This window comes from Saccopteryx bilineata, chromosome 1 (genome assembly GCF_036850765.1).
Source record: "Saccopteryx bilineata isolate mSacBil1 chromosome 1, mSacBil1_pri_phased_curated, whole genome shotgun sequence".
Taxonomy (NCBI): Eukaryota; Metazoa; Chordata; class Mammalia; order Chiroptera; family Emballonuridae; genus Saccopteryx; species Saccopteryx bilineata.
This window is the reverse complement of record NC_089490.1, coordinates 155,254,495-155,308,836: the sequence shown is the minus strand read 5'-3', so window position 1 is coordinate 155,308,836 and position 54,342 is coordinate 155,254,495. Positions and strand designations below refer to the sequence as shown.

At 49.3% G+C, this 54,342-nt stretch overlaps 1 protein-coding gene across 7 annotated transcripts; it reads left to right on the top strand.

Moving 5' to 3' along the window:
• Positions 1-1,218: 1,218 nt before the first annotated feature.
• On the top strand, positions 1,219-46,653 carry CELF5 (CUGBP Elav-like family member 5). Of its 7 annotated transcripts, none has more exons than XM_066276575.1 (13): positions 1,219-1,486; positions 17,085-17,167; positions 29,199-29,250; positions 31,019-31,147; positions 32,183-32,262; positions 33,921-34,067; positions 34,794-34,935; positions 35,019-35,165; positions 37,966-38,028; positions 38,508-38,591; positions 41,636-41,779; positions 43,831-43,998; positions 45,346-46,653. In XM_066276575.1, the coding sequence occupies exons 1-12, from the start codon at positions 1,228-1,230 to the stop codon at positions 43,956-43,958; spliced, it is 1,458 nt and encodes a 485-aa protein (XP_066132672.1). In that variant the 5' UTR covers positions 1,219-1,227; the 3' UTR covers positions 43,959-43,998; positions 45,346-46,653. The 7 variants fall into 7 exon arrangements, with proteins under 7 accessions (XP_066132672.1, XP_066132663.1, XP_066132688.1 ...); XM_066276566.1 differs by having other exon boundaries at positions 38,409-38,591; XM_066276614.1 differs by lacking the exon at positions 1,219-1,486 and adding an exon at positions 1,847-2,084 and having other exon boundaries at positions 38,409-38,591.
• Positions 46,654-54,342: the final 7,689 nt, after the last annotated feature.

The following is a 54,342-nucleotide window of genomic DNA, read 5'->3' as shown; positions in this document are numbered from 1 at the left end:
AGGATGACGCCTGGTATGTTGGAGGGAAGGTCAGGAGGCCTGTGTGACTGCAGCAGAGTGAGCAAGGGGGAGAGAGGGAGGACATGAAGGCAGAGAGGAGATGGAGGCAGGTTGTGTAGGACATTGGGGACTGCACAGAGAACCCAGATTTAATTTTAGAAAAATTTTGGAGAGTTTTAAACAGAGGTGACATGATGTCCATAGAGTTCTTGGTCCAAATGCATCAATATCCTCTGAAATATTTCGAACACTGTGTGCACATAACAAATATGACCAAAAAATGTTACTTCTGGTTGATATTGATGTAACACAATTGCTATTTCTATTCAGTAAGTTATAAATTTAAAAGTGCTGAGCACAGTACTTGGTACATAGTATTATCAAGTGCTCTTTTGTTGTTGTTACTACTACTACTGATGAGGTTTTTTGTTTGTTTTTGTGAGAGAGGCAGGAAGACAGAGACAGGAATATTTAGCTGCTTCTGTATGTGCCCTGACTGGGGAATCAAACCAGCAACCTCCTCACTCTGGGACAACGCTCCAACTAAACGAGCCATCCAGCTAGGGCTTACTTTATTCATAGAGACAGAGAGAGGAAGGGAGAGAGAGGGGAGGGAGAAGGGAAGCATTCATTTGTTGTTCCACTCAGTCATGCATTCATTGGTTGCTTCTCATGTGTGCCCTGATGGGGGATCGAACCCACAACTTTGTCATTTCCTACCATGCTCTTAATCGACTGAGCTAACCCGGCAGGGCCGAGTTGTATTCTTAAAGTGCCAAGAGCAGCCCTGTAAATGCCTGGCTCTGCTTTTAGTGATTTTCCTGTTGTCATCAGTGGGAGGAGCCAGTGACACCTAGAAGTCAGGTCTGTTTTGCTCCAGGCTCCACCGTCACCTACCCAAAAGGTGGGGTTTGAGGGCTCGTTGGCCTCAGTTTCCCCGCCTGGACTGGGCGCTGGACACGGATGTGGAATGAGGAATGAAGAGTGCAGAATGCGTGCAGGAGGCGAGAAGCAGGATGGTTATGAGAGCGCCGGTCGCCAGGGGCCGCTGCGGAGCCGCCCTTTTGTGGTCCTGATGCTGGAGCGAGCGGGCGCGGAGGAGGGAGGAGGGCGCGGGGACCCGGCGGGAGGGAAGCGGGAGGCGGCGTCCGTCGCTCTAGCTGCGAGTCAGCCCGCCGCCCGCCGCCGCCGGCTCGGTCCCGCGCCCGCCGCCCGCCTTCGCCCACCATGGCCCGCCTCACGGAGAGCGAGGCGCGTCGGCAGCAGCAGCAGCTCCTGCAGCCGCGGCCCTCACCGGTGGGCAGCAGCGGGCCCGAGCCCCCCGGGGGACAGCCCGACGGCATGAAAGACCTGGACGCCATCAAGCTCTTCGTGGGCCAGATCCCGCGCAACCTGGACGAGAAGGACCTCAAGCCGCTATTCGAGCAGTTCGGCCGCATCTATGAGCTCACGGTGCTCAAAGATCCCTACACGGGCATGCACAAAGGTGGGCGCCCCGACCCCCTCCCTCCCCTCTCCTCTCTTCCCCATCCCACCTTCTGGCATCTTCTCTCCCCCAACCCTCCTCTCCTAACCTCCTCCCTCTACTTGCCTCTGCTACTGCATCATTTCCCCCCCCCTTTCCACCCACCCTCTCCTCCCCCCTCTGGGGGTGCAGCTGACAGATCCGATCTGGCCCCCTCCCCTCCTCCGCCCCCACTCTCTCTCTCTCTCCACCTTCAGGCATTCTCTCTCTCTCTCTCTCTCCCCCTCTCCCTTTCTCTACTCTCCCATCTCCCTTTACCTCCTATTCTCCACCCCCCCAGCATCTCTCTCTCTCTCTCCCCCTTCTCTCCCATTCCTCCAGACCCTCACCCCTTCCTCCCTCCCTCACCCACTTTCCTGCCCCTTTGCTGGGGTAGCTACCTGAACACTGCTACCCTCCCTGTGCCCCCCCCCAATTCATTTGGCTCCCCCAGGCCCCGTCGGGGAATTTTGCACCTCTGGACTCCATTGCTTTGGTCATTTTCACAAAGCCAGGCCGGTGGGGGCAGGTCCAGCTGGCCTCCGGGGACACACGGATGCCCAGGACCCCGGGCTAATCGGTAACTACAAAGAAAGCAGGAGGGGGGTTGGGGGGCGCAGGGAGCTGAGCCAGGCTGAGGGGGGAGCACCAGCCTTGGGTGGCTCAAATGCTACCATTCACCCTTCCCCCTGCCCACCCTCTCTGTTTGGATTGTTTGGATTAGCATCCCCCCTCCATTTCTCGGTACTCCCCCTCCCTGCCTCCACCTTGGCTCAAGTTAAAACTGGCCGATCCTGTTAGCAATGTGTTGAGGTCTGAGGCCAATGATGATGAGCCTGGGCTGTCCATCTGGTAGAGCCCAGATCCTGAGGTGGACAGGGGAGGCGTGGGTGTCCTGCAAACCCAGCAGGGAAGCAGGTGGGGTGGAGAGGCCTGCCTGTCCCCCTCCCACTTGGTTTTCTCTGATGGCATGCTGGGAGCAGGTGCCCAGGGACTGTGGCCCCAGCCCTGGGCTCTGATCTTGAGCCCAGTCTGAATTGGGGTTGCTTTGACAGCTCTCCTGTTGGGTGTTGGAGACTGGGGCTGGAGATGGCAAAGGCATTGCATTGGACACCCATGGAAAGACCCTGGAAGGGCCTTAGGGGTGGGCCAGGGCCCATGACCTATTTCAGACCCATTTATTCCCATCCTCCCGTCAGTGTTGTAGGCATGGTAATTAATACACGTTTGTCGAATGAATGAATGAATGAATGAATGAATAAGAGTCTGGTAGGGTGGAGCTCAGGCCAGTCACTTCAGCTAGATTCTCAGCTGGTATTCTTGGGAGGAAAGAAACCTCTCCCACCCTTAACCAGTTTTTAAAAATTCTACCACTACAAAAAAAAAGGGGGGGGAGGTGGAGCCTGGAAAATCTAACTCCTCCATGTGGCCTAGGAAGGCAGAGGGCTCACTCTTGCCCATGAATCCAGCTCAGGTATCCATGGCTGTTCTGAGAGCTCTGCCTACACACCCCCAACCTTTGGTATGTCTTAAGGCCTAGAGATATTCTGATGGGAGTCAGGGTGTCCATGTGGCCTGCCAAACGTTGAACTGGAACGCTGCTGGTGAGCTCTGGGTCAGGGAATAAAATGGGTTGCAGAGGTGCCCCCTTCCCCATTTTTAAATTTCCCTTGGATATTTCCGCCCAAAGGAGAAGAGATTACAAGGACTGTGGCTGAGTGTTCACCTGGGCCAGAACCTCAGTTTCCCCATTGTCAGCAAACCAGGACCCTATGAATGGAGGGTTATTGTTTTATAGCTGGAGAATGTTGAGATGGGGAGATGTCTCAGAGTCTTTCCCACTTCGCATCTTTCATTGGAGGCTTAAAATTAGAAAGCAGCATGTCCATGACACTCAGTCCTCACCCTCCTCTTTGCAGGGGCCCTGGGCTGGTCTGAACCCTGGAATCAGGGCCTGAGAGCAACAAGGGAGTGAGGGGCTTTCCTTGTGTCTGCTTTCACTCGAAACCCTCAGGTCAAGAATAGATTCCCCTCCTAGTCTTACCTTTGCCGGGCCTGGAGGGACCTCACCTGTGGGAGGCAAGCTGGAATAGGGGTGTCATGAGGGCCAGCAGCTGGATAGAAGCCTGTGTGACCTCTGGCCAGTAGTTGCCCTCTCTGGGCCTTAAGCAAAAGGAGGTGGAATGATAAATAGAAAGTGGGGGGCAGGTACCTCCTGGACAACACTTATCTGATGTAATTTCTGGGGAGCCAACTAAACAGGGTGGCTGCTGTTGGTGCTTAAGGAGTTAAGGAGAGTGGAAGGGTGGGAGGTCTGGGTCCCAGGGGTGGAGAGAACCCCCCCAGAGCCTTCTGGGCCCCTGGGTGCTGGGGAAAATCCCATGAGGCTGGGCACCAAGGCAGCTGAAAGGACCATAATTGGGTAAAGTAAAAACACCATGTGGTCATTGTGCTTCCCTCCTCAGAATTGTCATTATCCTCATGACCACCTCATCCTTAATTGTTATATTCAGGGGCCTGTTTGATTTTTCACCAAAGGGATTTCCAGTGAGAAAGGCTTATGAACATCATCACATTTTATATAAAAGGGGAAAATGAAGCTCAGAGGGCCAACTACTTGGTCATAAGAACCAACCGGGACTGCCCTCCCCACCATCACCCACCTGTCTTGCTCCTAGGCTGGGGAAGCAGAAGCATATGTCAGTGATGAAGAGGTGACAGGTTCCCCCAAGCTGAGAATAAGACTCCCCAAAGATGGCATGGGGGAGGTGGCTGTGACATTTGACGGTCACAGCCAGTGGTGGGACAGGGCATTCCAATTCCTAAGGGCCTATGCAGTACGGGATCTTGCTGGGACCAAGAGAAAGGCAGGGAGGTCAGCAGATCCCCAGGCTCTAGGAATTGAACAGGGCTTAGGGGGGAGGGCAGAAAGTGAAGGGTCCTCAGAAAGAGGACAGGCCTATGGGTGCTGAGTTTTTTTCTTTTAAGAGAGATGGAGACAAAAAAGAGAGAGAGAGATGGCGATAGAGACAGAGAGGGGGAGAGAAGGAGAGAGGGAGAGAGAGGGAGCCCTATCCTCCACCACACACACACACACACACACACACACACACACAGAGGCAGAGAGAGGATGGGAGTCAGGGAGAGAGATGGAGAAGGGGGAGTAGGAGGCCACAAGGCTGCTTCCAACCCCATCCCCCAGATCTGTGCCCCATTCAGAGGAAGGGGACCTCCTCCAGTGCCCCCAGAGCAGCCAGCAGCTCAGGCCAGCAACTGAGGGCTGGGGTGGGGCTTACAGTGGCCAGTGGCTAGTCATTTCTCCTTCCAGTCCTCTGCTGGGGGACAGGCTCTCCAAGGACCCTTGCTCTGAGGTGACTGGGTTCCTATAAGGACCCTGAGGTGCCCTATCCCCTGATCAAGGCTGAATATTAATGCCCATTCTGCCGTTAGGGTTCGCTGTAATCGTATATGCATTTGCATGTTAATGACAATATTTATCTTAAAGCTGAGATTGTGAGGGGGGCCTGGAGCTGGTGCAGGTGGGGGGTTGGGGGTGCTGTGGTTTCCATGGGAGCACCAGCTGCTCCACTCAGTGGCAGGAGGGGAGGCTGGAGCACACTGAGCTCTGAGGCATGAGATTCCGAGTGTGATGTGCCAGGCCCAGGGAGACAAGGGCTGGGCAGCCGGCAGGCACTGCCTGGGGCAGGGGACTGAGGGAGGAGTCAGTCTCCCTGAGGCGTCAGAGAGGACAGTGGCTGGGGGCAGAGGTTGAGCAGGAGCCACTGTGGTTGGCTCTGTGGCTTTGAGCCAGACACACTGCTGTGTGCCTCAGTTTCCCCAGATGCCCATTCATTGATTTTTTTCAGGCTTTTATGAGGTCCCTGGAGCCTTAAAAGTAACTGTGACATCTCTTCTGCCCTCCTTTAGGCAGAGGACATTGATTGAACACCTACTGTGTGCCTGCATTTGAGCAGAGCTGAAATGTCATGCAATCAGGAAGCTCTGTGAGAGTGAGCAATATGTGAATCCATATTCCAATATGACCAACATTTATTGAACTCCTGCTGTGTACCAAGCCCTGGTCTAGGCCTGGGATACAATGATGGACAAAACAGATAGATACATTCCCCCCACCCCCAGACCCTTCTAAGTCCAGATCCTGTCTGGTGGGGAGACACAGTGACAAACCAGAAGGTTACAGGTATTAATGTCAAGACTATGATGGCAGAAACACATACTGGCAAAGACAACCTAGAGGAGGCTTTGTCCTTGCATGTGTGGAGGCCAAGAGGGCTTTCCTGGAAGAGGCGGACAGTGTGGGAGAGTGGTTAAGAGCTTAGTGTTGATATGAGTTTGGTTTCTCTGCACCTTATTGGCTATGTGGACTTGGGCAGGCACCTTCATCTCTCCAAGCCCCAGTGTTGTCAGCTATAGAATCAGGAGGCCAGAGGAGCCTCCCATCTCAGAGGGGGTAGGGGAAGGTGAGGATGGGGTTAGAAGTTCAAGTTTTTGGCACAGAGTTCCTGCTTGGTCAGTGGGAGTTGGGTCTACTATGTGACTAAGCTGAGACCTGAGGGTAAGAAGGATTTGTTGTCAGGGGAAGGTATTTCTGGTGGAGAGAATAGCATGTGTGAAGGCCCAAAGGAGTGCTAATGTTGGAAGCTTCAGTTAAGGGAGGATAGAGCTTTTGCCCTGACAGAAAAAGATCGAAGGGTCTTGGAAGCCCCAGTCCCCTTCTGATGTGGGGCTTATCTGACAGATCTGTTTGAGAATTTCTGGCATTGTAGTTGGAACTTGGAACTATCTCTGAATTAGGCTCATGTCTCTCTCTTTCACCCCTGATATTGGCAGATGAGAACCTGGCCATAAGAAACACTCAGTAAGGCTCTGGTTGGAGAGCTTGGTTGGTTGGAGCACTATCCTGAAGCATAGAGATTGCCAGATTCGGTCCCCGGGTGGGGCACATGCAGGGGTGGTTCGATGTTCCTCTCTCTGTCTCTCCCTTCCTCAATTGCTAAAATAAATAAATAATTAATTAAAAATTTTTTTTAAAGAAACAGTAAGACCGGCCCTGGCCGGTTGGCTCAGCGGTAGAGCGTCGGCCTGGCGTGCGGGGGACCCGGGTTCGATTCCCAGCCAGGGCACATAGGAGAAGCGCCCATTTGCTTCTCCACCCCCACCCCCTCCTTCCTCTCTGTCTCTCTCTTCCCCTCCCTCAGCTGAGGCTCCATTGGAGCAGGGATGGCCCGGGCACTGGGGATGGCTCCTTAGCCTCTGCCCCAGGCACTAGAGTGGCTCTGGTCGCGGCAGAGCGACGCCCTGGAGGGGCAGAGCATCGCCCCCTGGTGGGCAGAGCGTCGCCCCTGGTGGGCATGCTGGTGGATCCCGGTCGGGTGCATGCGGGAGTTTGTCTGACTGTCTCTCCCCGTTTCCAGCTTCAGAAAAATACAAAAAAAAAAAAAAGAAAAGAAAAGAAACAGTAAGACCACACTTATTAATTCACTCATCCAGTCAATCAACACTTCCTGAAAGCCTTTTGAAGACTTGCCTTATAGTAGTAGTGAGGTTCAAGGGTCCTCTAATGGATAGAGGCAGACATCGGCATCTATAGCCATAGTGCTCAGTGTTGGATCTGAGGAAGGGATGCAATGTTGAGAGAACTAGATAAGGAATCAGGGATTCTGCTTGGGGAATCCTGCTGCATAGAAGAGGAGCATTAGCACTGGGGCTCTGAAGGATGAATAGGAGCTTGGCAGGTGGAGAAAACATTTCATTTATTTGTTAACAGAAGTATTTTCTGTGTTATGGGCCCTATGATGGGTGTGAAATGCAGCAGTGATTCAGCTAGATGGATGTCTCTGACTTTATAGATATGGGCAGAAGGCACTGGGTTTGCAAAGTCCTGGAGGTATGAAGGGGCACAGCTGAAGTTGATAAAGAATTAGGTGAGACATGGGAGATGAGCCCAGTGAATCAGCAGGAACTAGAGCATGAAGATCCTCTGAGGCTAGACTGAGAGCAGTTGGGAGCCATTAAAGAATTTAGAGCAAGAGAGGATCTCAGTTAGACCTCCATGGAAAGGGAACTTTATGTCTTGTTACCTGCCATTGTCACCACCAGCCTCTTTCTAGCCTCCCAGGATTATTCAGAAAAGACCCATTTCCTACTCACCCGCATGGATGAAGTGGGAGCTTCTCCATGGCATGAGGTCCACAGCATGGGAAGAGAGGCATGAAAAGGAGCAGTCATGTGTTCAGGTTACAGTAGTTCATAGACAACCAGATTTCGCTTGGCCACATTGATCAGGTGAAGAATTGGGGCTCAGAGAGTGCCAACACCCAGCCCCAAGTCACACAGCAATCACACCTCCCAGCCTGAGTCTTGACCCACTTTGGAAGAATAATAGAGGAGGTAGAGAAAGATGTGATTGTGAGATGTAGACTCAGGTTGAAAGCCATCCAGAGAGGCTGGTTGTCCTTTGACTGAGGGTGACCAAAGCCAGAGGGAAGGGCTGCTAGATTTGAGAGACACTGACCTAGCAATAGTCTTGTTGGTCTGAAGTTGTGGTAATCATCACTGAGACAGAAGGGGGCAGAGACTGCATCTTGTTTGCCATGTTGAAGTGGAGCATGTGGATGAATGAGGACATGAAAGGATGGGGGTATGGGGAAGATATGAAATGTGGGAGGGTGGACTGGCTAACACATAGATAGATAGATAGATAAGTGAGTAGATGAATGTAGGCATGAATGAATGGATGGATAACAATGACTCAGTGGATGTATAAATGAATTGGGTGAAAAAAGTAGGTGGATGAATAGAATGCTGAATAGATTGATGGATGGGTCAGTGAGTGGATGAATGGGTGGATGAATATATATATAAATGGATGGTTGGAGGAATATATGGATGGATGAACTAATGGATAAATAGATGGAAAGATGGATGAATAATGGATGGATGGATGGATGGATGGATGGATGGATGGATGAACAAGTAAGTGAGTGGGAACCGTGGAGGGCTGTGGGCAAGGGAAAGATAGGATCCCTTAGGGAGATCATTCCTCAGAATCTTTAGAATGTAGATTACTGATCTTCCATTTACTAGATGGGAAAATTAAGGCACAGAGTCCTAGAACATGGCTAGATATCAGGCATCTAGAGGCATGAAGGGGGCAACCAGTGTGTCTGGGAAATTACAAGAGGATTGAATTTAAGGGCATTGGAGGGAAGTGTTGAGAAAACAGGTCAGAAGACAACAGTAATTAGGTTGGGAGGGCTGTAAGGACTGACAATCTTGGCTTTGACCTGAGGGCACTGGGAAGCCATGACATGACTGAGAGTTAGGGAGGAACATAGTTCACAGCTGACTGCGGGGATATTCCTTTGGTGGCTTGTGTGGAAGAAGGATGGAGGGAGGATGGGAGGCCAAAGATCAGAGAGGCAGCCAAGCCACTCAGATGGGATAGGTTGAGGCCTGAGCTGGACCTGGGCTTTAGGCATGGAGAGAGGGGATTGCTGGAGACATATTTAAGATGTCAAATTATTAGTTCTTGGCAGGGGAGGGTGGGAGATGAGGAAGAGGGAGGGTTCTTGTGAAGTGGATATCACCTAGGCTGACCCTGCTCCCAAGGGTCACTGGATGATGTCTGGAGACATCTGTGATTGTCACAACATAGGATGCTCCTGGCATTGAGTGGGTGGGGCTAGGGATGCTGCTCAACACTCTGAAGTGCTCCGGATGGCCCCACAGAAGTGAGCTAGCCCCAGTGTTAGCAGTGCCAAGGGGAGAGACCCTGCTCTAGGATGAATGAGTAGCAGATAGATGGACGAATAGATGTATGCATACATGCATGGGTGCGTGGGTGGCTGGGTGGATGGCTCGCTGGCTGGCTGGCTGGCTGGACAAGTGAAAGGGTGGGTGCAAGGATGGATGAATCACTGGTGCAGCAATGATGACTAAAACCTGGGAGGACTCAAGATGACTGTGGGCAGGAGATTGGGGAAGGGGGGGGGCCAGAAGAGCTCTGAGAAACCCCGATATGGAAGGCTGGGGCAGAGGAGAAGGCAACAAAAAAGTTTGAGAAGTGGTAGCCAGGGAGGTGAGAGGACAGCCTGGAAACAGTGCACCCAATGGAGGGTCCAGGAGTGTAATCTCTGAGCCTAGGGCATTGCCCTCTTGGACAGGAACTGGTGAGTTTACAAATGTAGGGAGGAATAGTGAATAGGGGAGAGGGCTCATCAGCCCCATTGTTTTCTGTGAAGTGGGTGACAGCCTGAGGATGAGAGGAGTAGTGGAGAGGGTGGCCAGGGGCATTTGGGTGATGGAGAGGTAGTCCCACAGCAGAAGGGATGTCTCTTATAATCCTAAATAGATAGTATTGTGACTCATGTTTTATGAATGAGAAAGTGGGGGCTCAGAGAGGTTAAGTGGTTGGCCAAAGATCACACAGTAGAAAGGCATTGGGCCTAGATTAGCCACTAGATTACAGAGCTGAAGTTAAGGACCAAAAATGTGAGGTATCAGTGTGCAGGGGGTTTTGGATCAAAGGGGTTTAGAATGAGGGGTTCACATGATTGGTTATGGTTGAGGTCCTGGCCTGGGAGAGAAGGAGATGTTGGGGATCAAAGAAAAGATGAACAAGGTTCTTTCCTGCATTTGTTACCCCAGCAAAGCTGGCACACAATAGGTGCTCAAAAAATAGTGACCGGCGGGGGGAAGGTAAGGGATAAAAATGAATCAAATGTGGTCATTGACCTCAAGGAGATGGTTTTGATATTAGCAGATCAGTTCAGAAACAAAATAAATCCATTCAGTTAGTCAAAAAGCATTTATTGAGCACCTGCTGCATACCCAGCAGTATATAGGTCTTGGGGATGCTGAAAAACGTAAAAACTTCTGTCATTGTGGAAGCTACATTTCAGTGGGGGAGACAGAGATAAACAAATAGAATATATGGCATGTGAGATGGTTATAAGGGTACTAGAAAAAAAAGAACATGGTGGGAGATGGTTGAGGTACTCAAACAGGGTTTCACTAAGGGGATGACATTTGAGTCAATACCTGAAGGAAGCGAGAGTGAGGAGACCTGGTGAGGAGCACATTTCAGAACAGCATGTACAAAGGTTGTGGGGCAGGACCATGCCTGGCCTGGTGGAGTAATGAGGAGGCCCGTGTGGCTTGAGCAGAGTAAGTGAGGGAGCAAGGGAGGGGATGAGGGCTGGGAGTGGGCGGTGGAAGGTTGTGTAAGGCCATGGGGGCTTAGAGAGGACTTGGCCTTTTACCTTGAAGGAGGTGGGAGCCCTGGAGGGCTGTGGGCAGCGGGGGACAGAACCTGACTCAGGTGTACACAGTTGCCTTCTTGTGGCTTCAGAGGGGAGGACACTCTGGGGGTTCAGATAGAAGTTGGCAGACTAGGGCAGAAGCAACTGCCCTGGTCCAGGTGAGAGATGATGGAGCTGGATCAGGATGATGGCCATGATCAGTGGCCAGATTCTTACTGAGCACACACTGTGTTCTGGGCCCAATGCTGGGCACTGGGGACATGTCAGTGACTAGGATACACCCTGTTCTGATCCTCAGGTACTGAGGGGGCAAATAACACATGACTAGGCAGCTACAGCCCGAGTAAGCATAACTGTGGTGGGGGAAATACAGGCACAGAAAAAGCCCATGAGATGCCTTATCCATCATTGGTTGGGGGTGGAAAGGCTTCCCAGAGAAGGGGTCAACTTAGATGGGACCTAAGGTTCAGGAGAAGTGAACCACAGCTGAGAATTAAGGTGTGTGGACCAAGGAAATATGGTTTTCAAAGATGGTCAGTGAAAAACCGAGCATGGGTGTGGCCAGGGTCAGTGCAGCCAGGGACATGGCCAGCCAGGGCGAGTCCCCAAGCTTCCCAATAAGTGACAACAATTCCAGACTTATGCATGAGAATAAATATTATAAATATTAAGAAGGAAAAGCCAATGTTTTTTTATTCATTAAAAAAAATTTTTAGGCCATCTAATCAATGTAACAAGCTTCAGCAACTTAAGTAGTCCCCAGTGTGTTGGAATTTTCTGTAACTCGGAAACTGCTGGCCCCTTTAGCTCTGTGACATCAAACAGATGACTCAATAGCTGATGTCTCAGTTTTCCCATCTGTAAAATGGGGATAATAATAATAATATCATTTTCTTAGGCTAGTCTCAGGATTCAGTTGATATGGGTGACATGCCCCCGTAAGATGCCTGATGCTCAGTGGACATAGACTATTATTGTTATTACAATTTCAACATGAAATCCCAAATGACCCCAGAGCAGAGAGCAGAGGATCTTGACATGAGGAGGGACCCTAAAAATTCCCTGGCATATAAATTTCCTCTATGCGGAGCTGCTTACTTACATTCAGGAATGGGGAGCCCTCTCCTCATCAAGAGAGCCGTAATGAGGCAGATCTAGTTATTAGGAAACTTTCATACATGGAGAAATCTCTTGCTCCCCAGAGATCCCCCCATTAGTGCCACTCTGTCTTTGGGTCTCGAGATATCTGTGGGCACTGTCCACCCCCAAGCTAAGTCCTGGTCTGAACTTTAGATGTAAAGGAAACCATAGGATTGTTGAGTGCTAAGCATTCTGTCTACTGGTTCTTGAAGGAAGGACTGCCCTCTCTACTTGCCCCACCCATCAGTTAACCCCTCAGGGTTCAGCCAGTTTGGGGAGGAGCTTATGGATACCCAACCCAAGCTCCCATGTTATCAATGGGGCTGGTGTGTGGTGTGGTGTGGAATCAGGATGAGAGACTTGCCTGATGTGGGCATCGGGTGGGGTAAGGTTTCCCACAGAGAGTACAGTTATGGAGGTTGGAAGTGTGATATCATGATATCAGTTGAGTTGGTTCCTTCTGAGACTGTGGGGGAGAACCTGGTCCAGGCCCCTCTTCCAGCTTCCAGTGCTGCTGGCAATCCTCACTGTTCCTTGGCTTGATGATACATGCCTTTGTTTTCACATGGCCTTCTCCCTGTGTGTATGTCTCTGTGTCCAGATTCCTTCTCTCTTCTGAGTACAACAATTCTATTGCATTAGGCTCATCTTAATCTAGTATGACCTCTTCTTAACTAATTACATCTGCAATGGCTCTATTTCCAAATAAGGGCACATTCTGAGGTCCTGGGAGTTAGGAAAGCAACGTATGAATTGGGTGGGGGGGAGGAATCCAATCCTACTAGGAACTGAAAACTCTGTTTACCCAGAAGGTTCTATTTACCCAGACACGGGTAAACATCACACATTTTCACCAACTAGGAGAGAAAAACTAAGAGTCCCAGAAGAAGTTGGACAAAGAGAAGTGGGAAACGTTTCAGCACCAGGGATAGCGGCCCGCGATTTGATTGTTCCTCCTGCAACAAAACTTCAGAATGTAAAGGCTGATGGTTTATATGGGAAGGTGCTCCAGGGTCTTTCTCTACCCTCCCAGAGTCAGCACATTTCATGTTCTGCAGGGAGGACTCCACAAGCAAAAATGGACCCAAGGAGGAACCTTGGGGGAGTAAATTCAGAAAATAGAAACATACATACAGAAAAAGAATAGAAAGATAATGGATTGAGAGAAAATGTTTGCATCATCCATAACCAAAAACGAATAAATACACACAATATATAAAGAACTTTTACAGAGCAACAATGTGCCTGGCTTCATTAATAACTCTAGGAATGTATGTTAAAATTTCAAGGAAATGCAATGGCACACGCATCATAATGACTAACATTTAAAAGCCTGGAAAAACCAATTTGGTGAGAAAGAAGCACTAATAAGATTCTCAGACCCTGTTGGTGGAAGTATACATTATACATGGGTGCAACCCACTTTGGAAAACTGAAAGAATGAATTAAAGTTAAACATACACCAACCTATAACCAGCAATCCCATTATTGGATATGCATTTGTGCATCAAAATATGTATATATGCAAGAATGTTCCATAGCAGCTTTATTCATGATAGTCCCAAACAATGAACAGGCTAAATGCCTTCCACGGACAATGGATAACCATTTTTAGTGTATTCATGAGATAAAATATTACATAGAAACAAAAAGAAATTAATCCCTGAGACACACAACAACCCCTTGTTGAATGGAAGAAACCAGACACAAAAGAGAACATGGGCTCTGATTCCATTTATGTAAGTTCAACACAGGGAAGCACTCAACTACATTGAGTAGTGATGCATGTGGTGTGGAAAGCCATATGAAAGCAATAACCTGGTTATCACAAGGGCCAGGGGAATGGTCACTTTTGGGAGAAGAACTCTACTCCTGTCGTAGAGTAGGAGGAACATTGGGGCTTCTGGTATGTTCTATTTCTGGACCTGTGAAATGGTCACATGACTTTATAATTATTTGTTACATTGTATCCTTATATGTTCTGAACTTCTTTTTGGGGGGGGGGAGAGAGGAGGTTTGTAATATATATATATCAATTATGATTTTTTATTGTGGTAAAATTCACCATTTTACAGTGTACAGCTCAGTGGCATTAAGTACACTCATATTGTTGTGCAACCATCACCACCATCCATCTCCAGAACATTCTCATCTTCCCAAACTGACACTCTGTCCCTTTAAACATGGATTCCCCACCCTCCTCCCCCTGGCTCCCACCATTCTGCTGTCTGTCTCTGTGGATCTGATTCCTTTTGGAACCTCAGAAAGTGATATTATATAGTATTTGGCCTTTTGTGTCTGGCTTATTTCACTGAATATAATGTCCCTAGGTTCATTCAAGTTGTAACATGGGTCAGAATTTCCTTCTTGGCCCTGGCCAGTTGGCTCAGTGGTAGAGCGTTGGCCTGGCGTGCAGGAGTCCCGGGTTCGATTCCCGGCCAGGGCACACAGGAGAAGAGCCCATCTGTTTCTCCACCCCTCCTTCCTCTCTGTCTCTCTCTTCCCCTCCCACAGCTGAGGCTCCATTGAAGCAAAGTTGGCCCAGGAACTGGGGATGGCTCTGTGGCCTCTGCCTCAGGTGCTAGAATGGCTCTGGTTGCAGCGGAGCAATGCCGCAGATGGGCAGAGCATCGCCCCCTGGTGGGCATGCCGGGTGGAGCTGGGTCGGGCGCATGCGGGAGTCTGACTGCCTCCTCGTTTCCAATTTCAGAAAAATACAGAAAAAAAAAAGAATTTCCTTCTTTTCTAAGGTTGAATAATACTTTATTGTACATACATTTCACATTTCATTTATCCATTCATCTGTTGATCAATATTTGGGTTGTTTCTACCTTTTGGCTATTGTGAATAATGGTGCTGTGAGCATGTGTGTGCAAATATTTCTTGAGTCCCTGCTTTCAGTTCTTTTGGGTATCTATCCAGAAGTAGAATTGCTGGATCATATGATAATTCTACATCTAAGTTCTTTTTGAAGAACCACCAAACTGTTCTTCACAGTGGCTGTAGTATTTTACATTTTACAAATGTTTTTAAAAATGCTATGAACTCTCATCAGCTCTCCTGGTGCCCCCCTCCTCAGGATTCTGGTAGATGTCTCAGGCCTGGGGCAGGGACCCCCCCCCCATCACCCAGCCCAGCTGGTAGGAGCAGCCATTGTGGTGAGCATAGCCTATCAAAACTCAGCTTTAGCCCTGGCCAGTTGGCTCAGCAGTAGAGCGTCGGCCTAGCGTGCGGAGGACCCGGGTTCGATTCCCGGCCAGGGCACACAGGAGAGGTGCCCATTTGCTTCTCCACCCCTCCGCCGTACCTTCCTCTCTGTCTCTCTCTTCCCCTCCCGCAGCCAAGACTCCGTTGGAGCAAAGATGGCCCGGGCGCTGGGGATGGCTCTGTGGCCTCTGCCTCAGGCGCTAGAGTGGCTCTGGTCGCAACATGGAGATGCCCAGGATGGGCAGAGCATCGCCCCCTGGTGGGCGTGCCGGGTGGATCCCGGTTGGGCGCATGCGGGAGTTTGTCTGACTGTCTCTCCCTGTTTCCAGCTTCAGAAAAATGCAAAAAAAAAAACAACCAAAAACAAAAAACAACAACTCAGCTTTAATTAGCTCCTGCCTGGGACAGAAGTGGGCACCCTAGAGGTCCTCTGCACAGGAGGCCAGGAGTGAAGGGAGGCAGAGAGATAGGGACCATGAATGGGAGGAGGTGGGGATGAGGGACTCAGAGACCAAAAGCATCAGAGCAGCAAATGATGGTCTTATTTCACAGGCATTGAAAACAAGGCCCACAGATGTTAGAGAGGTAAAACCCAGCTCTGGGCCCAGACTTCTGTGTCCATCCCAGGGTACCTGACACCTGCCTGCAACCCCCACCCCCTCCTCCTGCAAACATCTTTCAAAATACCTTTGGTCTATTGGTCTTTCTCTGGGTGCTTCTTTCTCATTGCTTATTTTTGTTTCTGTCTCTCAGTGTTTCTTGCCTCTGTCACTTCCAATGCCTCACACTGCCTCCCACCCTTATACTCCACCCCCTGCCCCAATCCCAGGTGGTCATCCATTCACACCCTGGCTTTGGACCCCTTCAGGGCTAGCCCTGACCCCTGCCTCTCCTGATGGACCCTGCTTTTTGCCACCGACCTACATACCATCTCACTCCGCTGATGCCTTTTGGTTGGTCCACTTCATGGTGCTCTCAGATCATTCTCTATGATTGGGGAAACTGAGGCAAAGATGGAGCAGTGTCCCATTCAAGATCAAAAGCAAATCAGTAGCAGTGCCCATTGCTTCTCATCCCAGTGCTGGGACCTCTTCTGGCTTCTGGGAGCTGCTGGTGCCCTCCCCACTGTCTTCCCACCACCCCTCCCCCAGGACACAGCTCTGCCCACTCCCCTGACCCCACATCACCCAGCCCACAGTCTGAGCATCTCTTTATCAGTGTGAGCCATGGACTTCATTAATAGCTGGGGCTCCTCTCATACCTTCCCTGTTTCACTCTATGAGAAGAGGCAGTAGGGGGCACTGAATCACTGCTACTACCTCCCCAAAAGGTGGTCTCAGGGTCCTCTTTTTATTATTTTAATTGTAGTAAATTACACACAACATAAAGCCTACCATTTTAACCATTTTTCTCCTTTCTATTTTTTTTTTACTATAGTAAACTGCACAATATTAAATTGACCATCTTAACCATTGTTAAGTGCACAGCTTGGTGGCATTTGGCACAGTCACATTGTGTGCAGCCATCACCACCATCCATCTCCAGGACTTTCCCACCTTCCCAAACTGATACTCTCTCCCCATTAAACACTAACTCTTCAGCCTCCTCCCTCAGCCGTGGCACCCACCATTCTAATTTCTATCTCCATGGATTTGACTCCTCTGGCCACCTCCTATGAGTGGAATTATACATTATTTGTCTATTTGTGGTTGGTTTATTTCACTGAGCAAAATATCCTCAATGTCCATCAATGCTGTAGCAGGTGTCAGAATTTCTTCTTTACAGACTGAATAATATTCCACTGTATGGCTGGACTACATTGTGTTTATCCATCCATCCATCCATGGGCACTTGGGGTGTTTCACCTCTTGGCTATTGTAAATTATGCTGCTGTAACCATGGGTATACAGAATCCTCTGCTTTTAACACCTCCATTCTCTCACCTCCAGGCTGTGCCTTTCTCACTTACTGTGCCAGGGATTCTGCCATCAAAGCTCAGACTGCTCTACACGAACAGAAGACCTTGCCCGGGGTGAGTCTGGATGCTGTCCAGGGGGCTGGGGGAATAAAGGGGCTTCTCTCAGCCCTGGAAGGCTGAAGGCTTTTTTGGAATCAGTTGTGAAGGCCATTGTCTCTGGACTCAAAAAGAGGCATAAGGTTCAGAGGGACAGAAATGATCACCAGAGTGAGTATTCATTGAGTGCTTACTGAATATCTGGCCCTATGCATCATACCAGAGCGGTTGTGAGTGGTAATGCAGATGGCAACTGGCCCAGGGTATGAATGTCATTGGCCTGAGACATGAAGATGAGGAAGCATAAGCAGGTAGAAGGAGTAACATGTGCAAAGGCCCTGAGACAGAACTATGCCTGGTGTGTTGCAGGAACATAGAACCAAATAGAGCTACAGCACCTTGATGCAGGGGTTGCTTGGAAATATTTCCATCTCCAGGGGAGGCCAGCACAGGCTGTGCTCCTGCCAGGTGTTTCTTGCCAGCCCTGTCCTCTTTAGGTAAGCAAGAGGTCCCTACCCCAGTGAAGAATAGGGGTCGCCTAAACCAAGTGAGGCTTGGCCCCCAGGCAGCGCCTTCTGATGGAAAGTGAAGGAACCATAATGAGATTTGTGGCACTGGGAGTGGGCAATTCCTTCTGGAATTCTCAGGGACTCGTCAGCATCAAAAGCATTCAGGTACTGCTTGGGGCATCTGTGGCCATCAATGCTGGGAACATGAGCACAGCACAGCCGATAGTGGGAAGTCTGGGGTGTGCCTGCCAAGTGGGTTATAGATAAACCGGGTGGTTAGGGAAGGCCTTCCTCTCTGAGGAGGTGACCTGATGGGAGGGAGCCAAGCACTATCTGCAGGAAGGGCATTCCTGACAGAGGACACAGCAGTACAAAAGCCTTGAGGCTGGACCAAGCTCGATACATTTGAGGAGCAGCGAGGAGGTCAGCAGAGTGAAGAGTAAAGCCATGGGAGTAGGGAAAGGTGGAAGGAGGATGGGGAAGGAGAAAAGGGCAGGACCACGTGAGGAGTTTAGATTTTATTCCAAGGGTGGCTGAACCATGGGAGGGTGGCAGGCAGAGGAATGACCTGGTCTGATTTTCATTTTCAAAACCCCCTTCCAACTACTGGAGTCCCGGGGCTGCTTAACAAAGAACTGCAAGCTGGGGGTTTAAAGCAACAGAAACATATTATCTCACAGTTCTGTAGGCCAGAAGTCTGAAATCAAGGTGACAGCAGGGCTGCACTCCCTCTGGGAGAATCTTTTCGATGACTCTCTCCTGGCTTCTGGTGGCTGCCAGAAGTTCCTTGGCTTGGAGATTGATTCATCATTTCACTAACTCTTGCCTCCACTGTCACGTGGCTGTCTCCTCTGTGTCTACATCTTTCCAATATCCCTCTACCTTTCTCTTATAAGGACATCTATCATTAGATTTAAGGATCACCCTAATTCCAGGATGACGTCATCTCGATATCCATTGCTTAATTCCACCCATAAAGACCCCCTTTCGAAATAAGGTCCTGTTTCATTCACAGATTACAGAGGTTAGGACTTGGACATATTTTAGAGGAGCCACCATTCAACCCACTACAAAGGGCTACCACAAAATGAATGGCCAGATGTAAGGCCGACCCGGGTCAGCATCGCCAGGGAGAACCAGCTGGCCTGCATGGAGGACTTAGTAGAGAGCAAACAGGATGGCTTCTTGGGAAAGGGTTCATTTGAGCTGAGTCTTGAGAGATGGGGAAGATAGCAGGTGGAGATGAAGATGGGGGTGGTGTGAGGACAGAGTGTACCAAGACTTGGAAACTTGCCTGGCGTGTTGTTGAGAACACACAAGAGTCTCTGTCATCTAATGGAAGAGTTTACATTAGGTTAGGAGGAGTTTACAACTCAGGGCACTTCTGTTCCCAGGGGGACATTTGTCATTGTCAAAACTGGAAGATGCTGTGGGTAGAGGCCAGGGATGCTGCTCAACACTCTATAGGGCACAAGACAGTCCCCCGCAACAAAGAATTATCCACCCCAAATCAATAGTGCCCGGGTGGATAAATCCTCATCAGGAGACTAAGGAGCTGGTGAGCAGCACTAATAGAAATACAATGCAAACCACTTAGAGTAGTTAAAATTTCTTCCAGCAACATTTAAAAAGGAAGAAGGGCCCTGGCCGGTTGGCTCAGCGGTAGAGCGTCGGCCTGGCGTGCAGAAGTCCTGGGTTCGATTCCCGGCCAGGGCACACAGGAGAGGCGCCCATCTGCTTCTCCACCTCTCCCCCTCTCCTTCCTCTCTGTCTCTCTTTTCCCCTCCCGCAGCCGAGGTTCCACTGGAGCAAAGATGGCCCAGATGCTGGAGATGGCTCCTCGGCCTCTGCCCCAGGCGCTAGAGTGGCTCTGGTCACAACAGAGCGACGCCCCGGAGGGGCAGAGTGACGCCCGGGAGGGGCAGAGCATCGCCCCCTGGTGGGCAGAGCGTCGCCCCCTGGTGGGCGTGCTGGGTGGATCCTGGTCGGGCGCATGCGGGAGTCTGTCTGTCTCTCCCCATTTCCGGCTTCAGAAAAATACAGAAAAAAAGGAAAAAAAAAGGAAAAAGGAAGAAGGAACAGCTAAAGTGAATTTTAACACCATATTTTATTTTAACACATCTGTGAAATCTTACCATTTCAACAGTCAACATAGTTTATTAATTAGAATTAAACAAAATTTAAAATTCCATTCCCTAGTCACACAAGCCCCATTTCAAGGGCTCAGCAGCCATATGTGGCTGGTAGCCACTATATTGAACAGTATAGTTCCAAAATGTTCTGAGTCCAGGATCAGCAAAGTTATTTATTTATTTAATTATTTGTTTGTTTGTTTGTTTGTTTATTTTATAGAGAGAAAGGTGGGGTGGGGAGCAAGAAGCATAAGCTCAACTAAAGTAAAGCTTCACTTTAGTTGTTCATTGATTGCTTGTCATATGTTCCTTGACTGGGCAAGCCCACGTTTTAAAACCAGGGACTTTAGCATTGCAGGTTGACTTTTTTTTTTTTTGTACTTTTCTGAAGCTGGAAACGGGGAGAGACAGTCAGACTGACTCCCGCATGCGCCCGACGGGGATCCACCCAGCACGCCCACCAGGGGCGAGGCTCTGCCCACCAGGGGGCGATGCTCTGCCCCTCTGGGGCGTCGCTCTGCCGAGACCAGAGCCACTCTAGCGCCTGGGGCAGAGGCCAAGGAGCCATCCCCAGCGCCCGGGCCATCTTTGCTCCAATGGAGCCTTGGCTGCGGGAGGGGAAGAGAGAGACAGAGAGGAAGGAGGGGGTGGTGGTGGAGAAGTAAATGGGCGCTTCCCCCATGTGCCCTGGCCGGGAATCGAACCCGGGTCCCCCACACGCCAAGCCGACGCTCTACCGCTGAGCCAACTGGCCAGGGCCCAGGTTGACATTTTATCCACTGTGCCGCCACAGGTTGGGCAGGATCTGCAAAATTTTTCATTTAAAGGATCAAAAAGTATATCTTTTTGGCTTTAGCAGCCAGATGGCAACATAAAGCCTCAGACAACATATAAATGAATGGGTATGGCTGTGTGCTAATAAAACTTTATTTACAAAACCAGACAGGGGATCAGAATAATCAGGCTATAATTTGCCAAACCTCATTCTAGACCATTGCTATCCAATAGAACTTTCTCCAATGATGGACATGTCCTGTCTGTGTTGTTCACTAGTTATATGTGGCTTTTAAGCCTTTACAATGCAGCAAATAGCCCTGGCTGGTTGGCTCAGTGGTAGAATGTCAGCCTAGCATGTGGAAGCCCTGGGTTCGATTTTGAGTCAGGGCACACAGGAGAAACAACCATCTGCTTCTCCACCCCTCCCTCACCTCTCTCTCTCTCTTCTTCTCTGGCAGCCATGGTTCGAATGGTTCTAGCAAAATTAGCCCTGGGTGCTGAGGATGGCTACATGGCCTCAGCCTCAGGTACTAAAATAGCTCTGTTACTCGGCAACAGCGCAGCTGGGCAGATCATCACGTTGTAGGGGCTTGCTGGGTGGATCCCCTGTCAGGATGCATGCGAGAGTTTATCTCTGCCTCGCTATCTTTCACTTAATTTTAAAAAATGCAGCAAGTATGACTCAGGAACTGAATTTTAATGTTATTTAATTTTAATAAATTTAAACTTAAATAGCTATGTATGGCTAGTGGTTACCACATTGGACAGCTCAAATCTAGAATGTTCTACATCAAGAGTCAGCTACCATGTTAGACAGCACAGACCTAGAATGTTCTAGACCCAGGAACATGATGCAGTGTCATCATATGTCTAGATAGCAGAGTTCAGCCCTGGCTGGTTGGCTCAGCCGTAGAGCGTCGGCCTGGTGTGCGGGGGACCATGGTTCGATTCCTGGCCAGGGCACATAGGAGAAGCGCCCATTTGCTTCTCCACCCCCCCCTCCTTCCTCTCTGTCTCTCTCTTCCCCTCCCGCAGCCAAGGCTCCATTGGAGCAAAGGTGGCCCGGGCACTGGGGATGGCTCCTTGGACTCTGCCCCAGGCGCTAGAGTGGCTCTGGTTGCGGCAGAGCGACCCCCCAGAGGGGCAGAGCATCGCCCCCTGGTGGGCAGAGCCTCACCCCTGGTGGGCGTGCTGGGTGGATCCCGGTCGGGTGCATGCAGGAGTCTGTCTGTCTCTCCCCGTTTCCAGCTTCAGAAAAATACAAAAATAAATAAATAAATAATAAATAAAAAAATAAAATAAAATGTAGATAGCAGAGTTCAAGGTCTCTCTTTGATACCAGCTTACAGTTGGGTGGTGAGGAGTCTCAGGCCCTTGCCTCTCTGGGCCTCAGTTTCCCCAGCCTCCACACAAGGCCTGAAGAGTAAATTGTCACCATTGTTGGGCACTGCTAGGGTCCCTCATCTAGATGCCATGTCCACTACAGGGGCTAGGGCTGCTGCCAGTCCTATTCGACAGAGGGGGAGACTGTGGGTAAGACAGAAGGGACTCATGCGAGGTTACCCAGCAGGTGAGGACTGCAGCTACACCCACCCCACTCTGCAGGCTTTGAACCTCTGGCTCGTCTGCTTCAGTTCCCTGCAAGCTGGTCCCTGCCCTCCTGGGGGTGAAGGTTGATGTTTGATAAATAAGGGGCGGTGGCTCAGGACACCCTGGGGAAGGAGGGACCCCTGGAAACCTCCCTCCAGGCCTGAGCAGCATTTTGTGGGAGTAAGTACAGCCTGATTTTTAAAAAATATTTCTTAAAGTTTGCAAAATACCATAGAGATAAAAGAACGCACAAAGAGAAAAGTGCAGTCACACAAATAACAATAAAACAAGCACCCCCATTATTACTACACAGTCAGACACCAGAACCCTCCACCCCATGTCCTCGAGTCACAGCCTCTCTCTTCCTGTTGGAGAAGCCACTATTCTGACTTTTATGGTACCCATCCCTGTTTTTCTCCATGGTCTCAGCACTTATAAATACATTCCTGAAACATTAGATAGCTTTTGCCTGTTTTCCTTTTAACCCAATATGAATGGAATCATATTCTACTCAGGCTTTTCCACCTGCATTTTTTCCCACTTTGCATGAGAGTCAGCACTACGTGCATCCCTAATCGGTGCTTTTTTGTTGCCATGTAGTATTCCACGGCATGAATACATAACCTATTTGTTCATCTTCCTGTTGGTGGACATTTGGGTTATTTCCAGTTTCTGCTGTTCCAAACAGAGACCCTTGTCTGTGTTTTGGTTCTGGTGGGAGTGTGCCATGGTCCCATCAGGCACGTACTCAGGAGTTCTGACCCCTAAGTGTGTGTACCTTTAGCTTCTGGTTGGTGAAGGGGTTGATTTTCTGGTTAAACCACCGTCTTCCAAGGACACTACAGATGTGGGATCAACCTTTCAGAACCAGAGCTGGAAGCTCATTTTCAGGTTGCACAGAGTGTGTGTGTGGCTGTTGGGCAGAAGGCACCCCTCGCCTGTCAGCTGCAGCTGAGCACCCATGTCTGAACCCCACTTCACCCCCTGCCCAAGGCATCTTCACCAGAAGATGGAGCTGCATGAGGTTCACCTCGTGCTGGAGAACCCCACCCCCACCCCCTCACCTGCTCTTGTGCCTGCACATGCTTACATGCACAGCCAGGGAGTTAGGGGCCAGAGCTGAGTCGCTCTAGAGATCAAGACAGCCATCATCTCTCCTGTCCCTTGCACACCCCTCCCTCCCAAAAACCCATGTGCATGTGTGTGTTGGGGAAGGCAGTGAAGAGTGGACATTTCTGTCTTTTTATCTCTTGATAAACCAGGAAGGGAGTGACCTGAGTCATTTGCTTGTCTTGTGTCCCCCCTACCCCGCCCCCTCATGGCACAGCCGAGCTCCCCCTCCCTTAATGCTGCTTCTGAAGTGAGAATGACGCCCTTTTCACTCCTCCTCAAGTGTGCCAGTGGGGTCCATGGGGGACACAGTTTAATCAAATCTCAGCATTCTGGAGTAACATTCTAAATTGAATAACAGAATCTCAGAATAGAGTCTGGAATGGACCCAGGACCCTGAATTCAGATTGGGCAAGTGCCTCAGATCCCAGTGGAAGATCTCAGCTGGGCTAAGATCCTGGTGGTGGAATGGGTCCCATGGGGACAGTGGAGGCCAGTGGGCCACTGTCTCTTGGACAATAAGGGGCTGAACTGTTTAAGGCAACACCATCTCTTTCATCATGAAAGACCTGGGGGCAAGGGACACCCCAGATCTGACAGCCACACTTCTGCCCACCTAAGCACCCCAGAACTTGATGTGTCTGTCTGTTCGACTTTGGGTCCCACCATAGACCCTTCTTGAAAACCTCTTCATACACACAAGGTTCTCTGAGGTTGCCCCTTGCAGGACTCATGCCCACGCCCCATGACTTGGCTCAGGGTCAAGCCAAACCTGCAAATGAATCAGGGGCCCCAAGGTGCCAAAATCTACTGAGTTGACCTTCCTGGGCCTCAGTTTTATTACCTGTGAAATGGGACTGTAGGAAAGTTTTTAGGATTCTGTGAGGTCATACATGCCAGGTGCTAAACACACAATGGGAACTTGGGAAATCTATGCTGAATGAATGAATGGACCATCCAAGGCAAGTCAAGCTTCAGGATTCATGGCTAGTCGTGTTATCCTTCTGAGCCTGTTTGCTCCCATGTAAGAGGGATAGTGTAGGCACGACCTGGCACGAACTCTTGGGTTACCTCTCCTGATAAGCACTGTGCCCAGCACATATTCAGCTTGCTCTGTGCCCATGGGGACAGGGACTGGGTTTCGCTTTCTATAAAAACCATAGATCTTGCTTCATTTCATTTCAGTTGTTAGTTGTGGACCCTGTGCTGGGTTTTTTGGGTAAAGAGGCATAGCTTCCTCAGCCACTGCCCCAAGGAGCTCACTCAAAAGAGCAACAGTATGTGTGTATGTGTGTGCTCGTGTGTGTGTGCGTGTGTGTGTGTGTGTGTGTGTGTGTGTGTTGGGGGATGTGCCATGATCAAAGCAGGGTCTGGGCAAAGCAACCAAAGCAAATGGATAGCAATGGGAAGGCTTCAGTAAGAGGTAGCATTTGAGGGGCCTCCTTCAAGGCAAGGATAGGGTACAGAGGGGTGTATTCTAGCCCAGTTAATACAACACCAGTGTCCTGGGGGCTTGGGAGGAACGCCTGGGGCTGAGCAGTGAATTTGGCTCTAATGCCAGGATGAGGAGCTAACATGCTACTCCAAAGGCAATAGGGAGCCATGGCAGCATCTAGACCAGGAGAGGGGCTTGGCCTGGGCCCAGGTGGGAAAAGAGGAGGCTGAAATGGTGGCCTAGGCATCTCAGAGTGGGAGTCTACCTTGCTTCCTTCCTCTCCACACCCCTTGGAAACAACACATTTGGGGCTTTTCCTGGGGTCCCTACATCTTCTAGCGGCACAACTTTGCAAATCCAGGACACTCTTTGGAGCCCTGGTCTGACCACTAGAGACTCTTCTTGCAGTCTCTCCCCCCCACTGGCCTCAGTTTCTCCATCTGTAATATATATAGGTCAGACTTAAGGGACCCTATTTTCCAATGGTGTATGGCTTAGTTGAAGTCACCCAGCAGAAGCTGGAGGGGTGATGGGCGGAGCGAGGACTGGATCCCAGGCACTTCATGTGTGCCCACCCCAAAGACAAACACTCCTGGAGTTCCAGCCCACAGGACCCTTGGCTGGAGACACTGAGGAAATCAGCAGGATTAGGCCTCTGATTCTGACTTTCTTATTTCACTTTCTGATTTCCCCATCCATAAAATGGGAATGTTTCCATCTCACAAAGTTGGAGATTAAATGAGACAGTGGCTATACATATTGTTCCAACATGAGAAATTGTCTCCCCGTCAAACTCCTATTCAAAACTCTATACACTTCAAAACTCACGGCAGACTTTCCATCTTCAGTGCAGTCCCAGGATAGCCTTTGCCTCTTCAGTGATCTTTGCTCTAGGCTCCTCCAGCCTTTGATTCTGCCCTCTTCCCCAACCCTGAACCTATGAGTTTGGGAGTATCTATATCTGCCTCTGTCTCTCCCTTTACCAGACAAGTAAGATCCTCCTTGGGACTGCAGAATCACTCAATATGGGGCACACTGGGAATGTTGAGGAATACGTAAATGAAAAGAGGAAGAGAGGGCAGGGAGAGAAGAGATGCAGCATTGGGGAGCTAGAGAAAGTGGAGGGGTAGGAAGAGCCCTTGGCAGAGACCTTAGTGGGACAGATGGAGAGAGGGAGATAGAAGGGGGTGGGAAGAGCCAGTTGGGTGGGTAGGGACAACTGGAGAGGTGGGTTGTGGGGAGGCCTGCCTCCCTCCATGACTCATCTCCTCCGGGCTCCATAGACAGGCAGGGCCTGGCCAGTGGCTGGTGGAGCTCCTCAACATCAGACACAAGGAGTGAGGCGGTGAGCCTCAGCGTTTGTGTGGTGTATCCCTGTGAGTCCTGGGATGGCCTTGCAGACCACATCACATGGATGCCGGTCTGGTATGGGTCTCCAGGCCAGCGGGTAAGATGGGGTACAGGGCTGTGGGGTACAGACAGCTGCGTCTCTGAGCCTTGGCTTTCAAGTAGGGGGCTGGAGAGGAGGAGGTTGCCTGCTTGGCTTCTGGGACTAGATCAGGACCTCTCCCTGCTGTCAAGCTGACCCAAGAGGAAGGAGGAGTCTCCCAGTAGGAGGCAAAAGGTTCCAGGTTGCACAGCAGGCAGAGCAGGTGAAAAGCAAGTACCCAGGCCACAAGAAAGGGGTGAGGGTTGAGGGTTCTGGGATGGGGGCAGGTTCCCTCTCTGTGGCCCCCTCCCAAGTTCCCTCTCTTGGCTCATCCATCTATAGCAGATTATATTTAAATATCTCTTTTGTGCAAGGCAGGAGCTAGGCTCACCCCTAAGAGGTGGTTTCCATGGTAACAACAATTGCCAGCTTCCATGTGGTGAATCAGTGTTGCCACGGCAACCCTATCCTCATCTGCCCAAGGTGCTGGTAGCAGGGAGGATGTGCAGGCCAGTGGAGGTGAGGTGGGAGGGGTGGGTGAGCAGGAGGCTGATACTCAGGTGCCCCCTTTCTCCCCACCTCCCTTTACCACCTTAATCTGACCCCAGTCCAGAATCTGGTCCCTCCCAGCTGGTTGAAATAATCTCCACTCCTGCCTCCGGCTAGCAGGGTATGGTACCCAGGTGGAGAAACCTCAGAGAGATAGAGAGAGAGAGAGAGAGAGACATGGTTCCCCTTTTCCTTTGAGGGTGTGGCTGGGTGGCTATAGTAATTGAGGACACTGGGTTGGGGAGACTGAAGCCTCTCTGGTTCTGAAGTTCCCTAGGCTAAGTTTAAATTGAGGCAGCTGGGCCCATATGTGCCTGGGACACACACTGAGAGAGGGAGAGGTATCCAAAGTAGGAGGGCTCAGATAGGGCAGGGAGTGCAGAGAGACAGAAAGGACTCAGAAGGAGGGGCACTCCGAGAGGGGAGGGAAGCTAGAGACAGAAAGGGGAATTTCCAAGGGGAAGAGGCTCAGGGAAAGTGGGTGCTGAGTGATGGAGGGGGCCAGGAAAGAGGTTCAGAGCTGGGATACAGCCTGAGAGAAGTGGAAGGAGTTCAGAGGAGAAGCATGTGATGATTTTCAAAGTTGCAAAGAGGTCTTTATTCATTCAAATTTGATCTCTAAGAATCCTTAGTGCCTTAACTCATCTCCCATGACCTTGATGGATATAGTAAATTACTTCTCCTGGGCCTTGATTTAGACATCTGTAAAATGGTCTGAGGCCCTGGCAGGTTGGCTCAGTTGTAGAGCATCTGCCCAGCATATGGGTGTCCTGGGTTTGATTCCCAGTTAGGGCACACAAGAGAAGTGGCCATCTGCTTCTCCTCCTCTCCCCCTCTCACTTCCCTCTCTCTATCTATCTCTTCTCCTCCTGCAGCCATGGCTTTAATGGAGTGAGTTGGCTCCAGGCACTGAGGATGGCTCCATAGCCTCCGCCTCTGGCACTAAGAAGATCTTGGTTGCTGAGCAACAGAATAATGCCCCAGATGGGCAGAACATTGCCCCCTAGTGGGCTTGCCGGGTGGATCCCAGTTAGGGCACATGTGGGAGTCTCTCTTTGCCTCCCTCCTCTCACTGAATAAAAACAATGGGGTGAAAATCATGCCTCTCTCTTGAGCTTGCTGTGTAACTGCACTATGATTAGAAAACTGACATTTATCAAGCACCTTCTCTGGATGGGTAGGGATCTACTTTAAAATTGTCTGATATAGGACCAGGACTCGCTGACCCCAGACCTGTTGGGGAAGAAACAGGTGCCTTTCTGTGCTAGCAGATGTTGGCTACTTTCTTCTGGTCAGCTCAGTTCACCAGGTTCCTCTGATCTTCCCATGTCCTCTGCCCTCTATGGGGTGATGCTGTAGTCCCAAGACTGGAGGAAGAAGAGCAACACATAGACATGTCCTGCCCTGAGGCAGAAGGAGGAGGGAACAGAGGGGTAGAAGAATTGCCTATGTGGGGGGCTTTTGAGTTGGGTTTTGAAGAATGAGTAGGAGCTCACCAGAGACACCAGGTTGGGAAGGGGATTCTGTCCTAGGACCAGTGGAGAAGCAAATGCCACCCTCATTCTATATCTCTCAAGTCTGTTGTCAAATATTCACATTAGCTTATATCATACCCATGGCTGGGTAAGTTTAGAGATAGGGGCTAGCGGAGGATTTCTTCTATTAAACATAATTTTCAGTGCCAGGGAGATAGAAGTATCCAGAACAATGAGTCCAGATTGCAGGCCAGTCCACTCAAGTATGACAGTCCTCCCACCAAGGCTCAGAGAGCTGACTAAAAGTAGCAGCCTTGGTGTATTAGCTACTTCTGAGTAACAAACCACCCAAACCATTTTATTTGTTTATGATTCTGTGGGTTGGTATTCCTGACCTGCTCAGCTGGGTGGTTCTGCTGGTCTCTTCAGGGGTCACTCATGCAGCTGCTGCCAGGTGGGTCTTGACTAGGGCAAGCTGGGCCAGGATGACCTCACTCCTAAGTCCAGTGTGTCAGTGGGGCCTCTGTACATGAGATCTACCATTCCTCCAGTAACTTTCCTGGGCATGTCCAGCTGGTAATCCCAGAGTGACAAGGTCTCTTGAGGCCAAGATTGGAACTTCCACAACTTCACTTCCATCATATTCTCTTGGTCAGAGCAAGCCAAGTTCAAATGCAAAAAGAAAATAGACTCCAGTTATTGAGGAGAGAAACCACAAAGTCACATCACATACAGAGACTGGAGGAGTCGGGCCATTTTTGTAAACAGTCTATTGCACTTGGGGAGGAAAAGCTTCCTGGAGGAAGGGATATTGTTATTGAGTTTAAAGGGCTAAGTAAGAGTTTTCCAGACAGTGTGAGCAAAGCCCTGTAGGCGGGACCATGTGTTGTTTGGTTTGAGTGGAATGTTAGTTGCTGTCAGGTGGTTGGCGGGATGCTGAGGCTGGGGAGGTAGGCAGGGTTGCCTGGCAGAGCTCAGGCAAAGTCCCTACCCATGCTACTCTCACTGCTGACCTTGACCTCCCCCTCCCCCTCTCTTCACAGATGGCGCGGCCAATCCAGGTGAAACCTGCTGACAGTGAAAGTCGTGGAGGTAGTTGTCATCTCTCCATGACCTCCAGGCTGGGGGTTGACAGAGGAAAGGGGAAGGGAGGGAAGAGCCCTTCACAAAAGGCTGCAGCAGTCCTGCCTGCTCACACACCTAATAAAGTAGGGACAGGGTAGCAGGGGGGCGTGTCCCCTCTTCCCAGTCATAGAGCCACAGGCCAGTTGCAGCTGCTTTTCTCTGGAGCTTGAAATACCCTACACCTCTCAGGGAGCAGTAGTGGGATCTTCAGACGCAGGGGGGATGCAGTCCCTGAAGGGCAGTGGATTGATTTCTGGTGTGTGTGTGTGTGTGTGTGTGCATGTTTGCACATCTGGACAAGTGCGTATGTGTGTGCATGTAAGCATGCATACTTGGACACATCTGTTTGCAGGCATGTGCTAGTATGTGCACATATGCATGTGTGTTCCTGCAACTTGTGTGGTGGGAGTGTGTGCACGACTGCACACCCAGCCTATGCATGGGCATGTATGTTCAAGTGTGTGTACTTGACTGTAACAGCCTGGGTATGTGGGCATGTAGGCTGGGGGCCTGGTGTCTTTGTGGGGGCAGACTGTGTGGTGGGTGTGCCCATAGTGGGTGATGCTTGGCTATCCCCAATGGGATACAAAAACTCTTGGAGATTTTTGTCCTCCCTTCCCATCTTAGGTGGATTAGGGGCTGAAAGAGAACAGCCAGCCTTGGGGATGGTGTGTGGGGCAGGGCTCTTAGGACCCTGTGTATATGTAGGAACCTGGTAAAGCCCGTATGGTCTGGGAACCTGTTTTCATACTGTTCAACTTCGTTGCCAATGTGGGTCAGAAATTAGAGGTGGGGCCTGCATGTTTTCATTTCTTTATTCTCTTTTCTCCCTCCATATCTGTTTCTCTCTTTTTATCTTTTCTCTCCTGTCTTTTTGGTTCTTTCTCTGCTGCTCTCTGTGTCTCTCTTTGCCTCTTTCTCTTTCATTCTCATCTGTCTCTCCCTGATTTTCAATCTCTCTGCTTCTGTGTTTCTCCTTCCCTCCCACCCCCATGAGTGACAGCTGCCAGAAAACTGGTCTCCATAGTAACCTAGCTTACAATCTCTGGGAGACGAAGCTGCCACGTTCCTGGTTACAGGGGAGCGGCACAATTAGCCCAGAAGGCAAGGATTTGGTGCCTTGCACAGGAGAGGCTGGCCTACACTGACTCTCAGTCTTAGCCTTGGGCAGGTCCCAGCCAGGCATTCAACCAGGGACCCACTCCAACCCCACCCGATGGGGCCTGCAGGCTCCCTAGGCACCTGGTCTTCTGCACACATGTGCCCCTCACTCATTCAACATTGATTGTCAGGCCCCTCCTGATACCTGGCAAGGTTGGGCAGGGAGCTCTGCTGGACACTATGAGGCCATCAGGACTCACCCCTCCCTGTAAAATATAGATGGTAGACAGACAGACCAACAGGGACCTATGCCAGGCAAGGCAGTTCCTAACCCTGGTACTAAGTGTGGGCTATCTAAGGCCACAGGAGGGAGAGACCATCTTTGCCTCCGAGAGAGTGGGGGCAATGGAGCAGAGGCCCTAAAGAATTGAAGAGAGGGCATTCCAGAAAAGGTATACTGCGTAAGCAAAGGCGTGGAGATTGGACCGTGCAGGAACGTGGGAGGATGGAGAGACCCAGGGCAGGGAAAGCGCCTGGCTGTGATCTCCCTTGCACGCGCAGAACAGGCTGGCCCAATGGAGAAATTCCCAGAGGCTTTCAAGCCAGGACTCGGCTGAGGTGGTGTCTCCGCCCACAGGGGACCGGAAGCTGTTTGTAGGGATGCTGAACAAGCAGCAATCGGAGGAGGATGTGCTGCAGCTGTTCCAGCCCTTCGGGGTCATAGACGAGTGCACGGTGCTCCGGGGGCCTGATGGCAGCAGCAAAGGTGACAGGCCAGGGTCTGGGCTGGCTCCGGGGGCGGGGCCCGAGGAGGGAGGGTTGAATCCCTTGATGGGGCGGCTCTGGAGGCGGGGCTTAGTTCCTTCGCGCGGAAAGGGACTGGTGGGTGGGGCTCACCAGTGGTCGGGGCCAGCTTTTTTGGCGGGTGGGCGGAGACTGGTCCTACCTACCTGCATAAGTCCATCTGGGGATGCCTGTCTCTACCTAACTCTGTATGTGGAACTGTTTACGCCTGGATTTGCCTGTGGACGGTATCTCTGCTTGATCCTACCTACTCCACCATTCCTATATGGCTGTACCCTCTAGGAATGATTATTTAATGACCTCCAAAGACTTATTTTCCTGTCTGCCCACGTGGCTGTATGTGAAGAGGGCTGATTATCACTTCTGCATCTATTAGTCTCTGACTCTTTCTGCCTGGGTGTCCAAATGACTGTTTCTGTCTGGGTCTTCATGTGTCTGGTAGTGTCTGGCAATCTGTCCACCTGATTCTGCCTGTGTGACTGACCAGCTGGGTCTGCACTTGTCTGGTGACTATCCCCATTTCTCCAACTCTGGTCACACGAGCCTATCCATCTGATTGCGTCTCTGCCTGAGTGTGCACACAGGACTGTATCTCTCTGCATCTGTGTCTCATGGTTGCCACTTTAATTCTGCACATCTGATTACAACTTTGGATCTCATGGTGTTGGTGGCTGGTGGATGTTCTCTAAACCTGTCCCCTTCACTTGATTGTGCATTTGACAAGCCGCTATCTGGCTGGCTTTCTGATTAAATGGATGGCCAATTGGCTTACTGTCCAACGATATGGCTGGCTGTATGCTTCATTTACTGCCTGATCCTTCATTGTCCAGCTCTCTGTCTGAGCAAATGGTTGGCTAGCTCTGTTGTCTGGATTTCTGACTTTCTGGCTGCTTGTGTCTGATGCTGATGGCCATCCAGGCCTTGATACCCCTCTCTGGTAGCCCCTGCCTACCCAGAAAGACCCCACTGCCTCTCACCTGTTCTTCTCTTGGAGTAGGCTGTGCCTTCGTGAAGTTCTCCTCCCACACAGAGGCTCAGGCGGCCATCCATGCCCTGCATGGCAGCCAGACCATGCCGGTGAGTAGGAGCTGCCCTGGACCATTGTGGTGGGCATGGGAAAGGGGTGAGGGGACCTTGGGTGAGGGGACCCTACCCCTAACATTCCGGCCAACCAGTATAGTCCAGAGCTCTTTTTCAGAGAGAGCATAGATGGAAAAAGAAGCAGTTTTTGATGGTGCTATGAGTGGGCGTATGCATATGTGATTGTGCATGTATGTGAATGTAGATTTGAGTGTGTAAGAATGTACTTACTGCCAGTGGGTGGCTGCATGCGTGTCTAAGAGAGCATATGGGAGTGCATACATATTTGTGTGAGTGCACGTGTGCAAGCATGTCGAGTGCACAAGTATGCTTGGGTGATGTGGAGGGAACAAGTGCATGCTTATGCCTCTGTAGGTGTGTGTGTGAGGGTGTGTGAATATGTGTGTGGATGAGTACATGTGTGTATGGCTGAGGGTATGTGACTATGTGTGCAGAGTGACTGTATATGCTTATGTGTGTATGTGTGTGATTTTGTGCATGAATATGTGAATGTATGTGTGCAAGTAAGTGTGTATGTGAGTGCTGTGCATGAGTGTGAGTTACATGGTGAGTGTATGTGTAGAGAGCATTTGTGTATGTGTGTGAGTATACAGGAAGGGTGAGACCTGAGCGTGGGTGAGATTTGCCAAAGCCAGCAGGGACACATGAGGGTGTGGGAGTGACAGGATCAAAGGTGAGTGAGAATAGGCAGCCCCAGAGGAGGAGGGTAATATGGGTTAGAGAGGCCTGGGGTTCAAGACTGAGGCACACAGATTCCCCCTATGGCTATGAGGAGCTACAGAGTGGTTTGACAGGAAAGGGAAGGGGCCAGGTTGGTTGGAAATGTCTCTTTGGGGCCAGAGTAGGGGATGAGCAGTGGCAATACTGGATCCAGGAGCTTGTGGGTCAAGTGGGTGAGGCTGGGGAGGATCACACAGGCACTGGGTCAAATCTGCATGCGGAAGATGAGCCTTGGAAAACAGCTCTCCTTTCAATTGTTCTTGAAAATGGGTGTGAAGTGCAGGGCAGTCTCAGAAGAGCAGGCATCAGTCTTAGTCCCTGGACAAGGAGGGTTTAGTTCATCACCAGGTCAAGCTTCCCCCTACTCAGAGCTGGGGCTGGCAGGCATAGTCGGGAGTAAGCTCTCCATCAAAGGGGACATGTCAACTACTATGATGTTTGGAATCTCACCTGTTCTTAGGTGCAAGGTGCCATTTGCCAAATTATCCATCTGTGCCCTGTTGTTCCTCTCTGGTGACTGGATTTTCACCTGTTCTCAGGTGTGGGTGACAATTATAGGGTCCTTCACCTGACCATCATTGTTCCTCACCAGCAGTTGGATTCTCCTCTCCTGTTTTTGAGAGTGTGACTGAGAGCCAGGGTCCCCCACTGTACCCCAGACACAGCCCCCTGTGCCAGTACTCCACCTGAGTGCAGGGTTGGCTGCATGGCCAAGTGCAAGACCCAGGACTCTGATTTTCAGGTTGTCTTGCTGTAGTGCCTGAGGTCTACAGTTGGAGGCTCATGGATAGGGCCAACAGCTGTTGCCATCTACACCCCTCACCCAAGGGCCCGAGCTAGTGTGGTTGTAGGGACCCGAGTCCTGGTTACCTCCCTCCATTTTTTCCCTTCCTTTTTTGCGGCTACCACTACAGGGTGCCTCCTCCAGCCTGGTGGTCAAGTTCGCCGACACGGACAAGGAGCGAACACTACGGCGCATGCAACAGATGGTGGGCCAGCTGGGCATCCTGACACCATCTCTCACACTGCCCTTCAGTCCCTACAGTGCCTACGCGCAGGCTGTGAGTGACCCCAGCAAACATGCTTTTGTCTCCAGTAGGGTTTCCAGGACCACTCTGAGGATCCAACTCAGTCTCTCTCTCCATCTAGTCTGTTAAGGGGTTTTGCCTCTCTCCCATCTTTTGCCCAGTCTCTCTGACTCAGGGTTCTATCCTGGTCATGGCTAAGCCCACAGATCCAGGCTGATTCTGATTCCTGAGCTCCTGGCCTGAGCCAAGATATCCAGCTTGACCCCCCTGGTTACTTGAGGACGAGGCCTCCCCCTGGGAGCTATGATCTCAGCTGAGCCCCAAGCCATAAACTGAGCCCTAAGCTTAAGCTGAACCACAACTCTGGACTGACATGACCCCATGCTTAGTCCCCAAATCTAGGCTGAGCCTTAGCCCTAAACTGAGATCAAACCGAGACTCAGCCTCTAAATCCAGGCCAACTCCAAAGTAAGTCCCAGTGCTAGCTGAGTTCAGTGTTGGCTGATCCCTGATCCCAGACCAAGACCAAACTCTTAACTGAACCTAGATCCCTGAAAGAGTCCTAATTCCTATAAGCCCTGAACCTAGACTGAGTCCTAACCACAGGCTGAGCCCCAATTCCTGACTGATCCCTGACCCTGGCCTGAGCCAAGATATCCAACCTGACCTTCTAGTTACTAGAGGACCAGTAACTAGGATCTATGATCTCAGGGTAGGTGCCACCCTGACTGTGCGTGTTGACTCACTCTCCATCCCCAGCTCATGCAGCAGCAGACAACAGTCCTATCCACCTCAGGCAGCTACCTGAGCCCTGGCTTGGCCTTCTCACCCTGCCACATCCAGCAGATCGGCGCTGTCAGCCTTAATGGGCTGCCTGCCACGCCCATCGCCCCTGCCTCTGGTGAGAGCCTGCCAGAGGCCCAGGGATGGGTGGGCAGGGCCGGGGCCTGACCAGGCTCCCCATGACATTCTTCTGCTCCACAGGACTGCACTCACCCCCACTGCTCAGCACTGCCGCCATGCCCGGCCTCGTGGCTCCCATCACCAACAGCTTTGCTGGTGTCGTGCCGTTCCCTGGTGGGCACCCTGCCCTAGAGACAGTATATGCCAATGGCCTCATGCCCTACCCAGGTAACTCATATGGCTCCTCTAGGCCTAGGAAAGTGTCAGGAGGCAGGGACAGTGTCTTTAGGACAAACATAATTTCCTATGTCTTGGTGCCACAGAACAGAGGGTCACAACAAAGGGAGTCTCAGCTGAGCTGATAAGTGCTGTGAGCACTGAGAAAAATGTTAAACATAGGAACTTTGTATCCAGACATTTCTGGGTCATGTTCAAGTTTAGTGGCCCTGGCCCTGGGTGATTCCTCTAAGTCTTTGAGTTTCAGTTTGCTCATCTGTGAAATAGGTAGGTAACATCAGTCATCTCATGAGGTTGTGTAGACAATAAAATCATAGGTAAATGCTTAACATGTCACCTAGCACCAAGAATGGCACCATCTATCTTAATTATTTATCATTACTCTTTGGGAAGATATCAGTACCCACATTCATTCATTCATTCACTCAATATTGACCATGCACTGGTTTGGGCTGGGCCCTGCCTCATGAAGCAGCATTCCTACATTTCCCTAACCTAGACCATGATTTCAAATCAAACATCTTCCAACACCATGCTGAAGTGAAGTAAGTCATCTGTTCCTACCGTTGAGGAGAATTTGTTTATTTTCATTTTGAAATGATTAGAGGCTCATAAGGAGTTGCCAAAATAATACAGAGAAGTCCTGTGTACCCCTCACCCAGCTCCCCCCAATGCTAACATCTTACATAATCATACAATATTGTCAAAACCAGAAAACTGATAATGATATGTACAATGAACTCAACTGGAGTAGGAGAGCTTATTCAGATTTTGCCAATTTTTACATCCACTTTGTGTATGTGTGTGTGTGTGTGTGTTTCTATACCATTTAACCACAGCTATATAGATTCGTGTAATCACCACAACAGTCAAACACAAGAATCAAGATACAGAACTGGCCTGACCTGTGGTGGCACAGTGGATAAAGCGTCAACCTGGAAATGCTGAGGTCGCCGGTTCAAAAAAACCCTGGGCTTGCCTGGTCAAGGCACATATGGGAGTTGATGCTTCCAGCTCCTCCCCACCTTCTCTCTCTGTCTCTCTCTCCTCTCTAAAATGAATAAATAAAATTTTAAAAAAAACAACAAAAAAACAATTCTCTAAAAAAAAAAAAAAAGATACAGAACTGTTCTACAAAGTAATTTGTTCATGCAACCCCTTTACAGTCATCTCCCCACACCATTCCATCCCCTAGCAACCTTTCTCCATTTGAGCAGAATCTTTTGGCTGAACTTTCTCAATTCATCAGCTCTGGTGACCTGGACAAACTCTCCCTTCTCTTACCTTCTACACTAGGCAGTTGGAATGTCACAGCCACATAGAGGGTTCATAGGGTATTTGATGAATGAGGTGTGGGGAGCAAAAGTGGGGAAGGGATGGGAGTGAGTGGTGGTCTGAGCAGAGGTGTAGAGTCCTGGAGAATCTAGAAAATAAAGGGAAGGAGCAAGGGGTCCAGGATGGGGAAAGAGAAATGGAGGTGATGTTTCAACCTCTTTGGAGTCCAAGAAACCCAGATTCCAGTTTAGCTTCTGCCATTCCTTGAATGGCCCTGTGCCAGTTACTTCACCTCTTTGAGCCTCAGTTTCCTCACCTGTAAAATGGGAATCGTGCCTGTAAACCGTTTACGCAGAGGTGAAACTAAGACAGATGTCTTTTGCTCTCCTTCCGCTTTTTTTTTTAATGACAGAGACAGAGAGGCAGGAAGGGAGAGACATGAGAAGTATCAATTTTTATTTATTTTTTTTATTTTTCTGAAGTTGGAAACAGGAAGGCAGACAGACTCCCGCATACGCCCAACCAGGATCCACCCAGCACGCCCACCAGGGGGCGATGCTCTGCCCATCTGGGGCATTGCTCTGTTGCAACCAGGACCATTCTAGTGCCTGAGGCAGAGGCCACAGAGCCATCCTCAGCGCCCGGGGCCAACTTTGCTCCAATGGAGCCTTGGCTGCGGGAGGGGATGAGAGAGACAGAGAGGAAAGAGAGGGGAAGGGGTGGAGAAGCAGATGGGCGCTTCTCCTGTGTGCCCTGGCTGGAAATCGAACCCGGGACTCCTGCACGCCAGGCCGATGCTCTACCACTGAGCCAACTGGCCAGGGCCCAATTCATTTTTCTTTGTGGCAGAGACAGAGAGAGAGTCAGAGAAAGGGACAGATAGAGACAGACAAGAAGGGAGAGAGATGAGAAATACCAATTCCTTGTTGCGGTTCCTTAGTTGTTCATTGATTAATTTCTCATGTGCCTTGATGGGGGGGGGGGTTACAACAGGGCGAGTGACCCCTTGCTCGAGCCAGCGACCTTGGGCTCAGGCTGGTTAGTCTTGCTCAAACCAGATGAGCTTGCGCTCAAGCTGGCGACCTCGGAGTCTCAAACCCAGGTCCTCCACATCCCAGTTCCACGCTCTACCCACTGCGCCAACTCCTGGTCAGGCCTGACGCATCAATTCCTTTCGTTGCGGCTCTTTAGTCTCCTTAGTTGTTCATTAATTGCTTTCTCATAAGTGCCTTGGCGGGGGGGGGGGGGGGGGGGGGGGGGGGGGCTGCAGCAGAGCGAGTGACCCTTCGGTCAAGCCAGCGACTTTGGACTCAAACCAGCGACCTTGGGCTCAAGCTGGTAAAATCATGCTTAAGCCGGCGACCTCCGGGTTTAGAATCTGGGTTCTCCGCGTCCCAGTCCGACGCTCTATCCACTGCGCCACCGCCTGGTCAGGCGCCTTCCGCTTCTTAAGAATTGGGGATGGATAGAAATCTTGTGATGCCCCGTCCCATTCATCCTGTCCGTCTGCCCGCAGCTCAGAGCCCGACCATGGCTGAGACCCTCCATCCTGCCTTCTCCGGAATCCAGCAGTATACAGGTAGGGAGGCAGTCGGGCCCGCCCCGCAAGTGGTCCCACCCTTTAAGAAGCCCCGCCCCCAGGACCCGTATCTTTCTTTTCTAGCCAAGCTTCCTACTTCTGGCCCAGTCCCCTCTCTTCTGCGTCTGGTCCCTCCCTTCACGTCCCGCCTGCCTCTACCAAGGTCCCACCCCATCTCTGGCTCTTCCAAGGCCTGCCTTGGCTCCTCCCTTAGCTCATGGCCTGCCCCCCAAACTCTGGCCCCACCCCCAAGTTCTGGCCCCGCCCCTCTTCCCTGATGCGTTGGCCCCACCGTTCTGCGTTCTGCCGTTTCTTCGTTGTGGCCTCGCCCCTCCTACATCCCAAGACCCAGTTTGGCCCCGCCCTCATCCTTGGCCCAGCTTCTCGAATCAGTCCCGTTTGGCTCACGCCGGGCGCCCACCGGCCTCACACCGAGCGCCCACCGGCCTCACGCCCGCTTCCGCTCCGGGTCTCCACAGCCATGTACCCCAGTGCGGCCATCGCGCCCATCGCGCACAGCGTCCCACAACCGCCGCCCCTCCTGCAGCAGCAGCAGCGAGAAGGTGAGGGGGCCGCAACCTCCCCTGGGCGCCAGCCCCGCCCCGTGACTGCCCCCTCCACCTCCAGAACCCCACACCTGGCAAGGCCTCTGGGAACCGCGCGGCTAAGAACGTCAAGCCCTGACGCAGCCCCGGGGTGTTTGGTGGCCTAGTGAATTTCCCTGACTGAGCCTCAGTTACCTCTTCCGGAAAGTGGGAGACATGCTAGCCCCACCCCGTATTAATAGAGGGGCCCTCTCCAAAACTGAACGATTCTCCAAATTTTTGGAGAAGAAACTTGTTTTGAGGTTGGGGATGGGGTGAGGGGGTATTTCGAGTAAACTGAGGCCTCCCCAGTAGAATCGAGGAATGTAAGAGTTAGATTCTGGAGTTGAACAACTGAAATTCAGACCCACCCAGTTCTGACTTGTGACAAAAAGAAGACACGTCACTGCCCTGTGCCTCAGTTTCTCATCTGTAACACAGGCGGCTATCTCTGCCTAGAGGCGTTACTGGGCAGTGAAAAGTGGCCGTTCCTGACACATAATGAGTGCTCATCACCGGGGAGCCCCTTCTGTCTTTAATCCAGCTAGTGGAGGCGGGGACGGTGGGCATGACTAGGGAAGCTCTGAGCCTGGCCCACAAACATGTCAAAGAAAAAAAAAGAAAGATAGAAGCCTAATAAAAATGGTAGCAGTTTTATCAATGTTAGGTGGCTAGGAAATAGGTGGATGCTACAATAAATATGACACTTTATCTTGGAAAAGAGCTAAGATGTGTATGTTGGAGTGACATCGGCAGAGTTGCTGCATGTGAGTTACAGTAAAATAATGGAAGCAGGTTTGTTCAAAATCAGCCAGAAAGTTGTAACCCTGGATGGGGACAGATGTGGCTCATAACACACTTGGGGAACTGAGGAAGTTGCTAGGTGTTTGAGCCTTGTGTGTGAGCAGTTTTGTTTTCTTATGAGGCTTGGTTCAGCTGAGTACAGGTTTTCTGTATTCACCCAGTGTTTCCTGGATACAAGATAGCCCATAAGCAAACATAGAATTTGTTTCATGCTCAAAATTGTTCTGTAACATATCAATCACATTAGAACACACTTGCGTTTTATTTTGTAATAAAGATTTTATTTATTGATTTTAGAAAGAGGAGAGAGAGAAAGAGAAAGAAAGGGGGTGGGTAGAAGTGGGAAGCATCAACTTCTAGTAGTTGCTTCTCATATGTGCCTTGACCCAGCAAGCCCAGTGTTTTGAACCAGCGACCTCAGCACTCCAGGTTGATGCTTCGTCCACTGCGCCAACACAAGTCAGGACACACTTGCATTTTAAAAATAAGCATTATAACAACTGTAGTCCTAATCAGAAAGGTAAGGGGCAGGTGTAATTGTGTGATCTTGAATTTTGTAAATTCTGAGGTGGAGAATATTCATTGCAAGGGTGGGAGCAATTCCTGATGGTTTGACCATTACCTTTGTTTTGGGGAACATGAGTGATGGTTTGGGAACTGTTCATGGCTTCAGATAAACAGGTTTTTATTATTTTGTTATTTATTTTATCTTGTATTGAATTTATTAGAGTAACATTGGTTAATAAAATTATATAGGTTTTAGATGAGCAATTCTATGATACATCATCTGTATATTGTATTTTGTGTTTACCAGTTAATCAGGTTTTTAAATGGTATTATTTACAGTTTGTACATAAGCTATGCACCGGGGATTATATCAGGAAGGGATATTTTCAGAGTTAGTCATGCTATTATGGAAAATATGTCTGAATATTTGGAGTTTGGAACCAGAGAATTACTTGTCTTGTTTTATTATGCAATCATCATTTTTAAGATGAGAGGAGAGGAGATAGTGAAGCATATTCTTGCATGCAACCTGACCAGAATCCACCCAGCAACCCCATCTGGGGCTGATGTTTGAGTACTGAGCTATTTTTTAGCACCTGAGGCTGATGTGCTCCAACAGAGCTATCTCAGTGCCTGGGGCCACACTCAAACCAATCAAGCCACTGGCTGCATGAGGGAAAGAGGAAGAGAAGGGGGAGAGAAAGGGGGAGAAGCAGATAGTCGCTTCTCCTGTGTTCCCCGACTATAATTGAACCCTGACGTCCATACCCCAGACCAATGTTCTATTCAACTGAGCCACTGGCCAGGGCCTCTTCAAACCTTTAAAAAAAAAAAAAAAAAAAAAAAAAAAAAAAAAAAAAAAACCAGCCCTGGCCGGTTGGCTCAGCGGTAGAGCGTCGGCCTAGCGTGCGGAGGACCCGGGTTCGATTCCCGGCCAGGGCACACAGGAGAAGCGCCCATTTGCTTCTCCACCCCTCCGCCGCGCTTTCCTCTCTGTCTCTCTCTTCCCCTCCCGCAGCCAAGGCTCCATTGGAGCAAGGATGGCCCGGGCGCTGAGGATGTCTCTGTGGCCTCTGCCTCAGGCGCTAGAGTGGCTCTGGTCGCAACATGGCGACGCCCAGGATGGGCAGAGCATCGCCCCCTGGTGGGCAGAGTGTCGCCCCATGGTGGGCGTGCCGGGTGGATCCCGGTCGGGCGCATGCGGGAGTCTGTCTGACTGTCTCTCCCTGTTTCCAGCTTCAGAAAAAATGAAAAAAAAAAAACACCAAACATTTTATATTAGAATCAATTTTAGACTTAAAGAATAATCACAAAGATAGATTAAGTTTCCATATACCTCATACCTAGTTAACCTGACTTTTATAAATAATCTGGAGTTTGAAGTTTAGGAATTTTCTGGGAGTTTGGAGTTCCCAAGATTTATCTTGGTTTGAGGGGAGGGGTAAAGATCATGTTAATTTTGTAAATTATCTGGGGCCTGAGTATCATTAGAGTTTGGAGTATCTACCTATGGGATTATGTAGAGCAGGGGTCAGAGCGCCTTGCTTCCTTTCCCCTCCACTCCACACCCCTTCTTTCTGGATATCATAGGGCACCCCTCTCCTAATAGCTGGAGGTGCCAGATATGGGTCTGGACCCATCTCTCCCACAGGAGGGGGGCGGTCCGCCTCCTCTCCTTGGGGGCTTTATGTCTTTCTCTCCCCTACCTGCAGGTCCCGAAGGCTGTAACCTGTTTATCTACCACCTCCCCCAGGAGTTTGGAGACACGGAGCTGACGCAGATGTTCCTGCCCTTCGGCAATATCATCTCCTCCAAGGTGTTTATGGATCGGGCCACCAACCAGAGCAAATGTTTTGGTAAGTACATGTGAAGGGTGCCCCTTCCTGCTGGTCATGGGTGGAAGGGGTTGGTCAGACATAAGATAGGCCTGGTCCAAAAGAATCACATTAAAAAAAAAGAGAGGATCCTATTCATAATCAGAGTGAGCACTTATTAAGCACCAAGTGAAGTGTACCAGACACTTGCCACACATTCTTTCTAAGACTCATCATTCATTCATTCATTCCACAAATAGATATACTGTGTCTCTGCTGTGTGCTAGGTTCTGTACTTGGTACTGAGCATATAGCAGTGAAGGAAGCCAACAAACCCCTGTGCTCAGAAAGCTCTCAGTCCACCTGTGCCGTCTGACAGAACTTTCTCTGATGATGCAATGTTTCTACAGTCCCAAGTGACTACCAAGCACTTGAAATGTGGTCAGTGTGACCAAAAGACTTTTAAATTTTATTTATTTTAATTAATTTAAATTTAGATAACCATTGTAGCCAGTTGCTACTGAATTGAAAAGTACAGATTTAGGGAGAGGAGATGGAAATAAAGAAACATAAGTTATAGGCCAGGGAATTATAAATGGTATGAAGAAAAATAAACCTGACTGATGATAAGCCAGCATAGGGAAATCTGCAGGAAAAGTAATCTAAGAAGAGGGAATAGCATGTGCAAAGGCCCTGAGGCTGGACCATACATTGTTGGAAAAACAGCGAGGAAGCCCATGTGAATGGAACAGAGTGAGTGTTGGGGAGAGAGGGAGGAGGAAAGGGCACATGACAAATAGGGAGAGATCCTACAGGGCCTTGTGAACCTTGGGAGGACTTCTTTGTCCCAAGAAACAGAGGCAATTGGTGTTCAGGGTGGCACTGACACTTGTTGAAAGTCACACAGCAGCAAAGAGATAGAACCTAGATTGGAACCAGTCTTACTAGAGAATCTAGACTGTTAACCCCACTTTATTCTCTTTGAAAGTATAACTCTTGACTGTTTATTAAGTCCCTTCTGTATGTACTCACTATCATTTTGCTGAGGGAGGAAATAAAGGAACGGAATGGTCAAGTGACACATTTGAAGTCACACAGCAAGTAAGGGACTCCCACCAGTGCCCAGGCCCACTCTTCTGTATCCTGCTTCCAAGAGGAAGGGGAAATTTCTGGAGGAAAACAACAATCACTTTCAACAATCAGGGGGTCATATTGATTCTCTGAGTCAGTTTGCTCATCTATATAAGGGGAGTAATTAGAGAGGAGATAAATATGGTATCAACCCCCCAGCTTTAAATTCCGCCATGGCTCTTCATGGATGGAGCCCATTAATATCCTTCAACCCTGATCCTCAATCCTCTGCTTGACCCCCGACTTGGCCTCTCACACACAGAGCTTAGGTGAACCCAATTCCAAATGCTTGCACATGTGGTCCCCTCCCCCTGGAAGGCCCCTGCCCCTGTAGCCTCCAACAGTCCCCTGCGAAGCCTGTGAGGACTGAGAGGTAAGTGGTAGGGCCAGGTGGCCTTGAGGTGGCAGGAGGAGGGAGTTTGGGCTGGTGACAGTTTAAGGAGGAGGAGGCTTAAATGTTTCTGATGGTCTCAGGGGAGACTAGGAGTAGAGAGATTGACAGAGATAAAGAGAGAGAGGGAGAGAGAGAAGAAAGATAGAAGGAGGGAGAGATGGAAAAAGGCAGAGAAGAGATGAAGACATGTCACACAAAGATAGTCAGGTGGATAGAGCTCTCAGAGGAGGCAAAGGTTGCCAGAAGAGGCAGGCATCATGGTGGGAGAGAGAAAGTGGCCCTCCTGCGACCTCCAGAGGTCCTACCTGTCCGCAACTCTAGATAGGAAGTCTCAGCAGAGCAGAACCCAGGTAAGGAGTGAGTGCCCTGTCCCCAGAGATATGCAAGTCTAGGGGTGTCAGAACCAGGCTAGGGTTGCTGTGTGTTCTCTGGAAAGCTTTGCCATGCCACATCTATGGGCTGCTGCCCTTGTGAGTGCACATCCTGCCCCTAGGGCCCTGTGAGCCAGGAAGCCAAGTGGAAGATGCCCACATTGCCCACCATCACGGGCCCACCCTGGTCTCTGCAGGCTTCGTGAGCTTTGACAACCCGGCCAGCGCGCAGACCGCCATCCAGGCCATGAATGGCTTTCAGATCGGCATGAAGAGGCTGAAAGTGCAGCTGAAGCGGCCCAAAGACCCGGGACACCCCTACTGACCACGCCCACAGCCACCCAGAGGCTGTGGGCTTGGCCCAGGTGAGCCGCCAGGCGGCCCCACCACCCCAACCCTGCCCTGCCTAGTGTTGTCTGTGCCTCTCCCGATTCTCCAACCCTCTCCAGGCCAGATCAGGGGGAGGGAGGGCAGGGTAAGGTTGCTGCAGGAGGCTACAGGACCCCCAGGTTGGATTGGTAGGGACAGGGTTGGATGAAGACACCCCCAATTCCTGTCATGGATGGGAGGGCAGGATTGGGGTGGGAAGGTGGGAGAAACCAGTGCCCACCCATGGTGGTTAGGGAATCCTTTCAGAAGGCTTTTAAGGATGAGCAGAAATTTGCCCAAGGGGCCAGGTTCTGTCTGGGGTGGGGAATGTTCTGGGACGGCTTCTGTCCTGTCCTGTTATTCTTCCAGCTGGGCCCCTCTAACAGCTCCCTTATTTGGTATAATTCATACCTAATGAATTGATGGGAAAGTGGGATTTTGCCTTGCCCACCAGCATGCCGGAAAAAATGTCCCACTCCCCAAACAAATCCCCAAGAGTGTATTTTGCCATCAGAGCGAACCACTTTATCAACTAACCACCTTCTTCAGGGAATGAATAGTAAGCTTTAGGGGCCAATAAGGAAACTAACTGCTGACCTCAAGCTTCCATGGGCCTCATCTGTGAAACATGCTCATAAAAGTCATCTTCCTCAGAGGCAGTGGGGGACTCACACAGGTGATGCAGTGTTTTCCCATTGAGTTCAGGACCCACCACCTATAAGGTTCTCAATAATTTCTTTTGATTTTTTCATCTTTAATCACTATTGCAGTTGTCATCAGAGAACCTCGCCTGGGGTCTGGTGCAAAGTAGGTGCTCAGTTAGGGGATGGTGGTACCTTTCAGACCCTGTCAGGTCAGCACCCACAGATTTGACGGTGTGTGGTCAGAGTGCTGAATCTTGGAGTGCACATTTGAAAACCTGCCACGTTTGGAAACCAGCTCACACGCCTGAATAGCACATCCTTCCTGAGCATCTACTATATGCTGGGCACTGTTTCCAGGGCTAGGGGACATAGCTGTGAATGCACACAAACTGGTGGGTGTGTGGGGAGAGGAACTACCTTCCTGGAGCTTCAGTGGCAGGCAGCCGGTGAGAGGAGACACAAATAAACAGGAATGTTTGTCCCAACTGCCAGATAAAGACACAGGCTTGGTGACCCTAAATTTGTTCCAAGCCGGGTTTATCAGCTTCCAGACCCCAAAATGGACTCTTTCTAAAAATATTAGAGGCCTTGCAGTCCCAGACCCCAGCCTGGCCAGGGCAAGGGAGCAGATAGGAGGTGAAGTTGTCTGCCTGTGTGCCCTGGCTCAGAGCTCCCTAACGCCCCTCCCTTCTCCGCCAGGTGAGGGGCCTTCCACCCCAGGAGGGTTTCCCCGCTTCCAACTGATCCAGGACTTTTCCGTAAATTACACCTGAGTTTGGACACCAGCCCTCCCTCTCCTCTCCTGTCTCCCCTTAGCCTCCTTCCTAAAATGTGAATTGCTACTGAAGGGGACGGAGTGGGAGTTCCTGAGTTGGGGGCTGAGGAGTTCACTGCTTCCTCCTGGGAGATTTCCTCACTCCCCCCCCCACAACTTGGTGGCTTCCCCAAATGAAATCACAACTTTTCCTATATATATATATGCATATATATATAGAGAGCTATAGACAGTATATATATATATTTTTGAGTATAGATCATGGGACCAAACTTTTCTGACTTCCTTCCATCCAAGAGAAGGTGACCCTAGGCTGGTCACTCAGCAGGGACATAAGAAGGGCTGAGGCTGGCCGGGCAGCCCAGTGTCTCCCCACCTCCCGGCTGTCATGTCATACCAGAATGCCGGAGGAAGCACTGGGAGTCATCAGCCAACCGATATACCTCCAGGACTTTGGGCCGCTGACACCGATGATTCTCTTGGGCCTATGGGCTTAGCCGGCTTGAGTGTTCCTGGTCCTAGCTGCAGCTTCCGGGACCCCTTAACCCCCTTCCTTGTCCCAGGACCCTACCTTCCCCAGTGCAAAAGAGACTCCCCGGCCTCCTCCCTCAGCGCTTCCCCCTCCCCCATCATAGCCTTACTCATGTGACCAATAGCCCTTAGCTTTCCGTTGGGGGTAGATGGGGTCTGTGGGAGCCCCCACTCCTCTTGCCCCCTCCCAAGGGCAGGCAGCCAGTCCTCCCTGCCTTCAGATCACCAGCCTGGAATTCACGATCTCATAACCAAGATTGCCACGCTCGTTGGACAAGCCCAACTTGCACTGGCCAAGCACCCCTTTGCCGAAGATACCTCTTCAAAGAAATTTTTTTTTTAAATTTTGATCTTTCTGAGCAGGTACAAAGAAGAATAGAAAAGAAAAGGGGGGGGGGATCAAACAACAATGGATTTTTGTTTCCTAGCTGGGGCTGGGAGGGAGATCATGTGGGGTGCCTCTGTATACCTACCCAAACCGTGAAAACCCACCTTGAAGCACAGAATCAAGTTTGTTTGGTCGTCCAGTGGGGCCTATTGCCAAACAAGGTGCCAGAGAACTTAAGAAGCTTAAGAAAAATAATTTTTGGAAAAAAAAAACAGCATTCCCATTTGTTTCTACCAAAATGTGTTGACTGACCCAGGAAAAAAAAAACAAAACACATAGTAAAAAACAAAACAAAAAGGAAAAGAAAAAAAAATCTGACCAACTTGTTTCGATATTCCAGAGTTTGATAATTGTTTCAAGACATTCTCTAGTGTGCCTGTGTCCTGTGTGTCTGCGTGTGCAAGCGTGTGCTCAGGGGCCGAGAGGAGGCCTCGTCTGTGTCTCTGGCACCCACCAAGCTCCCGCCAGGCCTGGCGTGCAGTGGTGTGTGCCCTTCTGGTCCATGTTTACTGGCTGTAAATACCATTTTTATACCCCACACTGAAGATCTACATGATTTGTACAATGTACTTTATTTCTGCTACTAGTAATTTCATGAAGTTTCAACTTGCAAACCGACTTTTGAAAACAGATTTACACACACACACACACGAAAGACAAGAAAAGGACTTAGAAGAAACTCTGGGTTGATGAATTTCGTGGCTGGAGAGGTCTTTGTCACTGTGGCGTGTTTCAGGTGAGAAGCTGCAAGCATCATCTTTATGTCCAAAATGCCTCTCTTTGGTCTGGAATAACTGAAAGTTTATTTAATAAAAGTTTTACTTGCTAAAAGACAATCCTCCATTATTTGCCCTTTCATGTCAATAAAGACCAAGTATATCTGACCCCACTGAGTTCCCAGCCTTGAGAAAAATCCAGATTTAAAGTTGAGAGACGTGGGAGGAGATATTCTGAGAAGGCAAGTCCAAAATTCCTGTAGCCAAGATTTTATCTGATTGACCCAGAATTTGAAGAAATTGAGTGTTCTTTCACAGGAAAAGCAGGTGCCTATGTTTCTTGGTTCCCATATTCATTCATTTATTCAGTCCACAAATATTTCTTGAGCACCAACTGCTCATCTGTCTCTTTATTGGCCACCACAGACACATCAGTGGCCAGATGGCTTTGGTCTCTGCCCTCACAGAGGCAGCCCAGGAGAGGAAGCACTATACACATTTTTTTAATGGGGTAAAATTTACATAACCTAAAATTCACCATTTTTACCATTTTCAAGTGTACAATAGTATTCTATACATTCATACGATTGTGCAGCCATCACTTCTAATTTTAGGTTGTTCCATCACCCCAAAAGCAATCTCATCCCCCTAGCAGTCACTAGGGAATCACAGGAATGAATACCAGAAGGTAGGGACATTTGGGGTCACTTTGGAGGATGGCCCCCACAGGGAGCACTCCCACTGTGCAATCCCATGTGGCTGTTAGAGAGTGAAATCATCTCTAGGTCACACTGTGAGATGAAAGCGAGAGATGCAGAAAAATACAGTAGGAAATAATCCATGAGGAGTGTGTGTGTATTTTTCAAAAAGATATTCATTCTCTCTGGAGCCACGTATATGATTATAAGAATGAGAAGGAAGGGCTGGAAGTATATTCACCAGAACGATAAAGGTGGTAACTTTGGGGAGTGAGAAACTGGGGGCACAGATGAAGCAGAGTTGAGCCTTAGATGCAATCCTTACAAGGTGAATATATTCGGGTATTATTCAGGAAATTAACAATTCATTTTAAATACATTTTTATTTTCAAAGGATGAATGGAAAATGCAGGTATGAAAAACATTTGGGGCAAAGTACATTTAACACAACTACCCCCACTGCCCTATAGAGACCCATGTGGCAAGGGTCAACAGCCAGCCAAGAACTGACTCTTGTCAACAACCACATGAGCTTGGAAGTAGACCCTTCCCCAGTCAGGCTTTCAGATGAGACCAGCCCAGCTAACACCTTGATTGCAGCCTCTGAGGGACCCTGAAGAAGAGAACCAAGCTAAGTACTACCAGATTCCTGACTCACAGGAATATGAGATAAATGATTTAAGTCTTTAGTTTTAAGGTAATTCATTATGTAGCAATGATAACCAACACATTAGCAAAACCTCATCAGCTACAATGACAAAAATTCTAAACCTGGAATATGACTCAGGAAAACACGGTAACATTTTGTAGAAACACATAAAACAAAAGAACTGGTCATTGGTATCCAGGGCAACTCACAGTTTTAAAGGGTCAGTTCTCTTCTGGATGAACCTTGAATTTCTTCAAGTTCTGATCATCCCCACAGTACTTTCTACAGAACTGGACAAACTGGTTCCCAAATTCATGTGGATTATTAGATAAGGGAGAACAAAACTGAATGGGCCAAAATGAATGATTGTTTATTGAGCATGTACTATGTACCAGTCACAGTTCCCAGTGTGTCATGTCTCATTTAATCACCACAGCAGTCCTAGGAGGTAGGATCTAGCTCACAGATGAGAAAATACAGAGAGGTTAGCTGGTTGACCACAGAACCTGCCCACTTAACCTCTATGCCATACTTCTCTATAAAATACTAAGACACATTATGAAGCTATAGTAACTAAGTAGCATGCCATCAGTGCCTGTTGTGTCTTATTTACTTTTCTATTCCCTAGAGTCCATATATATAGTCGCTGTTTACTAAATGCCCTAAAAGTACAGTAGTTAAGTCTGGAGGTCGAGTTCCCAGCATCTGAATCCCGGTTATGATATTCATCAGACCAGTGGCTGATCTCTCTGCAGTTCAGTCTCCCCACCCCACCCCCCTTCTGAAAAATGAGGCTAATAGGGCACAAGCTTCTGAGGGATGTTATGAGAGTTACGGCATAAGCTTCCAAAGTGTCAGAATAATCAGTTTGAAAAGTAAAAAATGTACTTTCCAAAGACTTCTCCCCTGACCACCAGCAGGGGCCAGCAGAGACTCATGCCTTCAATTAGTATTGCAGCCTTCATTTGAATGCCTCAATCAGTTATTGGGCACCCAGCGTGTGCCACCTGCTGTGTAGCTGGGTGAGGTTATGAGGGGACGTCTCTCACCTGGGACACAAAAAGCTACAAAAGCAAATTTCTTAGCTCATCTCAAATACTTTCTCACCTCCCTTCTCTCCCCTTCTCTCACCAGATTGAATGTAGTCTGAACACTCTCCCTCCTCCCCAAGCTCCAGAGTTCTGAGATGCTAAGTTGGGATAGAGGCACACATGATATTTCAGGCACAGAGAACAGTACTAGCCAAGATATAGAGGTAGGAATGATCTAGGTCCTAGTCTGGGAACAGGAGGCCATCAGCCTGGTTGGCCTCAAGGCTGCACAGAGGATGGAAGCAGGGTATGTGGAGGTCAAACTGAGATTGAAATTAGACATGAGGCCTAGGAGGACAGAGACTGACATGCCTTCTGGGTTTTCAGTCTTTGTTGAGCGATTCGATTCAAGGTTTGCATGTCCTTGAACAATCTTGTTTTCTCTCCAAGCCTCAGTCTCCTCATATGTAAAATGGGACTCATGAGAGTATGCACTGTCAGTTGAACCAACCAGGAAGGTTAATTAATGCACACAGAATAACAGCCTTGTTATTATCATATAATATTTTGATAAGGCAGAATAAGAACTCTTTAAAAACCATAAAGTGAATATTAGACATCATTCTTACTGAATTCAAGTAGCAACAAAGCATTTATTGAGCGCCTGCCTGCCATGTGCCAGGCACTGCGGTAGGTATTGGAGACAGATCAAGGGACCAAAATATTCAGGATTCCTTGACCACTCCCCCCCCCAGAGCCCTGCCCCCAGCCCTGCCTTTTCTCTGTCCCCTTTTACTGAGCCTACCAGAGCAAGTTGGATGTGAGGGTGATCTACATATTCATGAGTCCATCAGCAAATCCACAGTCTGAAATTAGGCTTGACTTCAGAGCCCGGGTGATTGTGATGACAGGAGTGATACATTCAGTGCTCCTTAAAGAAGCAGTAAGTGGTAAGTCGGTTCCAAACTTCCCTATAGAGAAGGGAGTTTGGAACCAACTTAGAGACATACCTGCCTCTCTTTGGGGAGGTCAGTGCAATTCAAGCTGGGAATGCGAGGCATAGAAACCAGCACAGAGTAACGGCACTGACTAGTTTTGTCATCCTGGGTGAAGTCCAGGGATACATTTTGAGCGCTCGCTTCCACCAGCTGGGCCTCCAGGTTGCAGCAGAGAGCTGGAGTTTCAGCACCGGGGGTCGTGGACAGCTCCAGGGTCTGGCCCAAGGGCTGCTAGTTGTGTTGGTGGTGAGTGGGTGCATAGGCAGTTCTAGGGGAAGGGTCCAGAAGGAAACCCAGACCCTTAGCCCGCCCATGGGGACAAGGGCTTAATCTTTCTCTGCCTGTCTACCCCCCATCGAAGCCTCCAGTGAGCCTTGCCTGAATCTACCAACCCACCTAACATTTCCAAGCAGATGTTACTCAGATTGAAACTGTTCCTGGTCCCCAATCCTGCTTCTCCACATCGTCTTTACCTCAGCAGATGACTGTTCTATCCTTCCAGGTGCTGGAGCCAAACAGCACCTTTCTTTCTTGTTCACTTCCTATCCAATCTATTAGCAAGTCCTGTTGCCACTGCCTTCAACATTCTACACTGGATCTGCTCACTTCTTCCTACTCCTCTGCCTTCACCTGGTGCAGCCCCATCATCTCCCACCTACACCTGTGCAATCCTCCCTTCTGGACCCCAGGCTCCTTTCTTTGCACCACTTTAGTGCATCTCCCCAAAGCAGCTACCAGAGGACACGTGTGAGCAACCTCCCCTGACCCTTGGCCCACACTGCTTCAGGGCTCCTATCTCCCCGGGGGTAAAAGACTAAGTCCTCCCCTCCAACCACAAGGCCCTGCATGACCTGTCCCATCTTCTCACAGGCTTCATCTCCTCCCTTACTCCACCTCGCTCAGTCTGCTCCAGCCTTACAGGCCTCCTTGCTGTTCCTTCCACAAGCTAGGCATGATACTGCCTCAGGGCCTTTGCATGGGCTAGGCCCTTTGCCTGGAACCCACTTCCCTCAGAAACTCACCTACAAACTTGTTCTCACCTCCTTCTCACTCACTGGAGGTGAGAGAAGTTAGCAGGGAGCTAACTATGAAGGCATCCCATGCCCGGAAGACCCAGTGAAGATATTGATCTCTATCCCAAAGGCAATAGAGAGCCATGGGAGGGTTTTATGTGGGGTAGATGTCAGAAGTCACATCTGCTTTTTTAAGTCTCCCCCTAGCTTCTGTGTGGAGAACATGATGCAGGAAAGACTAAGTAAAAAGAAGAGGCTTGTGCTGGATTTTAGGCAAGCAAGGGTGTGGTTTAGATGAGACCAGAGCCCTCCAGAATTCCCCCAGAATCTGCCTTCTCTGTCATTTAAATATGAATGTTGCCTGACCAGGCGGTGGTGCAGTGGATAGAGCATCGGACTGGGATGTGAAGGACTCGGGTTCGAGACCCCAAGGTCGCCAGCTTGAACACAAGCTCACCGGGTTTGAGCAAAAACTCACCAGCTTGAGCCCAAGGTTGCTGGCTCGAGCAAGGGGTCACTTCATCTGCTATAGCCCCCCCTTCCCCCGTCAAGACACATATGAGGAAATCAATCAATGGACAACTAGGTGGACAACTAGGGAACCACAACAGAGAATTGATGCTTCTCATCTCTCTCCCTTCCTGTCTGTCTGTCCCTATCTCTCCCTCTCTCTGACTCTCTCTGTCTCTGCCACACACAAAAAAAGAATATATATATAATTATTTACTAATGTTTATATCCTCTAGCATTCTGTGAGCTTCCTAAGGGCAAGATTGGGGTCTGCCTTGGTTCTGCCATGTTCCCCAGAGCTCAGTATAGGACTTGGCATAGAGCAGGTGCTCAGTAAAAGTCTAATGAATGAATGTCTCATGCTCAGAGCCCTGCCTTGGAGACATCTGACATCACATTAAATCTCACACCAAAGCTGCAAAGAGGGTGTCATTGGACCTACTCTACAGATGGGAAATTTGAGGCTCAAAGAGGGGAAGGGATTTGCCTGAGCAAACCCAGGCCATGCAAGAAAGTCCTCTGGTGGTCATGGAAGGTTTCCAGAAGAAGGTGGCATTTGGGTGGGGAATAGAAGAGTAGGGATGAAGGTCAAGGGACAGAGGAGGTCACTCCTGCTAACGAGAAGGGAGTAAGCAAGAGTCAAGTTATGCGATTGTAGGAGGATGAAATTCAGCTGGAAACCTGAGGAGCAGACCATGTGGGGCTTGAGGCTCAGAAAGATGGTTCTGAGCTGGGAAGTTTATGGGCCACAGAGAAGAATGCTGTGGACTGCCTACTATCAGGATATATGCTCAACACCACCCTTGGGTCAGCCCACATGTTTGAGTGGAGGCGAGACCTGTGACTTGCTCTAACCAATAGAGTCTGGTAAAGGTGATAATGTCACTCTTTTTTAAATTATTTATTTATTTATTTATTTTATTCATTTTAGAGAGAAGAGAGGGAGGGGGAGAGAGAGAGGAGAGAGAGACAGGGGGGAGGAGCTGAAAGCATCAGCTCCCATATGTGCCTTGACCAGGCAAGCCCAGGGTTTTGAACCGGCGACCCCAGCATTTCCAGGTCGACGCTTTATCCACTGCGCCACCACAGGTCAGGCGATAATGTCACTCTTATGGTCTGTTTCCTCCCCCCTTGTGTTATCTATTGTGGTAAAATATATGAAATATAAAATTTATCATTTTAACTCTTTTTTCAGCAGCATTAAAGTACATTTACATAATTTATAATTAAGCATGTATATTATATGCAATATAAATATAAAATGCTGTAATATAAGCATTTATATAGAAAATAATATAAATAATAGTAAAAGTTATACTTTTCCTCCTAAGCACTATTTTTAGCTGCATCTCACAAAGTTTGATATGTTGCCATTTTCATTTTCATTGAATTAAAAGTATTTTCTCAGATCTCTTAAAGATTTCTCTTGATCTAGGTTATTACAAAGTTTGTTTAATTTCCAGATATTTGGAGATTTTTTTCCATGTATTTTTGTAATTAAATATCTTGTTTAATTTTGTTATGGTCAGAGAACATAATTTGGATGATTTGCATTTTCTTAAATTTATTAAGTTTCTTTTTTGGCCTATCTTGGTGAATATGACTAAAGAGTATTGTCTATCTTGGTAACTTAAAAAAAGTATACTCTACTGTTGTTGGATGGAGTGTTCTATAAATGTCATTTCAAGTTGGTCTGTAGTGTTGTTTAGGTCTTCTATATCCTTACAAAGTTTCCATTACTTTTTTCATCAATTGCTGAGAATAGTGTTGAAGTCTTCCACAAAACTACAGATTTGCTAGTTTCTCTTTTAAGCTCTATCAGTGTCAGCTTTGTGTGTTTTGATTGTATATTTGATTGGATTGCAGTGATTAGATGCATATGCATTCACAGTCAGTGAACTGACCCTTTTATCATGTTACTTGCCGTAAGGTCTGCTCTGTCTGATTTTTTTATTTTAATTTTTAATTACAGTTGACATATAATTGCTTTGTCTGATAAAATGTGTCCACTCCAGCATTTTTTGAATTAGTGTTTTCTTGGTATATTTTCCTCACCCTTTGAGTTGTAACTTATCTATATCTTTTATTGAAAGTGAGTATCTTGCTAATCAATTATTTTTCAGCTTTTGTTTGCTGAAAAAGCCTTTGTTTCTCTTTCATTTTTAAATAACATTTTCAGACTATAAAATTCTGGGTTGAGAGTCTTCCTATCAGCACTTTGAAGATGTCACTCCACTGTCTCCTTGCTTACAGTTTCCAATGGGAAGTCTGCTGTTATTCTTGTCTTTGTTCCTCTACATAATGTCTTTTCTTTATTTATTTCTTCCTTTCTTTCTTTTTTTTTTTCTGGCTGCTTTCAAGAATTTTCTCTTTCTCTTTAATTTTCT

Coding starts and splice junctions, on each gene's coding strand:
- CELF5 (XM_066276566.1), top strand. CDS start 1,228: ATGGCCCGCCTCACGGAGAGCGAGGCGCGTCGGCAGCAGCAGCAGCTC. Junction 17,168..29,198: donor AACAGAAGACCTTGCCCGGG/GTGAGTCTGGAT, acceptor CTCTCTTCACAG/ATGGCGCGGCCAATCCAGGT. Junction 41,780..43,830: donor CAACCAGAGCAAATGTTTTG/GTAAGTACATGT, acceptor TGGTCTCTGCAG/GCTTCGTGAGCTTTGACAAC.